The sequence below is a fragment of the Melanostigma gelatinosum genome (assembly GCF_949748355.1).
Source record: "Melanostigma gelatinosum genome assembly, chromosome: 2".
NCBI lineage: Eukaryota > Metazoa > Chordata > Actinopteri > Perciformes > Zoarcidae > Melanostigma > Melanostigma gelatinosum.
The window spans coordinates 7,800,363-7,872,451 of record NC_136635.1 but is presented as its reverse complement, the minus strand read 5'-3'; the positions used below and the strand labels follow the sequence as shown (position 1 = coordinate 7,872,451).

The window sequence follows — 72,089 nt, the reverse complement described above, 5'->3', positions numbered from 1 at the left end:
ATTCTCAGCGCACAAGAAAATCTATGCAGCGCATAAAATAAAATTCAACATAAACGTATTAATTAATATCTAATATTAGTCCTAATCTTATCTAATCAATTAAACCAATAATAATAATAATAATAATTTTGTTTTCTGTACTATTTTGCAACGTAACTCAGTGAGTGACAGGTGTCCAGCCAATGATACGATTCGGTTCACTTACGCTACGCAGCCAATCATAGCATTGACACTATTGCCCTGCCCATTCGCGCCGTGCAGGTTAGCTAGCTATCAACAGTGCGGCGGAGTTACGAGACGCAAATGCTAACCCCTTATCATGGCGAAACGAACGGGCAGCGACATAAAGTCAAAGCAAGAAGCAGACGAAGCCATCAACCTGGACAAAGTGTACAACCATTGGAGAAGTGAGAAGGACAGACGTGAAAAATAAGGTAAAATTTAAGTCAGATTTGTGCATATTCTAGTGACATTTATTAAGATTTTTTACTTATGGATATTAACAGTGGTGTATAGTAACGAAGTAGAAATACTTCGTTACTGTACTTAAGTAGTTTTTTTGGGTATCTGTACTTTACTTTACTACTTATATTTATGTTTACTTTTACTTTTACGTCACTACATTTTGCAAAGAAAACTGATACTTTTACTCCGATACATTTCCCCTGAAACCTTCGTTACTCGCTACAAAATCAAATCTATCTTTAGAAACAAAATGAATCATGAGAGCAGCGTCGGGGACTGTGGTGGAACACAGACTGCAAGCAAGCAGGTTTGTTGAATCAGTGGTCCTAGCAGCAAGTTAAATCATTGGTCAGTCACGTTAATGCACAATTGCAAACAAGTGCTCTCAAAGCCGCGGTGTTTGATTCCCAGTGATTCCCAGGATGCTACATGCTATAAGCTAGCGGGCGACTACCTGAGTATAATTCCACTCTACGATGACTGATTTCATGATGGAAGCAGAAATGGAAGCACCTGCTACTCCCGCAACAAACGACGGTGGTGACGAAGACCAACACCAGTGGATCGCTAGCGAGTTAGTGAGCTGAGGAAGTGTTGACAGTTGTGCAGCACTAGTTGCCTAACGTTAGCTGTAGCTATATACACGGATTGACAGGAGCCGCGAGAGCGCAGCATTCGGGGAATTCTTCGCAGCTGTGTGCAAGCTGTCTGTGACGCTGAACACACCTCTACCTGCCTCAGCGGCCTGTGAAAGGCTATTTAGCATCGCAGGACTAGTCTTCAGCCCATGATGAGCGAGACGGAATTCTCGCAATTTTGAAAACCAACTTATTTTGAAGATGAACAGGACATGTTTCAGTTTCAAGTAATGACTGTGTTGTTACTTTAGTATTGATCATGTTTTGATATTTGAGTCATGTTGTGGATGATCAGATGGAGTTATGATGGTAGCAGTCGCCCAATTGCAGATTCAGCTTGAGCAAAACCTTTGTATTCAAATCAGGCCCATAGGAGTTTACAAGGCAGGCGTCCTTTCTCAAACCACTGACCTGATGCATCAAGTGGATATGTTTTGCTGAACATAATATTATGCATTTGTCCTCTATATCCTCTAGTCTAATGAGCAGACTTATAAACGCACTGTTACAACTCCTTCATAGTGTCATATTGCTTTACGGAGAATTATGATGATAAGTTCATAGTAGATGCAAAAGTATACTTATGTACAATATATTATGTTTAACATTGTTGCTCCTGGATGGATCACAGCAACCCAATTATGTTCAACACAGCTCATGTCCTTGGTCATGGTGCCACAGCACTTAAAAGAATAAACTTCATAATTCTCACAATTCTGACCCTTTGCTTTTTTATTAACAGCATTTACTTGTACTTTTACTTTCAATGAACAGGTTATGATGTTCATTTAATGTTCAGGTTATGATGTACATTTAATATCAGAAAATTACTTTTGATACTTAAGTACTTTTGTACTTAAGTACAATAAATATCAGATACTTTAAGACTTTTACTCAAGTAGTATTCTAAGAGGTGACTTTTTACTTTTACTTGAGTAGTTTTCCAGTAAGGTATCTTTACTTTTACTCAAGTATAGCTTTTGAGTACTTTATACACCACTGGATATTAATCATTAAATTATGTTACTACTAGATAATTTATGGGGAGTAGAAATGATAATAAAAAACTGAGTAATTACATATTTTACAGACAGAGTTACAGGAATTTACACTGTATCACACAAGCTACAGCACACGTCATTGTGCAAAATGTGAATGTTTTAATGTGAACAAAATGTTATGTCTGAAAGGTGTATATGTATCATTTCTTCCAGAACAGGACCCTCACACAGGCCACAACAGGACCTCACACAGGCCAAAGCAAGACTCTTCCCATGGCCAAGCAGGACTCTCACATAAAACATACTACACATCTCATGAACAACAAGATTTTTGTCTTTTTCCTTTAAAGTTTGTCAAATCACTTATATTAAAAGTAAACTAGTGAAAATTGCTGCTGTAATTTGATTCTTTTAATAAGCCATGTAACTTGCTATGATCCAAGGTTTTGAACAGGTGTGATACTGGTGTGTGGCCACAGCGTGCACATCTGATGTTGCTCACAGTGGTCCTCAGTGTGCTCAGGGAGCTTGTGTGTATGCCCAGACACATGAAAAATTAGAGGGAACATTGATTGTATTGTTGCATGCGAGTCCATCATAGAAACATTGATGTTATCGTGTATAAAGATCGAAGTAAAATTAAAAAGATTGCATCAATCCTACTGATTCAATTTCTTATTTTACAATGTTATCTTTATGTCTAACTGAACTATGCACAACCAGTGGCAGATGAATGGTAACACTAATATTAGTCCTGGTTGCCATATTTAACATCAGTGTGAACAAGACCTGGTCAAGCAGCCCTCCTTACACCAGTGTCCCCAGCAAAAATAGCTCCATTAACTGTTTCCCATGCACTGTCCTCCCTGCTTCCTGTTGTCCCCCCACGCCTCCAAAACACACACACACACACACGCATATATATATATATATATATATATATATATATATATATATATATATATACACGCACACACACTTCCTGTCATGACAAGGCTGAAATTAAAACAGGCTGTTAGCTTGGTCCCCTCCGCAGCCGACGGTGAGATTAGGGGCATTTTCTCACAGTCTTGCAGTAAGAGACAGACAGTGGCGGTCTGGAGGGATGGGACACAACTTGGCAACCATGTGAGTGTGTTTCTCTCACAAACTACAATAAAACTGATTGTGATCAAGTTAGAATTACTGATAAGTCAACTCTTGCAGCAGCTTCTGCTACCCTTTACCCTAACCTTAACCTGAACTAAACCTTACCCTAACTTTAAACCCTCAAATGAAATGATTTACATTATGGAGACTGGAATTTTGTCCTTATAAGGAAAGCAAGTCCTCGCAATGTGATTGTGTAAAGAAACGTATTTCCCCACAACACAGGTAAAACATAAAACCCGCCTACACACAAAGACACATACGATTAAACTAATATTTGTTTTATTTTCTGTCAGGAACATACAGTGTCAACCTGTGGACAAAATAAATTCAAAAGTAATGAAGAGCTGGCAGCCTGGATTTGTTTTTTAGCTTTAACGTTAGGTTAGAATTAGGCAAGTGCGATTGTGGGAAGGGTTAGTGTAGGTCTCCAGGAAGTGTGTGTGTGTGTGTGTGTGTGTGTGTGTGTGTGTAGGTGTGTGTGTGTGTGTGAAGGTGCAATCAATCGTCAGTGAGGGTTCGCGTGAGATCATATTAGCAGTCCAGCATGTCAGGACCTGACAGTGGTGCGCAAATACGGGCAGTATGGTGCCCTATAGTTGTTAACATGCTTCTGACATTTCCTTGAAAGTTTCGAAGGCAGTGTAGAAATACAATACATTCGCTAAATAAACATTTTCCTTTTTATTCATAATAAAGGACATGACCTATAGGTTTAAAATTGCAGTCATCAATATTTCATGTTAAAGTTGTTGGAAACCTTAAGAAACCAGCAAGAGAACGCTGGATTTAAAAAATGAACCAACAGAAAAACCCAGCCCAGTGTTGCCAACTCTTTTCCAAAGAAACAGCGAGCAGCACTAGCTCCAAAAATTGCTAAATCTAGCGAAAAAGACGGCAACACTGACAGCCCATCCTTTCAGGCCAACCTGAACGTAAACAAGCAATATGGCTATCGCTGGTACTCAAAGCACTTGATTTATTGTTTGCTGACGGTACCTCAATAAATGTTTTAGACCCTAGCTTTAACAATGGGTTAAACAACTGCACTTTCTTTACTGCTGTCATTTACTCTCACAGCTCTCATCCACCTCACCTCCAGCAGCAGCGGGTAGCTGTTCTGAATCAACAAGCTTGGGTAAACCCAGTGTACACACTAGCAGCTAGCATGTTAGCCGCTAGCTGATTAGTGACTGGAGGGAAATGTAAGGCCGGTTCTTCCCTCAGGATTTGGTGAAGACCAGAATGTTGGACTTAATGTATATTCTTCAGGGAACCACAAACATCACTCCACATGAATGCTATCATTTCTTTGTGTCTGCCGAAGGAACAGTTCCTCATTTTGAGAAATACGTTTACTTGCTATCTTTGCGAGGGATGAGGACATTGACATCAATCACAAGAGGTAATGTGCGGAGCAGGAGTTAGGACACATTTAAACACCTCCAAACACAGATTATACGTACATGAAGGGAGGAGTGTACTGAAGCGTTTTGTTTGTTTTTGTTTTTTATCTGTCCTCATGCCCACTATCTCTGGTCACTGTCTGCCTATGGAACGGATTGTCAGATACATTCTGTCAGCACAGGGTTTGGTTGTGGTCTCTCTTCAGGCACAGTGACACCAAACCTGGCAACTTTGACGAAAAGGAAGTGGCACACAGTCACTGCATGTCCCGAGACCTGCTTCGCTCTTAATACACAGGCAGAAAGAAAGTGTAGCCGAGGGTTTATGTTGCGCCTATACTTTAAGATAATCATAAAACAATAAACACGGGGCTCCGTATTCGGCGCCAAGATGGCATCTAAGTGCAGAAAAAATCAAAGTTTCCAACCCCCGAACATGTCTTTATAACACAATATTTGGCAGTAAACAACATTATACATCCTTCTATCGCCAAACTGTACAGCCTCCAGAAAATATGCCCCACTAATCCCAATAGACATCAGACATAACTGACCCCATAATGTTTGGACACACCATCCATATAAAGCATGTGCTGCTACAATGAAGAAACATGTTAACAGACATATTCACACATTTATCACTCAAAAATCAGTTTGCGATACGTGACAAAGTCCTTTAAATATGCCGGTTGTCTCACAACTCTCTTTGAACGAGACACAGTCTGTTGTGCTTCACTGGTGCCCGTAACCAAAACAGTCTCTGTGCCACCAGTGACCCATGGCTCCTCCACCCCACAGTCCTCCTCTGGCGACCCCTCGTCCTGCAGCGAAGGAGCTTGGTGAGGAGAAGCTGGGAGGCTACTTGAAGAACCAGCAGGCCGTAGCAAAGTGTAAGGTTTCAGTCTGTCATAATGAACAACCTGCTCCGGTCCGTGGAGGTCCAGAGGACTGCCAATGTTATAGATGAGTCCCGGTTCTCCCTGAGAGTCCAACACAGCCAGGACCATGTAGGGTCCCTTCCAGTGGGGAGCAAGTTTCATGCGGTCCTCCGTAGGATTATTCAGCCATACGAGGTCCCCTTCTTGATACGGCTTATGACGTGCCGTTCCGTCACAGTTATTGTTTCTCATGGGCGTCAGCACCACACTGCCTGACACCACAAAAAGCTGTCTCCAGCCTTTCCGCCAGAGAGGTCACAAAGTCAGCATGAGAAAGAGGCAAGTCCAAGTGCATCATTTGCGATGGCACCAACACATCCTGCTGCCTCTCATCTGCCCCCGAGGTGGTCGAGAATGCTTCCAATCCAACATCGTAACAATATCTGGGTCGGCTTGTTGTAGTTCTTTCAGTCCAGTGCAATCATGTGAAAGTGCATGAATGAAAGACCGGTCATATATCTCACTGTCCGGTTCCAACGGCTGCTCCCCTGTGATGAGGTCAGAGGTCGGGAGGTTCCCCGTGGATGACGGTATCAGCAGCCTGTCTGCTTGGGGAACACCTGACTCCCTGTCTGAGCCTACTGCATTCACCTGTGTGGTGTCATTCACCGTACCAGCCACAGGATCCTGTGGCTGCCGTGAGAGAGCATCAGCATTAGTATGCTGTTTCATCCTTGTGTTGAATGACCCAGTTGAAAGGATCCACCTCCAATATCCCACCGCTGCCACCAATGTAGCCGAGGGTTTATGTTGCGCCCAATGTTCCCTCTAATTTTTCATGTGTCTGGGCATACACACAAGCTCCCTGAGCACACTGAGGACCACTGTGAGCAACATCAGATGTGCACGCTGTGGCCACACACCAGTATCACACCTGTTCAAAACCTTGGATCATAGCAAGTTACATGGCTTATTAAAAGAATCAAATTACAGCAGCAATTTTCACTAGTTTACTTTTAATATAAGTGATTTGACAAACTTTAAAGGAAAAAGACAAAAATCTTGTTGTTCATGAGATGTGTAGTATGTTTTATGTGAGAGTCCTGCTTGGCCATGGGAAGAGTCTTGCTTTGGCCTGTGTGAGGTCCTGTTGTGGCCTGTGTGAGGGTCCTGTTCTGGAAGAAATGATACATATACACCTTTCAGACATAACATTTTGTTCACATTAAAACATTCACATTTTGCACAATGACGTGTGCTGTAGCTTGTGTGATACAGTGTAAATTCCTGTAACTCTGTCTGTAAAATATGTAATTACTCAGTTTTTTATTATCATTTCTACTCCCCATAAATTATCTAGTAGTAACATAATTTAATGATTAATATCCAGTGGTGTATAAAGTACTCAAAAGCTATACTTGAGTAAAAGTAAAGATACCTTACTGGAAAACTACTCAAGTAAAAGTAAAAAGTCACCTCTTAGAATACTACTTGAGTAAAAGTCTTAAAGTATCTGATATTTATTGTACTTAAGTACAAAAGTACTTAAGTATCAAAAGTAATTTTCTGATATTAAATGTACATCATAACCTGAACATTAAATGAACATCATAACCTGTTCATTGAAAGTAAAAGTACAAGTAAATGCTGTTAATAAAAAAGCAAAGGGTCAGAATTGTGAGAATTATGAAGTTTATTCTTTTAAGTGCTGTGGCACCATGACCAAGGACATGAGCTGTGTTGAACATAATTGGGTTGCTGTGATCCATCCAGGAGCAACAATGTTAAACATAATATATTGTACATAAGTATACTTTTGCATCTACTATGAACTTATCATCATAATTCTCCGTAAAGCAATATGACACTATGAAGGAGTTGTAACAGTGCGTTTATAAGTCTGCTCATTAGACTAGAGGATATAGAGGACAAATGCATAATATTATGTTCAGCAAAACATATCCACTTGATGCATCAGGTCAGTGGTTTGAGAAAGGACGCCTGCCTTGTAAACTCCTATGGGCCTGATTTGAATACAAAGGTTTTGCTCAAGCTGAATCTGCAATTGGGCGACTGCTACCATCATAACTCCATCTGATCATCCACAACATGACTCAAATATCAAAACATGATCAATACTAAAGTAACAACACAGTCATTACTTGAAACTGAAACATGTCCTGTTCATCTTCAAAATAAGTTGGTTTTCAAAATTGCGAGAATTCCGTCTCGCTCATCATGGGCTGAAGACTAGTCCTGCGATGCTAAATAGCCTTTCACAGGCCGCTGAGGCAGGTAGAGGTGTGTTCAGCGTCACAGACAGCTTGCACACAGCTGCGAAGAATTCCCCGAATGCTGCGCTCTCGCGGCTCCTGTCAATCCGTGTATATAGCTACAGCTAACGTTAGGCAACTAGTGCTGCACAACTGTCAACACTTCCTCAGCTCACTAACTCGCTAGCGATCCACTGGTGTTGGTCTTCGTCACCACCGTCGTTTGTTGCGGGAGTAGCAGGTGCTTCCATTTCTGCTTCCATCATGAAATCAGTCATCGTAGAGTGGAATTATACTCAGGTAGTCGCCCGCTAGCTTATAGCATGTAGCATCCTGGGAATCACTGGGAATCAAACACCGCGGCTTTGAGAGCACTTGTTTGCAATTGTGCATTAACGTGACTGACCAATGATTTAACTTGCTGCTAGGACCACTGATTCAACAAACCTGCTTGCTTGCAGTCTGTGTTCCACCACAGTCCCCGACGCTGCTCTCATGATTCATTTTGTTTCTAAAGATAGATTTGATTTTGTAGCGAGTAACGAAGGTTTCAGGGGAAATGTATCGGAGTAAAAGTATCAGTTTTCTTTGCAAAATGTAGTGACGTAAAAGTAAAAGTAAACATAAATATAAGTAGTAAAGTAAAGTACAGATACCCAAAAAAACTACTTAAGTACAGTAACGAAGTATTTCTACTTCGTTACTATACACCACTGTTAATATCCATAAGTAAAAAATCTTAATAAATGTCACTAGAATATGCACAAATCTGACTTAAATTTTACCTTATTTTTCACGTCTGTCCTTCTCACTTCTCCAATGGTTGTACACTTTGTCCAGGTTGATGGCTTCGTCTGCTTCTTGCTTTGACTTTATGTCGCTGCCCGTTCGTTTCGCCATGATAAGGGGTTAGCATTTGCGTCTCGTAACTCCGCCGCACTGTTGATAGCTAGCTAACCTGCACGGCGCGAATGGGCAGGGCAATAGTGTCAATGCTATGATTGGCTGCGTAGCGTAAGTGAACCGAATCGTATCATTGGCTGGACACCTGTCACTCACTGAGTTACGTTGCAAAATAGTACAGAAAACAAAATTATTATTATTATTATTATTGGTTTAATTGATTAGATAAGATTAGGACTAATATTAGATATTAATTAATACGTTTATGTTGAATTTTATTTTATGCGCTGCATAGATTTTCTTGTGCGCTGAGAATGTGCGAGCAGTGCGCGATTGCTCAAGCGCGCAGCTTAGAGGGAACATTGGTTGCGCCTATACTTTAGGATAATAATAAAACAATAAACACGGGGCTCCGTATCCGGCGCCAAGATGGCAGCAACTTTATTCCTTCTCACACACCTCTTCAGAATCTCTTTCCTCTCCTTCCGTCTCATCCTTCACAATAAAAGCACAAAATACATACACAGGAACACTGCTTCTTAACATACTCAACATAATAGCTTACAAAAGCAAGACATGGTGTTTTCCTAAAATGTTGAAATATTCATTTAAAATGTAGATGGAAGTACAAGAAGTTTGCGTTTTGCAAGAAGAAGAGAACACTGTTAATGCAAATGTTTTTTGTCCCATTCAAACCACTGCGGAATTATTTTCAACAAACATTTAGCATTTAATATGGTAATGACCGATGATACGCCTGTTTCCCCCAGGCATTGTTTACATATACGTGTAGGAGTCATTACGACTGTGACAACTTGTTCTGTTATCAGCGTGTCAGTGGAAAACTACCAGCTTGTTTTTAGTTGTGCGGTGCAGGTGGTGGTGGTGGGTGGGTGTGGTGTGATGAGGGGAGAGGGATCATCCAAACTATGCTGCTCCACCCTCTCGCCCACAGACGAATCATTCCGTCAAAACAAAGGGTTTGACAGTCTGCAGGTCACAGAGGCGCCAGCATGGCAGAGTTCTGTATGTGGTTCATCGTCGCCACCGTGTGGTGTAAAAATAGATGCTCGATATAAGCACTCTAAATAAGCTTTACTCTCATTCTTCTTGGCCTCAGATTCAACCAGTCGCTCTGGTTAGATCAGCCGAACCAACATTTTATGCGTGAACTCTAATGATATCATAATATATTTTGTGTTGGGGCAGTGCGTGGAGGATTTTGTTTTGGTTTAGGGGGGTAAAAAAAGAATACTGTAACTCAGTCAGTACAGTAAAACGTTTAAAGGGGAACACCACCTAAATCGTTCATCAACATCACAGCTACACCAAGCCTTATTGGCTGAAAATATTTCACATGACAAGAGATGCGTACACGCAGACATTGGAAACATCTGGAAATGAATTCAAATGAGACAGTGCAGAGCAAAACAAATTACGTATTTTAAGCCTCGAAAAATGGTCAAATGATCGTACATTATGGCACTTCTGGCTTTATTGATCGTACATCATACAGAGGGCAAAATGATTGTACAAATACGTTAACTATTGTACATCTGGCAATGCCACTGGAAGGGAACTTTATCATGTTTTCTCCACCGCAAGGGCACCCTAGAGGGCACTTTGTCATGTTTTATCTATAAGGAGCATCCAAGAGGACTCTTATGCTGCATTTCTTTCGAACATGATGGCGCCATAGGGGGCCTAGGCCATGGAAATAACATATTGGAATTGTTAATTTAGGTGGTAGAGCTGTTGAGATTATGACCATAGCCATGAGATGTTGACGGAGCTATTGCTATGGGATGGTGTTGTAGCTGGGTGTTGAGAGAACGAGCCATTCCAAAAATGTATTTAGTGAAGAATGGGCTCTCATGAAGATTCAGAACTCCATCAAGGAAATACACTTGTTCAAAAATGACATGGTGCATTTGTTATATATACCCTTAAAAAGGCAAACCCATCTCCATGTTGTTGTTTTTTGTAAAATAAGTCAGTAGCAACAGTAAAATGATATGCTTATTGTATATACACTATCAAATGTATAAGTTATAGAAATAACTATCCTATTAAATGAATAGTTTCTTATTTTCTTTGATATTTTTGTCATATACACATATGTAATGATCACTGCCGTGTGTGTGTGCGTGTGTGTGTGTGTGTGTGTGTGTGTGTGTGTGTGTGTGTGTGTGTGTGTGTGTGTGTGTGTGTGTGTGTGTGTGTGTGTGTGTGTGTGTGTGTGTGTGCGCTTCATAACTGCTATAACTAGCGTTCACTAGGGCCCTTCATAATAGTGTGCACTGGGGTCCATTGTAGCTACCTTACTGGTGTACTGGTAACCCATCTGTCACAGCTGATAGAAGCACCATGGGTTCAAATCAAATGTGGTTTAACGAAAGCTAATGTCAATGGCAGCAGTAAAGCGTATAGTCACAGTACAGCTACTGTATAACCAAAGCATCATAGATTCAACAACAAATGCAGCTGTGGTCTGAGTAACATCCACATCCACAGCTTTAACCAGCACAGCCGGGCACAGCAGCTGCAGCCAGCGGCTGATACTGTCAAAGCTCTGCCTTTCGGAGGGAGCAATAAATGAATCATGTACAGTATTGCATCCCCTCTCCTATCTTCAATAATCAATATCTTTACATAAACAATAGATCATATGACTGTGTGTAATGTGAAAGGTGTCAGTCACAGCGATGAACCGGCATTGGATTATCACTGACTCTGCATCTCCTCTCAGCTCTACGGAGCATTCTGGTCTTCCCACAACTTTGCTGTTTTTGGTTTGAGCTCCACCGCCCTCATCGGGGTTGTTTTCAGCAGAAGCAGACTATGGTACCAACTACAGGAGCTGGTAAGCAATGATGGATTTCCCTCCTTCTGATTTCCCCCAGGAGTCGGTGGAGAGCACAACAGAGCCAAAAGGAGAGTGAATATTGGGCCTGAGTTCAACAACCACGACCCCAAAGGAATGCTAATGTCAGTTCCTCATCGGTCTTATGTATGTTTGCACATGCATGTCACTCAAAGGGCCAAGGTGGATCACAAGAAGCAATCATCCTCATGTCCCTCACGGGCCCCCAGTACAGGAGTTTAGAACGCTGCTGGGTTTAAGAATCTATACTGAAAGTGAAACCGACGAGCAAAAGAGACATAAAACGCCTGTGTGTCGTCGTGCCTCAACAAATTGAAATGATTCAAATCGTACAGACCACGTGTGTGTGTTGACGTAGTGCATTCTTGGCCAAGCTTGTACAGGCCGCTAAATGACATATCCTGCTAAGGCGAAGACGAGACCCTTCTCTGCCTCTGATTGGCTAGATCCGTCGCCTTGTCGGGTTCGGTTGGCTAGGTGAGGAGTGAGACTTGCTAGAAGCCATATTGATCCCGAAAACTGTCTGTGTTATAAAATGTGATGCTCACACTGACGCTTCTGATCCCATTTCGACAGGAACTGCTACAGCGGATGCTGCGGCTACAGCAAACGGCTGCTTCAGGTTACTCTTTTCAGCTCACAACCCTTATGCTAGGTGTGCCTCAATACATATCTCTAACTTATGATGTTAAAGTATTGCAGACATTGGCTCCCCCTGCAGAGGGCAAGTGTTGGGCCTCATCTGGTGCAATTTACAAAAATGATGTGTGGATTGGCCCAGACAATAGGCCCTGTTTGTCACATGCTCTCTTCCACTGTTGTGCTAAATTAGCTCACGGTCGAGATCATGTGATTATGTCATTTTATTAATTCAGCATGATCCCGTGCATGCCAATCGAACAGCCGCGTACGTATATTACTATATTATGCGAGTAGTTTTTCTTTTAACAGTAAGTGGGCGGACCAAGTCACCATTGTATCAGTAAATTAAATTGGTTAAAATCCTCGTCTTTAAATTGGCTACATATCACTCTGACATAGAGAGCAGGTGAAAGACTCGCCACACACTTCTGTCCTCCACACACTGTCCTCCACACATTTCTGTCCTCCACACACTGTCCTCCACACACTTCTATCCTCCACACACTTCTATCCTCCACACACTTCTGTCCTCCACACACTTCTATCCTCCACACACTTCTGTCCTCCACACACTTCTATCCTCCACACACTTCTGTCCTCCACACACTTCTATCCTCCACACACTTCTATCCTCCACACACTTCTATCATCCACACACTTCTGTCCTCCACACACTTCTATCCTCCACACACTTCTGTCCTCCACACACTTCTATCCTCCACACACTTCTGTCCTCCACACACTTCTATCCTCCACACACTTCTGTCCTCCACACACTTCTATCCTCCACACACTTCTGTCCTCCACACACTTCTATCCTCCACACACTTCTATCCTCCACACACTTCTGTCCTCCACACACTGTCCTCCACACACTTCTGTCCTCCACACACTGTCCTCCACACACTTCTGTCCTCCACACACTGTCCTCCACACACTTCTATCCTCCACACACTTCTGTCCTCCACACACTGTCCTCCACACACTTCTGTCCTCCACACACTTCTATCCTCCACACACTTCTGTCCTCCACACACTGTCCTCCACACACTTCTGTCCTCCACACACTGTCCTCCACACACTGTCCTCCACACACTTCTGTCCTCCACACACTTCTGTCCTCCACACACTTCTGTCCTCCACACACTTCTGTCCTCCACACACTTCTGTCCTACTGTCTGATTTGCACGTGCGGGACCCCTACACGTGTGCGTGGATCTTATTTGTGCTCGCGGATTTTGACATTGATTTGCCTTCATACGAGTGCAGCACGGTTGCTCAGTGGTTAGCACTGTGGCCTCACAGAGAGCTCCTGGCCCCTGTTCCTCTCTGTGTGGAGTTTGCATGATCTCACCGTGTCATTGTGGGTTTCCTCCGGGTGCGCCGGTTTCCTCCCACACTCCCAAAACATGCATGTTAAAAAGGAATTATTGACAATAAATCAGATTCTGCCTTATTTTATTTGACACTATTGGCTGCTCAGGAAAATGTCCTCCAAAGACTTCTGTCTTCCACTCACTACTGTCCTTCACACACACCACTGTCCTCTGTGGTGTCTTATTCATTTCCCTGTGAGAAATAAATGTGATGAGAAAACTCTCAAAGGACTATTTTATTGAATGGACACATAGAATAATTCAGCTGAATGGTCAGAGCTCTTACCCCACGGATGGTTTGGAGAGCTAACAACAAGTCAAATGTTTTTCAAAGCTTTTCAAAGCAGAGTATTTTTGCTACACACAAACTGAACTGCTTGTTCCAGCTGCATATTATCTTGTTTCCCCCCTTCAACCCCCCTCGCAGGCTTACTCTCTTTTCAGATGGAGCTAAGATGTCAAGGCCGGGTCCCAGGCCTTGGCAGGTGCCCCTTTTTCTGCTTTTATGAAAAAGGCAGAGGTTATGAGCTCTCACAACCATCAGGTTGAGTTTGCAGCAAGACAGGACATCTTACAATTGATCAAAAAATCAACACATATTGCGTTGTAGCTGTGCAAACAATACATGTTCTATAAAATTCTTGGGAAAAAACTTTGAACCCTCTTGTATGGACCTCTACACACACGTGGCGTTTAAAGCCATGTTTATAGTCTTCAATGTACTCGCAATACATTTCCATTTCAAGTGTACAGTAACCAGCCAAAGAGCTGCTTCTATGACTGTTGTGTTTAAGTATCTCATCATTTTGACTTTCTATCTCATAATGTCGACTGTGGGAATCATTTTATTATCAAGTCTAACTTAAAAAAATGTTTGCTGGCGGATTCGCGGGCCACATAAAATGACGTGGTGGGGCGGATTCGGACCGTGGGCCTTGGGTTTGACACCCCTGTTTAGGGTATGCGTGACATGACAAGATGTCTCCTGTAATAAAAAAATATTAAAAAATCCTACCCTATTCCTAGAAACTCCCAGTGGCACGTGACTCCACTGCATATGTCTCGTGGAAAATACCTCATGATTGTTTTTGTCAGTTAAACTGTTGTTAAAATTCAGTTGTGGGGTTTCTGACATCGCTCGGTTTGATGTGTCACAGCCCTGTGTGTTGATTTAAAAAAAAAGAACTCAACGTTGTCCATAATACCCATGAAATCAGAGATCAAGGAATTTCAGGTTTCATTACATCCCCTTGTTACCATATGGGCCCACATGGACATCCGGTACCGGACAAAGTACTCTACTTCAATCAGATTAGATAACAGAGATGTTCTAATCTCAACAATTTACTCGTGGGTGTGTTATGTTGTCTGTAAATGTGGGAGAGCTCTCTCGTGCTTGGTGCACTTCAGGGGGAGGGGAGAAGAGGAGAGGAGGCAGGCGGAAAAGGAGGCACGCAAGGAGGCACGCGGGGTACTTCTCAAGTCTCTTAATCGTTGTTTCCTCGCTCCTCGCATGGTTTCCTCCATGCATCCCTGGGACTAAGGGTAATTCTCAAGTCTCTTAATTGCATCCCCGTTTCCCTCACTTGTGTCCTTTCCTTGCGTCTTAGTCCCTCCCACCAGGGATGCATGGAGGAAACCAAGCGAGGAGAGAGGAAACGAGGAGATATGTTTTAAGAGACATGGGACGTCCTTTCCTCAGTTGCCTCACGTGAAGCGACGTCTGTTTCTGATGACGGAGGATCAGCTGATCACAGCTGGATCAGCTGTCAGTCGGCTTAAACAGCTGGAGATCACTGTACTTAATAATAGTAACTAATAATACTAATAACTAACAAAGACACACAGTAATCACCACTGTAGAGCCGTTTTCTCTCTGTAGTCTGTTAACAAACCCTGTGTTCTCTTTATAAACTCAGGATCCATTTCTACCAGCGGAATGCGTTTGACTTATTTATGAATTATTTGCATCTGTACGTTTTGAAATTGTGACTGTGGCGTCATTATTAAATAACCCAGAATATGATTATTGTTGCTCTTAAATGATAAAACTCATCAAACACTCAGGAATGATGTAACAAGTGTTTCGTCTCTCCAGCTCTCTCTGACTTTAATTGTTTCCATAATAAAGGTTATTGAGGGAAATATCACATCATGAAAACACAAATCTTTCTAATAAATGAAGAAAGTTGTTTGTGGTCGTTTTGTTGTTCAGACTACATTGAACATTTATTTAAACCAGATGTTGAATCAGAAACCTATTCAAATATAAAGCTTGAGTTTATTCTGTGATCCATCTTCACTCTGGTGTTAAACTCCAGTCATCAGTCCGATCGGCTGCAGCGTCCAATCACATGACTGATGAACAATGAGGGGGCATGTCGGCCGGTAAAAGACTTCCTGGAAGTCTGTTCTCGTGGTTCCTCGCTCATGGCTCCTCCGAGGTCCCTCCTCCATCCTCCATCCTCGCTCCTCCGAGCTACATTAGAGCTTTGGGACGGCCGTCAATATGGCGGCGCAGAAACAACTTCCGGTTCAAGCGAGGATCGAGGAGCGAGGAAACGACAATTAAGAGACTTGAGAAGTACCCTAAGACGCAAGGAAAGGACCCAAGTGAGGGAAACGGGGATGCAATTAAGAGACTTGAGAAGTACCCCCGGTGGCCACTGCGCGCTTCCGTGTCACTTCCTTGTTCCTCTGTGGAAGGCGAAAACTTTTCACGGAGTGGATACGTCCGGGACTTTGTGACTTCACTTCGGCCAACCTCGCGTTCAACATTGGAAGCAGACATCTAGCTTCATCGTCCATCGCTCCGAGAGCTCTCGCTCCGCGCTGACCGAAACTTAGACGTTATGGCTGACAGCCGGGAAGAGGGGAGAGAAGACGGAGACCGGGAGCCTCAGGGCGCGGAGGGTGGGGAAGGTACGTGAAGCCATGTCAGGTGTACTGACAAACTTGGCGGCAACCTTTTTCACTAAAATAGACAAAACATCGTTGAATTACTGTACGTGTTAGAATGACGTTTAAATTACCAGGGAACGCTACGTTTTATTGCCAAGAACGTTTTTTGGCAAAGTTTGTTCCCCGTATATGTGTTGCCTCAACCCGAAACTAGCCCTGGGCATAGCCACAACAAGTCGTCTGTTGTGGTGCTTTACGTGACCCCAGACAGGTAGCGGTGCCACGGCTAACCAGAACCTAACCTCAGCCCCAACCGCGGAGGGTTCCCTTATGGGACACCCTATTCTCACCGGAGGGAACCCCTTTCATGAAGGACGACCGCTTTTAAATATCGGTTCAGAAGGGACGTGTCGGACATGAACCTTTTTGGTGACAAACAAGGTAATAAAACGGGCAGCTGAGTCCGGACACGGAGTCAAGGGTCACTGCGGTGTGCTGCGGCCGGTTTCAGAATTTATTTGAACAAGTCGTGAGCAAATATGCCACCAAACACCTCCGGGAGCCCATCAAATTAGGAAGATGACTTACTTATTCGGTCAAAGACGGAACCGATGATGTCATGAGGGAATTGCCACTGATTGTTGTTGGGACGGTGACGTCACACGAAGACGTACGCTTAGGTTTCACTTTGAAAAAGAAAGAAGCAAACTTCTAAAAGCCAACAACTTTTGACAGAGTTGACGTATAGACAGCACACGTAGTTGAGAGAAAGTCTAACAGACCCTTTTTAACATCAATAATGTTATAATAACAATATATTAACATAAATAATTCCCCAACTTTTGTCAAACTTCGGTGTCATATTGATGTACCTTGTTTTGTTAATTTTGATGTTAGAAAATATACTGGAAAGACAGTTAAAAAACTACAACTTATACAAATTTAGTAATTATAATAGTGAACTGTTTGTATAATAAAACAAACTAAAGCCTTAAGAATATTACAAATCAAACATAAATCAACATGTCTCGTTAGAACAAGAAACTTTCTCCCACAATAACATGTGTCGGTCAGCTGTTCTTTTTATTTTGAATGTCACACATCTGCTCTCGACATTTAGACAACTAGAAATGGTTATTATGGGTATTAATAAGTATTCTCATTGTTCCAGATGTCGTCGATGATCCCATCATGGAGCAATGCGCGGTGGTCCTCAGAGGGTAAGTCTCATCATTACAACTTGAATAATATCAATGACAATGAACTTGATTTATACAGCTCTCTCCAAAACAAAGTTACAAAGTGCTGTTGAAATACACATTGAATACAACAATAATCCAACAGCGTGCATGATCAGGTCAGGAGAAGGAAGACGTGAGATGTTCCTCCGTTGACCAAAACACGATTGAGCAACTTTTGTAGCTTGTTTTGCAAACAAAATGTCGCTTTCAAGCAACCTGGCTGCAGGGTTGACATTTGTAGATGGGGAGCCAATATGTTTTTGAAAAGAATGACAAAGGAACATGCCAGAGGGTTTTTTCATGCTTTAGTCAGTTTACAACAAATGTTAATCTTTCCAATTCATTTTTTCTAGAACAACCCATCGTTTATTAGGTGTTTTAAAGTAATTGTTTATTTTTGCACAGCATGAAAATCCACCCGAAGAGACTTAAAACGTGATGTTACGTGATATCTGGGGGGTAACCCCTCACGATTTTTTAATCCAATAATAAAAAATTGAAAAATTAATAATTATTAAATTTTTTTTTTTTTTTTTTATTATTAGAATAAGTATCAGTGTGGTTTGGGCATTTCAAGAATGCCATCAGTAATGTACCGAGCTGGATCAAACACAACTTACCTCAGGGGATGAAGGAGATCATCAGAGGTGTGACCCCTTCTCTGGGCTGGCTCGTCAGGAAAATATGAAGAAATGGAGTCGGTCGAAGAAACTAATTCGTTATTTATTTATTTGCATTTACATCAAAGTATAATCTCTTTGTCCAAAATGCAGAGGAAAATCGTTAACTGAAAAATATAAGAAGAAATCACCTAAGTATTCAAAAACCCCTTCAGAGTAGTTTACAGACAAAGGATCTGTAAAAAGCTGACTCAGCCAGGCAGACGAAGCTGGCTGTGTAGCCTACGGAGGAAAAAGTTAATGATTCACCCAGCGCAGGACTGGACAGAGTGAGCTTTCTCTCCTGTTTCGACTTCAAAAAACCTTCTAAGTTTTCTTAAAAACCTCCGACAGTCAAAGTCCGGAGATTCTGTAAAAAGTTAAAGTTTCACCCCGTGCAGGCAGGAGCCCTGCACGGGGTTAGAGCCTCCTTCCAACTCCTGCTCCAAGTCTTTCTTCCAAGGTCCTGCTCCAAGTGTGCTCCTGCTGTTTCAAAACTGCTGGTATTTATACTAATACGGGCTTCAGATGTCTGACTTCCAACGGATTCCTACCCTTCACATCACTTGATTGATGACACAAAAACCCTTACTTCAGCGTAATCTTTGAAAGCCAGGTCTCTCTGTGTGTCGATAAGAGCTCCCCCGCAGACTTAGCGACGCCACTGTCAAGGCTAAGTTTATTTATGTGTGCCCCCGAGGCTACTCTACTGATCTGACCGCCCTATAGTTTTTCCTTGAAACCGCTGACTCGGCCCTTTTCACTTTGTCTGGGATTTTCCCTTCTGTCTTCTCTAGACTAATGACCTATATTCTCATGCCTCACACTGCCTCCGGCCTCCCGGACTCCACGGGGGTGCGATGGCTGCCCCCCCCCCCCCCTCCTTCTCCCCCCGGGGAACTCCAAGCCCGCCTGATGGGGTGGGGGTGAGGGTGTGTGTGTGTGTGTGTGTATGTGTGTATGTGTTCCCCCGTCCACTTCAGGGCACCAGGGGTTTTGCACAACACAAACCTGTCTGTCTACCCGGTGCAATATTATAAGAGCCTCAGAGTCATATGCCTGATTTAAACAACGGTTTTGCTGGTAGAGACATCACTACTTCGCAAAATCTCCACCGTGTTCAACACCCTCTCTTGCGAATCGTGACTTGTCTCTACCTCCGTTCTTGTATCACACAAAAGGTAGCTACCATGATTAATTGAGGCTACAACCTTTGACAATGTCTATCTCAGTGAACGGAAGATCAACCATTTTCTATGCGATCTGGGCCAATTCGCCACATCTCCTAACACCCTCTCTCGAATGGCACCAGATACACGAAAAATAGAACATCTCATACTCTCACAGTAGAGGTCCATCATAACTTCTGTATCGTCAAAAATGCACAAAAGCAGGTATTCCCAGAAAAACAACGGGAACCTGAATCATATTGAAACACAACACATGAAATTATATCATTGAAATAAAGACAGGAAAAAGAAAATGAATCCTATCTGAAAACATAGTTTAAAAGAAGAAAAAGCAACGCTAAAAAGTAAAACACTCCCCATCCCCAAAAACAAAAGCCACCTCTCAAAGATATCATAAAAGTACAGGATACAAAACGTTGAACATATCAGAAAACACAAAATACCCCCACAACCTCTTTGTTTTTGTGTTTTTTCTTTTCTTCTCTCTCCTAGAGCAGAAAAGTCAATGTCCAGAGTCACATGCGAGCCACGCCAGTACCCGTCACTGTCGATAGTTCAGCATCTCCCGTCCAAGACGCCACCTGTCTCAGCCCGCTTTCTGTCCCAGAGGACATATTCCTCTACACCCTGGTCGTTAGAGTCGATTGAAGGCCCCCGGGCCCACGGAAAGTCCAGTTTCAGTATTCGGATACTGATAAGGACCCAGGTCCGCGTAGGCCAGGTCTCCCCCGATGGGCTGATGGTCCCTCAGGTCCGTTGCATCACGTAAGGGCCCGTACACGTTTCGGGGATCGATTTCTTCGTCCACAGAGTGGACAGAGGTCAGGGTCATGTTGACGTTGGGAGACAGAGAGGGAGAGATAGCAGTGGGTGATTCTGGCGAGTCCGACAGTGGTACAACCCGCCGGTCCAACTGGACCTGCCCCGAGCTTGGAGATTTGGTGTGGTTAACCTGGAGACCTCAGGGATGAGAGGTTAAACCCAATATATCCAGGGGATGAGGATAAAAGTATTCAACAAAAATAGCAGTAAAGTATCAAAGAAAGAGAAAACCTTAAATGACTACCTATTTCAACCTGTCCTTTCTAGACTGAGGCGTGCTATCTCGCAGCCGATTAAGTTTTATACAATCGTGAAGGATATTGTTAGCTGCTGTTTCCCTCGCCCTTCTGTATGCCATATGAAAGCACAGATCAGGATCATAGATCGTTGGGCTGGGCCAGTCATCTGGTCCAAGATTCATTTTCACATAATGACCAGGGTAGAAATCGTGTAGAAATCAAAACATAAAAATCTGAAAAGGCTCTCTCCTTCCTTAACTAGAATATTCAACTTAAAAGTTTGAAAAAGTTTTAAAACTAAAAATAAATGCTCAGTCCGTAACAACTGCATAAAACACTCAAACGATGTGTATATAATCCCTACTTAATATAAAGGATAAGATCGTCAAAAATATAAAATAAGAAATGAACAAAATGTCCTCGCAGGAGAAACTGAAAAATCTGAAAAGCTCGTGTAAAATATACGGCTGATAAGAATTGAACTGGTAAAGTAACAAACAAAAAATGATATACTTTTAAAGGATTAAAGACCCTAACTATATTTAGAGCAACTCGGAAAAGAAACAGAGCCGCTCCTATATAGTTCAAGTGTAAGGTGATTTTGGAGTTCCCCTGAATGCCAATAGAGGGCTGTCCAGGCTCATTCTAGGCAAAATCATGTCCCCTGAGCAGCTGATGATCCAGCCGGCTTTTGGAATGTAAAGTGTGAGGTCACAGAAGTCAACGTGAGGCTCATGCCTGCTGGGATACTGGCTTGCCTTTTTTATTTTTATTTTTTCCTGGCGTAGCTGTCTTGAAGCCATCAACCATCGTTCACTGTTGACCCGTGACCTCACTTTGTGTTGGATGTGTTCTAAGGTTAGGAAGAGGAACTAGATTCTGTTTCAAAAAACCTATTGACCTTGTCGTGTCCCTCATTTCGTAATCCCTTATGCACATTGGTCCTTATTGGAGAGGCTTGCTCAAGCAGGACCTCAGTGAGTGCATCATTCCCTCTCCACCCTGGAGGAAAGATAAGGGAAGGTTCAGCCATTTTCGGACTAGCGTGGGCCATTTATTCTGCTTGTCGTGGCTTGTCGTGGGCGAGCGGTTTGCTTTTTTTTCCTTAGTGAAGTCTCTTTGTCACCATCATTCTAGTTCATTCTGAGCTGCCGTGAAAGCAAGGGAAGGAGGGGCTGCCCCTCCTCCCCTGATCGCTCCCTCTCCTCTGAACAAGGAGGGAGCGTTTTTGACTTTAACCTGAGAGACACACAATCTGATCCCCTATTTCACACCTTTAGTGTTTTAGGGCCTAAGGCCTCTCAGGTATCCAGCCATGCAATAATATAACAGTGATATTATTACGATTTTAACGCGAGAGAGAAAATCTGATCCCCTATGTTACACATTCTCGTGTTTTAGGGCCTAATCTCTCTCGAGTCTCTGCTTTTTTCTTTCTTTGCAGTCAAGACACCTTCCAAAAGAGCTGTCACCTGTGACATTGTCATGAGTTCACAAGAGCCCGCCCACGTCAACCAGAGGCAGCGACCCGAGCAGCCACAGCTGATGACGAAGGACCGAGTACTTCCGTTAGATTTTCGCTGGAACTTAACCACTGAACAAAGAGGGGGGAGCTGCCTCCCCTCCTCTGCCTGCTCTCCCTGCTAGGAGCAAAAAGGAGGGGGCCGCCCCTCCTTCCCTGCTCGCTCTCTCTCCTCTGAGCAAAAAGGAGGGGGCCGCCCCTCCTCCCCTGCTCTCTCTGCTAGGAGCAAGGGGGGGGGCTTTTTAAATTTTGCAACAATAAATATTAACTAAAATCAACACTGTAATACTACCCCACCCTAGGCATGCGATAATATAACAGTGATATTATTACGAACAACAATTGGTAGGGAAGGTTGCATCACTGTTCTTTTATCCTCGGGAGGATCCGTGTACTTTAACCCGAGAGGGAACCGCTGTTCTACCTAGAATACACGTTCTAGTGTTTCTAGGATCTAATCCCTCTCGAGTCCCTGTTCGGGCGCCATGTTACGTGATATCTGGGGGGTAACCCCTCACGATTTTTTAATCCAATAATAAAAAATTGAAAAATTAATAATTATTAAATTTTTTTTTTTTTTTTTTATTATTAGAATAAGTATCAGTGTGGTTTGGGCATTTCAAGAATGCCATCAGTAATGTACCGAGCTGGATCAAACACAACTTACCTCAGGGGATGAAGGAGATCATCAGAGGTGTGACCCCTTCTCTGGGCTGGCTCGTCAGGAAAATATGAAGAAATGGAGTCGGTCGAAGAAACTAATTCGTTATTTATTTATTTGCATTTACATCAAAGTATAATCTCTTTGTCCAAAATGCAGAGGAAAATCGTTAACTGAAAAATATAAGAAGAAATCACCTAAGTATTCAAAAACCCCTTCAGAGTAGTTTACAGACAAAGGATCTGTAAAAAGCTGACTCAGCCAGGCAGACGAAGCTGGCTGTGTAGCCTACGGAGGAAAAAGTTAATGATTCACCCAGCGCAGGACTGGACAGAGTGAGCTTTCTCTCCTGTTTCGACTTCAAAAAACCTTCTAAGTTTTCTTAAAAACCTCCGACAGTCAAAGTCCGGAGATTCTGTAAAAAGTTAAAGTTTCACCCCGTGCAGGCAGGAGCCCTGCACGGGGTTAGAGCCTCCTTCCAACTCCTGCTCCAAGTCTTTCTTCCAAGGTCCTGCTCCAAGTGTGCTCCTGCTGTTTCAAAACTGCTGGTATTTATACTAATACGGGCTTCAGATGTCTGACTTCCAACGGATTCCTACCCTTCACATCACTTGATTGATGACACAAAAACCCTTACTTCAGCGTAATCTTTGAAAGCCAGGTCTCTCTGTGTGTCGATAAGAGCTCCCCCGCAGACTTAGCGACGCCACTGTCAAGGCTAAGTTTATTTATGTGTGCCCCCGAGGCTACTCTACTGATCTGACCGCCCTATAGTTTTTCCTTGAAACCGCTGACTCGGCCCTTTTCACTTTGTCTGGGATTTTCCCTTCTGTCTTCTCTAGACTAATGACCTATATTCTCATGCCTCACACTGCCTCCGGCCTCCCGGACTCCACGGGGGTGCGATGGCTGCCCCCCCCCCCCCCCTCCTTCTCCCCCCGGGGAACTCCAAGCCCGCCTGATGGGGTGGGGGTGAGGGTGTGTGTGTGTGTGTGTGTATGTGTGTATGTGTTCCCCCGTCCACTTCAGGGCACCAGGGGTTTTGCACAACACAAACCTGTCTGTCTACCCGGTGCAATATTATAAGAGCCTCAGAGTCATATGCCTGATTTAAACAACGGTTTTGCTGGTAGAGACATCACTACTTCGCAAAATCTCCACCGTGTTCAACAGTGACATGCGTGTAGTCCATCGAGGGCCATATACCGCATTAATTAATCCAATGTTTTTCTTCTTCTGCACAACATGTAACATTTTTACATTCAGTATTGAGTCCTCCTATGGGTATATTTCTTGATTTGATCCAGTTGTACCTGAGGCAGATCTCAATGGATTGGCAATCCTTTGTGATGTATATACACACATAGTTGAATACTGAATGGAATGACGTTTGTCATTCAGATGATGATCATATGCGTTTTAGGTATAGTTTCGCCGGTAAAGAGGTAATCCCATTTCATTTGATCAATACTGAGATCACCATTATTTAACACATTATGTACCTTTCAAACCTGGTCTTAGTGGTTTGAAATTCCCGTTTGAATATGTGGTATTTCCTCGTTGAAGCAGTCCTTCTCCTTGCCAGGTTTGTGGCCGCACGAATAAACGCAGAGGATCCCAGTCGACACGTGTCCTCTGAGCAGCTGGGAGGAAGGCCTGGTGAACAACAGGATCCGCAGATCAAAGAGGTGGTGAATCAGCTGCTCAAGATCGCAGACGAGATGAACAGGAACGCCGAGCTCCAACGGTACGCTGTGCACCACGTACAAACTTTGGTTCCAGGTTAATTACAGGGCCTTAAAGTCAATCTACGGTAACTCTGTCACAGCATGTGCACGAGTGTTCATTTTGTCAGCTATTCTTTTAGTCTGAGCCAAATGTCCTTGATAGTTTTTACCATGTCTTGAGTCAACCTCGTCCTGTTTTTTTTAGTGAAGTTGTACTAAAGGACTGGGCGTCTGAGTCAGTAATTGTTGTGATTGTTTTGGTATAGTATTAGTCAATGAAAACTGTAGACATTTGTATGCCTTCACACCGGCGACAGCACGAGATGGAGGCATTATGTTTTTGGGTTGTCCATCTGGTCCAGCCTGTAGGGAAGTTCTTCAATTTTGGCACAAACATCCACCAGGTGAAAATGATGAAGGGAGGACATGTTGGACAGACATGGGTGTGAAATGCAACTCGACCGGTAGGCGGAGGCACACGACCGTGAGGTGGTCATACTAGTTCAGCCCTTGTTACGTTTGAATGTGTCCGTTTCTTCCCGTCAGACTGATCAACCAGGTTCAGGGCGACTGTGCTCAGGACATCTTCATGAAGGTGGCCGGGAGCCTCTTCACTGATGGCATCAACTGGGGCCGAGTGGTGGCTCTCTTCCATCTGGCCTACAGACTCATATACAAGGTAACGCCCAGAAACACACGAGTCACCGAACAGGGCCGCAGTTGTTCTAGTATTTTTTAAGTGGTTTGCCCAACGGTTGCCTGTTGGGATTCGACTGCTCCTCACTGCATGTTTTCAAAAGAGCAATTATTTTCAACCATTTGTACCCTGCCACCAAATCCATGCTGCAGAGCTCCCCCACCTCACATGAGCACTAAGAGGCACGCCCTGCAGATCAAAAGTGAACAGAACTTTTGTTTGTTCATAGAGAAGTATCTAATTATAAGAGAATGGCTGAGCTGTATTATGATGTAGTGCAGGAAAGAGTAGCCACTTCAAGTGTCACGATTTAGATTCTAATTCGAAAATCGATTGAAATCAGCTTTCAATTTTAACCTTCGCAGTCAAAATCGGCTTCGGTGATGGGGGGGGCGGGCTAGTAGTTTACCAGGCATAGAGTGCACCATTAAGGCTGAGTCCTTACCGCAGAGGCCCAGGTTTGAGTCCAGCCCAGGGCCCCGTTGCTGCTTTTCATCCCCATTCTCTCTGTCCTTTGCCATTTCCATTTGTCTAATAACTGAATAATATTTAGGGAGCTCCATAGAATTCACCATTTTAATGAAATTTAAATGAAATTAGTTTTTTTTCCTGCAAAATACAGGAAGACTGAAACACAATTTGAAATGTCATATTCCTTAGTTCAAAACAAATAACAAAGTTATTGCTATACATAATGAAAAAGTACAATTTGTCCAACTCGGTCACACATTTTTTCCCCACTACATAGAGCACAGACATCCACTTCTACAAAGTGGGTAATCTGCTCCTGCTGTTTGTGCTTTCATCCGTCCGATAGCCGCAGACAGCAGCTAGCTAGCGTTAGCCGCGTAGAGACAGGCTGGACACAGTACAGTCCACACGCTGCTCGGTCATCTTCGGTCTGTCCCCCTGGTTCAATGCACTAGGACAGGTGTCTTCAACTAAAATTCCAAAACGTGCAGATTGAGAAAATCTCCTCGGGCTTTTATTTATATATATATATATATATATATATATATATATATATATATATATATATATATATATATATATATATATATATATTTATATATATATATATATATATATATATATATATATATATATTTATATATATATATATATATATATATATATATATATATATATATATATATATATATATACGCTGAGTAAGATATTCTCAGGACCACAGTGTTACAACTAACTCTCATGAAGTGAAACACTCTATGAAAGAGTTCAAGTTGAAAAAACGAAAATACAGACATGCCGTGGTAGACCTGTCAATCACCATGTAGCCCCGCCCTAAAGCATACCCTGCTTCATGGTCTGTTTGACTCTAAATGGGACCCCTGATGGCCATTAGAAAGAATGCAGGTTTAAAGCACTTCAGCATTGGCTTCACTTTTCAGAACAGCAGGTTGCTGCCTGGCTCACAGCAATTAAGCTTTACATTCAGCTTTCTAAGAGTCGTGTGCAGCCTGACGGGAAGATCTGCATACAGTGTTCAAGGCTTTGAAAAATAACTCTTCTCTCTACATGTTCTTTGGTAAATAAAATGAATCTGCCTGTTTTCAGGTATGGTTGAAAATGTAATCATAGCATTGTCCTAAGAAGATGCTAGAGTTAAGACTCAATCAATAAGGCACTGCTCTTTGTAGTAAAGATGATCCATATCAATGGAACAAAACCAGGGTTCGTGCACCAATAACGTAGCAGGTCATATGACATCTCTTTTGTGACACTAATATTTGTATTTAATGATAATCAACTCTGTCATAATATCATATTGTATTATTTGTTATTTAGATATAAATGTGTGTCGATGCAGCATTAACTATGTGCGTACATAATATATATATATATATATATATATATATATATATATATATATATATATATATATATATATATATATATATATATATATATATATATATATACATTCATTCATTCAAGAAGCCTAGTAGTAGTAACAACGCCTCTGTGTAGTAAACAACTGTCAAATCAAATAAAGAAATTATATTCAATTATATTTTAACAAATTATTATTCTCAGTTTTCAAATTTAACTGGATGGATTATAAATAATACATAAATAAATGTTCGTCTCATTTCAAGTACAATAAGGGCTGGAATAAAGAATAACTGATTCCCGTACTTTCCGGCATATAAGCCGGTACTTTTTTTCACACGCTTTGATGCTGCGGCTTTTACACCGGTGCGGCTAATGTATGGATTTTTTCATAGCTTTGCGCCGCCAACGCATTTAACATAAATATGGATGAAGTACCTTTGACGTTTGACCTACCTCTCACTAGGACTGTTAACAAAAAAGGTTGAAAGGCAAGATGCTTTTAACAGTACTAAAGTTGTCTTCTTCTCTGAACATCATAACATGTCCGACTCGCTAGCTTCTAAGCTAATTTTAACATTACCACCAATGGGGAAATGCTAACCACGATTAGCATTCGCGAATATACCGGTAATATATCTTCGTACATCTTTTCATGCTTAATACAGACATGCTTACATTACAGATTAAGGTCTCTCAAGGCTACCAAACGGAAGAAGTAAAACGAAGCAGCGTGTCTTCTCATTAGAATCTAAAAGCAACGAGGCAATAACTGTTGTTGCTCATAGCTCGTAGCTCGGAATAGCAGTTACGGCTAACTGGCTTGGCTAGTTGCTGCTAGCACAACGAGCTCCAATAACAGCTGATTCCTCCACAGAAAAAAAGTCTGCGTTCTGCTTCGTTTTACTTCAAAAGAAATCACAATCTGAGCAACAGCCACAGAATTTAATTATTTTATACACAAAAGAGGAACGAAAAACCGAGGCAAGCTCTCATTTTTTTTCAAGCTTGACATTTATTTTTTTTGAGACAATTATGTAGTTGAGATGCGAGTTGGGGACCCCTGCACTAGGACATAACCACAGCTGCTAGCCACTTGGTGTCATGGCAGTCCCGTTGACAGCGGCGGGTGTGCACATTATTGATGTTTATAGACAAGACAGTCGACAGACTCAAGACGGCTGATCTAGCGGCTATCATCTCTCTTACGTTTTGGCTAAAAATAACTTCCATTAACATTTTACACATTGTGCAAAAATAGATATTTGAATTAATTGGATTAAATTACAGTATTGGCCACTTTTAGATTTCATTCTTACATTTTACACAGAAACCTGGCTTCAGTAGCAGTGCAGTTCTGACTGGTGTTTTTGTTTCCAAGGCACTGACCTCCAACCACCTGGAGAACATCCGAATAGTCATCAGCTGGGTTCTCCGGTTCATCAGAGAGCAACTGTACCCCTGGCTCGTACAGCAGGGAGGCTGGGTGAGTGTCGCGTTGTCCACACAACGTACGGTCAGCCGTGTGGAATGATCATTGGAATTGTTGCTTTAAGGCATTATGGATGGGATGCAAAGCTCTTAATCTTGCTGTGTCCATCTCTCCAGGTCGGGGTGATCCATGGTTTTTCTCGGTGGAGGACGGTAGCCATAGTAGCATCAGTAGCATTGGTGGCAGCTCTCGTTTACTACAGGAAGACGCGCTGAGAGCAGCAGACCTCCCAACCCAAAGGCTGCAGTCCCATCACCTGGAAAACTGCAGCCAGTTAATAAAGACTGTTAATTACAACCACTCCTCACCCTCCACCTATTCATCCAGTGGAGGATAAGTACTGTACCTTAGAAGGGGGGGGGGGGGGCTCCTCTCTTCTCAGGATTCCAAGAACAAAAAAAAAAAAAGGTCCACCATGCATCTCCATCATCCTTCAGCAGCAGCCGTATGGAAGCACAAGAGCTGCTGCAACACTCCCTCTAACAGCCATATTGGAGGCTGTCAGCAGACGACGGTGTTCGTGAACGTGCGTAGCTGTAGATGACTTCAAACAGACCAGGGGACCCGACCCTACCCGAACCGGGTCTCAGGTCCACATCAGTTCTGGGTGGGGTCCAGCGTAGATTCCTCCAGTATTTGTATGTATTTATATAGTTATCTGAGCAAAATTTTGAGCGATAGACCTGTGAGGACATAAGACTGGTTGAAAAAGAGTCTGATGACGACAACAACCAATCAAAATTCAACAAATTCCTGCATTGTAGCTTCATCATGTTTGCTTGTGCCATTCATTTTAACAGCCATGTTGGCTCGGTAGTTCATCAGGCCTGTGCTTTTCTTTAGACCCGTATATAGCTGTGACACCATTTTAAAACTGTCATGGTTTCCCCAACTGTTAGAATAGATCTGGCTAAAGTAACACGACAAATGCTCTACACCACGGCGATGCAAACTTCTGTCTGGACATATCTGGTCTTGTATAATTTAAGTCACGGGCTATTTTCAGATTAAAACATTGTTCAGTCTCAACAGAATTCAAAAGAGCTGCAAAGTGGAAGAAAACGCTGGATGAAGAAGTTTAAGTTGTATAAAGTTTTCTCTCAATACTTTCCTCCGGATTCTTGTGGCTAATGCAAAGTTGCCATCGGATTATATTACGGCCATAGGTTTTAATGATTTCTGTTTACTAAGAAATTAATAATTCTCAGACACTCTGGTTATAGAAAAGAAACAAAAGGACACAAATCATAAAATCTTTTCTCACAGCAGGCCATTTGGCATGTTATAGCCCTGGTGTTAATGATGGTGTAATGAACTACACTATGTTCTCAGTCCCAGTGTCTGCTGAGGAAAAAGTTCTATTGCCAGAGTTGAGTCTGAATTAATTTAAACGGCTCGTTGTAATTTCAGACTTCTACAAAGAGAATCTTAAGATTTCAGCTCCATTATTGGACGTCTCTTCCAGAAATGCTTCTTCGGAGTTATTGGATGACTTACCTCAGGTGTTTATGTGCCCTTGACTATTACACAGTAGCTCAACATTTGTACTGGTAATTTAGCCAGAGATTTTTTATTTTCCCCACTCCCATCATTTAAACTTCTAATGTTGTCCGTGCAGTGAATGAATGGGACTTTTAACTTCCACAACCCCGGACCCTCCCACCACACAACTCTGTAGGTGTGGGGGTGTTAGAGAGTAAGACTGTGTTTACAGAGTCTATTTATTGGCTGACCATCACTGTATTATGAATTGCACACCGGGTCAGGTATCTCGCCAATTGTCTCTAGAGTGCTTTCAAAAACAAACGTAGCATTCACAGACGAGGTCGTGTAACTCTCCGTACCAGCAGCGTTGAGAAGCGTACTTCTGTTGCCTCTGTCTTTCTGAGATCTCCCCGTTTGGTGCGAATGTAGTTGGTCACATTGAAACACGCGCCAAATGTTTCCATCGTCGGACGCCTGCGTAAGATCGGGATGGGACTGAGGAACTCGGTCTGGGTTAGCCGGTTTACCATCAGATCACTGTCATACCGTTATTTAGCCCCCTACCGAAGGCAGGCGGTAAACACGTCCTCTAACGGTAAAGGTGGCCGTTTTAAACGCATGGTTAACGTTGTGAAACAGCCGCAGTTTGGTTAGGATTCGTAAAAGATCACGCTTTGTGTTAAAAATAAGTCATGACTTAAGTAATCGTTGCGTTAAAATAACTCTGCCTTTGACCCAAACAGCGGCCTCCTGAGTCAAAGTCCTGTGCTTGTTTGACCCAGACGTTGCCCTCCGACCTCTTCGTACTGAGTCACCTGACTTCCTCCTTTGCTGCCGTCATAACTACTACCACCACTAGAGGCCGCCACCTAACGGCAAATGTAAATATGGGTCGTGAGAACGCTGCTTGTGCCGCCTATGGGGTTGTTTTTGGGGAGGGAGGACGGTCTCCAATGACGTCACCAAATAACACGCAACAAGAGAGGCAAGGGGCGACAGGACGGACGTTCTTCAACCTGCTGGTGTCAAACGGAGCAACAACCTACAGCAGCCAATTGCTGATCCAGTCACACTTCTCACACAAGAGAAGGGAGAAGACATTTTTTATATCTTTTCTTTTTTTTTATTCAAATTTTCTTCCACTGTGAATGGTAATGTTTTTAGAGAACAAACTGCTTATGATAATGAAATTGCTTATGTGGATTGTTTTTGTTTTTTTTCGGTCACATGTTCGCTTGGTGTTTTCACATGTACCTGCCTCTGAATACCTCAGACTGAGTCGGTTAGCTGTGCCTATCTGGAGACTTGCAGAATAGGCCCACACAGCCAACATCACAGCCCTGTTATCATGTTCCAGCCCGGTTGCTCCCCGCAGTACTTCATCGTCACATGCTCACTTCTCCAATGTGTTTTTAAAATGAACAGATGCTGGTCGATTTTTTTTATTTTTAAACATGTAAAACCTCTGCAACTGCTAGTAAAAGGAAAGAAAAAGAAGCTATGTCCTTTGGTTTCTGAATTTGCAATAATCTTTATTTATATTCTCCATCAGAAAGGCCATACTTTTAAGAGTACGAGAACCGTTCTCTGTGGCTCATAGATAAAGATGTAATGATTTAAACTATTGCCTTTTGGTTTCTTGGGATGTGTCTGGGTCAGATGATCTGATGGATGGTTTATAACACTCGATGGCTAAACGCACCTTGGTGCTGTTGTCTAGTGCCATGCAGCTTTTCTCAGGTGTTTTTGCTTCCAACTCTTTTTGTGCACATTTGAGAGGGATATCGCACTATTTATCTGCTTGTTTCATGGTGGTTTTTAAAGAAAAACATTTTTTTAAACTGACCTGATGATTATTTTATTGTTAGAAAAATGAACTCATTGGACTCCATTTCTGTGAATAAATGAAAAAAAAGTGTGATACCACTCGGTGTCGGTGTGAATGTTCTGAGGTCATCGTGTGATGTCTGGGTGGTCAAAAGACTTAAACTAAGAATTTATTTATTCACCAACATGGCAGTTCTGTTTACGGGGGTGTAAACCTCCCAGTTTAAAGATGTTGATCGAGGTACTTCAAAAAATATAATCTAAATTAATACCTTTTCCCAACAAATGTTAACCAAGGTACCCTAAGACTGCAGACTGTCTTCTTCAAAGAACCCTGGGGGACCGTCTTTAGTTTAGCATCATCGGTAAAGCATCTGTTTATTGCCTCAATCTTTTGACCTTCAGGGAAATTTGCAAGTGTACTGTTTTGCATGTGAAGAATCGGGCCGAATATATAGTACGATAAAATGAGGGAAATATAATATATCATTTTTAAGACTTCCTATTACCTTCAATTTTGCAAATCAGTTTAGACACCCTGAGTGTGAGATAGGACAGCGATGCAATTAACACGCACGAGAAATGCACGAGCAATATAGGAGATGGAGATTTTTAAATTTTGGGAAATGTGCCAAAAATGTAAACGATTCCTATAAACGGTGAGGTTAATCAACAGTTATTGTTGTGTTATGTATGTTGGGGTGCATGAGATCTCATTCAGAAAAAAGAAAAGAGTGGAGTTTATGTTGACCGATCTGATTTGTTCTGTGTAGCGAAGGCCCTCCACTCGACGCGTAAACACGATGGCGAGGCAGTCCGGGTGGTCAGAGCATTCTGAGGGAACCATGGAGGTGGTTTGGATCAGATCCCAGAATAATATTTCATTATTATTTTATCCTAACTGGTGAGAGAGAGATTTCTTTGGGGGGGAAATGCATTAAGGACTTACTCTGAACGTAGCGTCAAATTTTGGAGAAAAAAAAATGTATATAATAATACAGATAGGTATTTAAACCCTGATACAACCATGTGAAACATCCTTGACTTATAGGGTCAGCAGTGCTGCCACAAGAGGGCAGGGAAGATCCATCATATTTATTCTGGAATACATTTAAACTTAATTGCTGGTCTCAACTTAAATGAAGGCAAAAATATTCTTGAAAAAATAATAAACCTCTGTAACAAGCATTCCTGGCGATATTTATGGATATGAGTTAAATCTGGTGAAAAAGATTAAGCTATAATTTATAAACCGAAGTGGAAAAAAAGAATACTCTGATACATGCAGGATGATGCACCCAGGGACTTTATATCTTTGTGCTAAATAGATTCTAATAATTATTAATAAATATTGGATTCTCAGTCAGAGCCTTAGTGGACGTGAGCAGGTTTGGGATTTCTTGCTGGTATGTCTGACTGAGGTCAGGAATGCTCGGTCTGAGGCCGAGGGGTTCTGTGGGGGATGAGACAAATTTGACAGGCTGCTCCTCGAGGGGAGAATGGGTTGTTGCCAGCACAGCTTATACCTCCACAGTATGTGTGTGGACTACACCAAGTGGCTCGAAGTCTACCCTCTAACAACTGAGAGAGCTGAAGTAGTGACATTGTGCATAATAGATCTTTTTTAAGCATGGCGCCCCAAACCGTATCCTGACCGACCGAACAAGAGTTCGCAATAATTTAGTGTATTTTCAAAAGTACGATGGTCACTGTATAATCGTCACAAAAGTACATTTGTTTTTGTCCAAATGCGTCGGTGGTGTATGGGCAGTATTTCTATTACTTGTATTTGAAATACGTATTTCAAATACTTTTGAGTATTTTGTAATTTGTATTTGATAGGGCCGATAAAAATCGAACGTAATTTGTAACAAAATACTTTAGAGTGGAGTAATTTTGTATTTAAAATACTCAAAATACTTTCTCCACGAATCAAAAAACAGTTCACGAGTTCAGTCTTCAGATCTTCCAGTTCAACGGATTGTCTGAACGTAAATATTTTATCTGAGTGTGACAGATGTCAACTAGCTTGATGTATAATGTATGTCTGGGTCTGGCTACATAGCCTATTGTATCTACATGGTGATGGTTATAATATCAAGCTCGATGCTAACATGCTAATGGCGCTAGCATGCTGTCTAGGCTAGTGCATAGCCAGTGTTTAGCAAGTTAACTTATCAGTGGAGTAGCTATAGGAAGAGGGAGATTGGGAGCTTGTATGTTCATGATAACCGTATCAAGAGACGTCTGACCATCTAATCTTGCACTGAATTACAAGTTATGCTGTATCTTCTCAATGTGAATGTCATAAGGCCATATCAATTACTGGCAGATATTATAGTTCACAGTTAGCCAGGCTATGATGTCCATTTGTTCAAAAAACTAAAAAACATAAAATATCCAATTTATTTCATTTAAAAGGCATATTATGAAAGTATTCTTAATTTCATTATTTCGTACATTCTACAGTTGGCTACGTGGACAACATGTCTCAGCAAGACGATGTTCAAGAAGGACCATCAACAAGCACAGATGTGCTTCGTTACACTGACATTCTGTGACTGTTCTTCCTTTTTGTGGAGTTCACCAGAGCTTTGTGTACATTATATATAATTATATTATATTATAAAGCCCAAACCTGAATTCTCTGCTATATCAAATTGTGAGAAAATGGAAAATCCAGAAAAAAGTATTTCCTATATTTTAAATACAAAATACATATATTGTATTTTGTTACATTTTCTGGCACCAGTATTTTGTATTTTATTTTGACACATTTATTTGAGGGGTATTTTGTATTTTGTATCAAAATACATTTTGATGTATCTTTGCCCATCTCTGGCTGTGTAAATAGCTGAGTTGCCGCACGCTCTCCTCCCAGCAAAGTAATTCAGTTTCCTAGCAGCGGAGTTAATTAAACAAAAATACGAGTTGTTTTCTTGTTCGATTAATCCCATTGACAAACTATCGAGACCTACACGGCCTGCACTGCCCCTGATTAATGGCACAAGAAACCCAATGCAAACTATTGGCCCACAACAAAGAGCAGTGTTATTTTGACACGCTCAGAGTTTCAGCAGTTTTGTCGAATTTTGCGTATTCTTGCCCTGCCCTTAGTACGTTTATAACTGATGACTGTAAATCAACATTGTATGGACCCATTAGTCGAGGTGAAATATGAACCCCTATTTCATTGGAACAGAATGCTGCACATTGCACATTTAGCGCAGACTAACGCTTTCATCAGATGGCCTGAAGCCCGACTGATGTTGTTCCATCTCTACTGGATGTTTGAATAACCAACCGCTTACGAAGTTTGCCGAAACAAATATAATATGTGAAATAAATAAAACACGTCAAAGTTTGGCCTGAAGTTTATGTGTAAAGTCAACACAAACGGATGAAATCGCTTTTGCACCAAACCTTTCTGTTCTGTACGATCTCTGGAGAATGGAAAAAGATACACAGCCCATTAACACTGAAGACTTCAAGTTTATGATGAGCACATAGAAAGATTTACACACGATACAGCAGTGGTTGTTACAAACACACCTGGTGAGAGGTCTGCACTCTCCTGAGTGCACCTTTTTTAGTTGTTGAAGTTATCCCAAAGTAAGTTAGAATAAGGAAATTGTGGTTGAAAAGTAGGTAAGAACATCTACTCAAGAACTAGCCTTAAAGGTATAATATGCAGGAATTTCCTATGAAAACTTAAATAATCCCTTTCAATCACCACTCACGACCCAGTAGTGTGTCTACAGATACCCTGCCCTCTTCCTGTATTTTCTGCTTCCATCTCATTTTGCTGTGTTGGAGACATTTGTGTTCCAGTCATTCCCAGGTCATAAAGCTGCTTTAGACGCACGAACGAACACACACAGAGCAGGCCGGTCTCTGCGGACAGGATGAAGCCTGTGCTTTCAGAGGTGGGGGGTATAGTGCTTTAGAACGAAACCACCGTGAAATTATCAGAAAATAACTTTTTATTTTTCTGATCAACTACTTTTGTACTGACAGATTTATAGAAATATTCATGTGGCTGACCTGGGGACTTTTTTAAATGGGCGGCAGGAATATAAGACATTTATCAATATTTGTTTGCAAAAAGCCCCCGAATTAAGATATTTTAACTCAACGCATTACATGTGACGGACATGTAAAGCATTGAATAGAAATACCATGAATTAGCGTTAGAAATCTATAAATTGTTTTATTACCAGTAGGCCAATTCAGATTTTTTTCATTGTACATATAGCATTTAGCTTAAAATGCGTTCATAACAATTAAATTATATGTGCATAATAAAGCAAAAGTATAGTCATAAGTATAAATGATCTTATCAGTTAATGTAGCTTAATCCGTGGAAATACATCATTATAGTAGTTGTTAAATGTGTATTAATGATCTAAATCCAGTGGGGTAAAGACTATAACATTTCCCTCTGAAATGTAGAGTAACGGTAGAAGTACAAAGGTGTAGAGGAAATTACTCAAGTAAATCATTTGAGTATATAAGAGTGACAGTCCACCACTGTTACGATTAACTGTTTATGGGTGAAAAACTGTTGGAACATGCGAATGGAACCAGAGAACAGAATATTTAAGTGACGCGTTGTGTCCTTCGCAGACCAATGTGAAAACATTCACATCAAACTGCCTCTTACTTCAGAAGGCAGAACAGAAAAGGTCAGGGATTTGTTCTAAAAGACCACAGCTTGCCCCAAAAAGTCCTGCAAACTTTACCTTTAATCATTTTCGGGGGGTTTTCAAGACAAACTGGGCTGTCATGAATTTGTACAGTTACATGACCGTAAATACAAAAGAAACACAAAAGAAACAGAAAGTTCAATCTCAGAAATGTATTCAAATCACACACAACACAATGTTGATCAAGACCTACTGGCTTTTGAAATTTGTTCATGTAGGCCGCGGAGGGTGGATAAGCACTGTAGCGAAACACCGATCAAAAACGATTTACATATCTTCCAGTCAAGACCCTAATGGTTTTTTTAGGGCTTTTATTCTGTTTTGTTCTGTTATGAAGCCTCGAGTTCAGCGATTTCGCTTTCGCCATCTTGGATTTGGACCAAATGCCATGTTGGTTTTTTCCGCAACCAATGAACAGAAGCCACCATAATCGGAATGCGGAGGAGTGACGTAAAGTAGTACGTAAAAGGGTGTATACGGCTCTGTTAGCAGCAGCTGTCAATCACAGTACCCCCGCCCTGAAGCATACTGTGCTTTATTGTCTATTTCACTCTAAAAGGGATCATAGTTTACTAAATGAACATCATGCTGTATTGAATAAGACTTGAAACTGGTGATTGAGACCATAAACTCATGTTTACAATGCTAACTAAGGTAATAAATCAAGTGAGAAGTAGCGTCATTTTCTCATAGACTTCTATACAATCAGACTTCTTTCTGCAACCGGAGGAGTCGCCCCCTGCTGGTCAGCAGAGAGACTGCGAGTTTTAAGACACTTTGGCATTGGCTTCACTCGGCAGAACCGCAGGGGTTGAAGCCCCGGTCTCCAGTTTTTCCCAGTACACATCTAGGCCTTTCATTCCCCGGTCAGGCTGGGCCCCTCCCTTCCTCCATCTGCTAGTTAAGTGGTCTGCTACTGGTCTGCAGTTTCCTCCGGCAGGTCCGAAGGTTACAGCGCTCTCCCCCACACGTCCTTCTAGAGAAATCCCCTTGTTGGCTCCTACTGGCATCTCAGCAGACATTATTGTGAGGCTTCTCCTTTTAATTTAACATTGTTTGACTAGATGAATTATATATGACAGAAGAAGAGTCTGTGATTTATTTCTTAAATGACACACTATTTTCTTTGATCCTATTCCATTGCACATACAGTATATTTTTCTAGGTTATGATTTACCTCATTGTGAGCTTCAAAATACCATACTGTGAAGACAGGCTAAATGCCTTGTTTTGGTTAATTTGCATTTTGACTCCACTTTTAGTGCTTTGGTCGTATTTCTGCACTGCTCATCTGTGGTCAAATGCTGAACAAGCAGTTGTTTGGCCAATCATTTGTATGTCTGGTGAAGTGTAGTTGACGCTCCTGTCTTAGACTGTCATGGTGGCCCCTCATGCTGTCGTCCCACTTATTCTTTTATCAAATGATAATCAAATGCATTAGTTCCAGTGCATAAGAGCATTCACAGGAAAGATAGAAGTAACAAATAGGCAGATAAACAAAATGCGAAACCTCAAATGAACAAAAGGTCCTCCTTATTCAGAGCATTAGCAGCAAACAATTATTTGCTAAGTGAAGCTATAGTGGAGTAATGTCTAGCTGAGCAGAGAATGAAGTCACTCTCCCTCTGTGTGTGTTATCTGAGTTTCTTTGTTGACATAGCGGGTCCGGCCACGCTTGCACTTTAGTGCATGCTATCGCGGCTAGCTAGCTCATGGCCACCGCTCCGCACTGCGCTCATGCGGCGGTTACGACTGATAACGCCGTCCCGACCGACAGTGTCCCACCCTCCGGTTCCCCCACAGGTAAACACTGTTAGCTCTGTCAGTACTGTTGCTGTCGTTTGCACCGTTAGCTGCGAGCCGCCGGCTCAGCCGTTGCCATGTTGAGAGCCGTGTGGAGGCAATAGATATGCTCAACATTTTTAATTTAGCACCTTTCAAATGAAACCTGGAGCTGCTTCCTGTTTCTTTTTCAATGAAAATGGCTACACAACGACTGTAACGTCTGAAAGAAAAACACGTCTGAACTTCTTCGTTTAAAAAAAGACTCACAAACAGCCATGCTAGCTTCTCTGTGAAGCTGTATTTAAGTACATTGGTACTTTGAGCTAAATGCCAACGTCATCATGCAGACATGCTCACAGTGACAATGCTAACATGCAGACGTTTAGCAGAAAAAAAGTTTACAACGTTCATTATCTCAGCTTAGCGAGTTAGTATGCTAACATTTGCTATTTAGCGCTAAACACAAAGTACAGCTGAGGGAGATGGGAAATAGTTTTTATCTAGAAAGATACCATCCCTAGCATCTGCCAGCCTTCTCTAACCATTTACAAAAGCACATTTTGTCTGTCTCTCTCTCTCTAATGTGGACATCATTTATATAAATCAGCTATCAGCGACATTAATTCAAAGTAATTGGAATCTGTGTCAAAAAAAACACATCAGTCAAACCCTAATACACACAAAGAGTAGTAGTTTTGGGGGTGAAATCCACTGTGTGTGTGGACACCATGAAGTTCTCGTCATCACAGGCTATCTGCTGCAAGCTAAGCCAAGTTAAACACAGCCACCTGAAAGAGGACAACACTTTGAAGTCCATCGCTCCATTGGCTCTGGTCCATTGCTTTTCTCTCTTCCTGTAGGTCCATTACAGTTAAATCAGCTCTGCTCATTAAATCCGACTGTTGTTTCCCGTCTTTTCCTCGTGGCAACCGTGACGCTGAGGCCAAAAACTCGGAATGAATCACATCACGTGCTGCAGCCTAGACGGTGACATCTGTGAAGTCTTGTCTGGCAAATCCTTTCTGAAAAACATGGACACAATACAAACAAGATAAGGTATATTATCTTCATTATTTATCAAATAAATGAGGAAACACATTTTGACGCAACACACCAACCTACTTAATCGTGTATATTCTTGTCTGCCACCCAATTTGCTTTTCATATTACACAGTTTTTTGTTAATTTTCTGTTTAATCTACAGTTTTTTATTGGTTTGAAATTTTCACGTCTGTATTGTTAGTTTGTTTTAGATGAGGAAATATTTGGTCAGGAATGGGAAAGGATTCGCCTTCTGGGGACCAGGAATAGCCACAAAAAGCAGTTTGTTTGTACTGTGACTGTGTACTGTGACGGTGAAGACTTTTGTGAGAACTGCACGAGATTGGCTCGAGGACAGACACAACGGGATATCTACCAAATGTAATAACTTCACCATGGCCACCTGGCTGTCCGATAAACATGGCTTTGGTTTTGCTGTGTCAGGTTTAGTGTGTGTGTGGTGGTGGTTGGGGGGGGGGGGGGGTATACAGGGGAAACAAAACAGTGTTAAGGGACTGCCAGGTCCACATAACCAAACTCTCCTTTTATTCATCCCAGAAGGCACGAAATAGACAAAAGCAAAACATCTCGGGCCAGATCCTCAGCATTCCTGCTGCGAGTGGTCACTCAACAACTAAAGCTCTTCAAAACTCAGGCCAGACAGAGGCAGTTGATGTCTTCAGGAGATAAAGCAGGGATCCTCACAAGAATGTAGAGAGAAGGAATGGGGTCACCGTGTTAGACCGCTTTCATCTTTCAAATTATGTAAGTGTAGTTTTGATAGTCAGGTTTTCTTTATGAGTCATTGCCATTTACAAAATACAAACCCTTAACATTTGAGGCATTAGAGGAATAAAGTGTTATCTAATTTAATCAGTGTGGCATTCCACAGCAGATTGGTAAAACACCCTCCATAAAAGGGGCCGCTCCTCTTGTTCTTGCCGAGGCCGCTCTAATCTTGTTAGCCACTCACTTTGGATCTTTATCAACTTCATGAATTTGTGAAAAAAAACAGCTAGTGCTGAGTTGTAACATAGTGTCTGATTTTTGAGTTCATTCCCAATTGAAATAATTGCAAGCATTGCCAGGGGTTACATCCACACACGGTCTTTCAAAATGAATTGTTCACAAGAACAACATCTCAGTTCGAAAAACAATTAATTGGTTAGGTTAAGGTTTCTGTTGAAATAAGAACATTTGTTATGCTAGGTTAGGTGCGCAATTTAAGTTAATTAAGTATTGCAATGTTATGTGACGTTACATAACCCACATAATGTTATGTAACATTACATAACTTAAAATAAGTCAACGCTTGACTTTTGCTTTCACACGGAACAGTGGTCTCCTGGGTGAAAGTCCTATATTTTTTGATCTATCCATCCCCAAACTCCTCCCTTCACGTACTTATACTACGTCACCTGGCCTCCTCCTTCATTACCGCCATTAATATGGCCACGTAGAGCGTCAGTTGGACATAAAGGGCCACTGGTGCTGTATATTGTTTTCAAAATAGTCACAAACAAATGATTACCGTATCTATCTGCTGGATGTGTAAATACACCACTCTTTGCTAATATATATATTTATATATATATAGATATATATAGATATATATATATATATATATATATATATATAAATGTCCTATTATGGTGTTAATATGTCAGTGTTGCGTTTACAGTTTGTTGTGCTGCCAAATAAATCAGGTAATTTGTTTTAAATCTTGGGATTAGAGAGAATTTTTTCATCCCTCAAATGTGTAGTTTATTTTGAGGAAGTACTTAGAATTATAAATCAAGCATGAAAAACTATTGGTCTTTGGAGGATTGTCAAACTAACAAGACAACAGCCTTCTTCCCCAAGTATCCTGACATGTCTGACAGATTTTTCATCATTTCACAGATACTTTCGATCTGCTGTTAATACAGTGTGCATGGCTATCACTGTATTCTCTCAATCTTTTGACAGAAATGATGAATCAAAGAATTTAAAACCGAATGTTTGGAGTAAAAAAAATGCATCACGAGTCACCACTGACAATGTGTGGCATGGCAGATTGAGAGGAGAAGAACTTTAGTAACTCCACAATCGAATTACCGTCAGCTAGAGAGAAAACATTTTCATTTGCAGAGCCAAGTATCCACAGATAAGTATCCACAGATAAGGCACGGCCAGAGGCTAAAAACAGGCTTTCAGGACAAAGAAAAGGGGGGAAGAAGAGGGCCAATGGGAAGAAAGGAGTGGAGGTCAAATGGGATATAAAACAGATGTGTGCCGACGTAGACGATAAAACCATCTGGTGGAGACAAATGTTTGGAGCACAATGTCAGCCAACACCCACACATTCTGCTCTCCATTTTAACTTCACCCTAATGAATTCATTCACATAAACACCAGCGTAAAATACCACATGAACATTGTTTTTGACACTGCGAGTTAAATGTAACACTTTTAAAGGGCTCGGTCCCACTGCAAACAGAACTCAGTACATCTGTGGGGGGGATTAGGGTTGTTGGTAACAATAACCATTTTACACAACAGCCATCATTCAGATATATATATACCGAAATCAATGCAATATGTAAATTTACAATTTACACACAAATGTGTGAATTCCACTCGACTCCTGTGTGTTTGCAGGAGTTTTTCCCCATCAAGATTTAAACATGTTTAAACATGACCTCATTGCTCTCATTTCTAATTTCATAGTTCATCAAATTGATATTTTTCAATTCCAGTTAACATAGCTGAGAAAAAATCGGTAATTTAATTCAGTATAAGGCTTGCTCTCATGCTTTAGCTGTCTAAACTACTACTGTGATATTGCTATGCTAGCTGTCAATTCAGATTTTGTGAGATAAAAAAAATTATAAAATGTACCAATTGATTTGATCAAATTCTGTGAAGATGAGTCATCCAAAATATTCCTACGTTTGTTATTGTTTTGGTATTAGAAGCTGAATAGATAGCCAGAAAAGACAAGTGCTCCCTCTGAGGACACGTTTTGCTATCTCGCACAGAAAAGTCTTGATGACAATCTTTAAAAACCTAACAGGAAAAAGGTGTTATGGAAAAACAAGATAGGAAGACATCAGTGGTGTGACGATACCGTGTCTATTTAAAGCCCTGTTTAACCACAAAGTCAATAAGACAGCCCTAAACTTCGCTAGGCCTCTTCAAGGCTGATATAAAACAAATAGGTGTATACAGTTAACCATTGTTGGCTGCGTGGTTTCAGAGGTTGTTGCTTTAGGCTACGCATGGCTGTAATCCACCAGTTAACAAGGTGGAAGAAGAAGTAGAAGCTGGTAACCCGAGACAAAACAAGTCGCCATGGCCATCTAACCATTGTACGAGAGAAAGATTTATTGAATTTTGCCATTTCCATAGAGCTTTTCTAATGTGATACTTTGAAATGTGCATGAAACTACATCAATGGAAACATGGCTTGTGTTAACTGATACAACATAACCATTGTTACCAACCACAGAATGGCAACAAATGACTCTTGACTCAAATGATGAGTTTATCTTCTTTCTAACAATCACCAACTCTGGTTTGGTCGAAACAAACCCTTTTAACGTTGTGTTGGATGTGAAAATATGCGGCTGAGCAGCTGTGATTCTTCAGAGGCAGACCATGAGATGAGCAAAACATCGCCCAAAAAACCTAACCGCCGATGTCCTCAGCCAATCGCCCATTTCTTCATCTAATCCCCCAACCCTATCACCAACCATGCATAAACAGGACCACTACCAGAGCCAATGTCCTTGAAGCCTCTATTACAACACTGGGGGAAAACTATTTTAATGAAGACTTTTGTAATCTGGTTTCTGAGTCTGAAATCATGTTTACCCAGAGCAATGTTCCCTCTAATTTTTCATGTGTCTGGGCATACACACAAGCTCCCTGAGCACACTGAGGACCACTGTGAGCAACATCAGATGTGCACGCTGTGGCCACACACCAGTATCACACCTGTTCAAAACCTTGGATCATAGCAAGTTACATGGCTTATTAAAAGAATCAAATTACAGCAGCAATTTTCACTAGTTTACTTTTAATATAAGTGATTTGACAAACTTTAAAGGAAAAAGACAAAAATCTTGTTGTTCATGAGATGTGTAGTATGTTTTATGTGAGAGTCCTGCTTGGCCATGGGAAGAGTCTTGCTTTGGCCTGTGTGAGGTCCTGTTGTGGCCTGTGTGAGGGTCCTGTTCTGGAAGAAATGATACATATACACCTTTCAGACATAACATTTTGTTCACATTAAAACATTCACATTTTGCACAATGACGTGTGCTGTAGCTTGTGTGATACAGTGTAAATTCCTGTAACTCTGTCTGTAAAATATGTAATTACTCAGTTTTTTATTATCATTTCTACTCCCCATAAATTATCTAGTAGTAACATAATTTAATGATTAATATCCAGTGGTGTATAAAGTACTCAAAAGCTATACTTGAGTAAAAGTAAAGATACCTTACTGGAAAACTACTCAAGTAAAAGTAAAAAGTCACCTCTTAGAATACTACTTGAGTAAAAGTCTTAAAGTATCTGATATTTATTGTACTTAAGTACAAAAGTACTTAAGTATCAAAAGTAATTTTCTGATATTAAATGTACATCATAACCTGAACATTAAATGAACATCATAACCTGTTCATTGAAAGTAAAAGTACAAGTAAATGCTGTTAATAAAAAAGCAAAGGGTCAGAATTGTGAGAATTATGAAGTTTATTCTTTTAAGTGCTGTGGCACCATGACCAAGGACATGAGCTGTGTTGAACATAATTGGGTTGCTGTGATCCATCCAGGAGCAACAATGTTAAACATAATATATTGTACATAAGTATACTTTTGCATCTACTATGAACTTATCATCATAATTCTCCGTAAAGCAATATGACACTATGAAGGAGTTGTAACAGTGCGTTTATAAGTCTGCTCATTAGACTAGAGGATATAGAGGACAAATGCATAATATTATGTTCAGCAAAACATATCCACTTGATGCATCAGGTCAGTGGTTTGAGAAAGGACGCCTGCCTTGTAAACTCCTATGGGCCTGATTTGAATACAAAGGTTTTGCTCAAGCTGAATCTGCAATTGGGCGACTGCTACCATCATAACTCCATCTGATCATCCACAACATGACTCAAATATCAAAACATGATCAATACTAAAGTAACAACACAGTCATTACTTGAAACTGAAACATGTCCTGTTCATCTTCAAAATAAGTTGGTTTTCAAAATTGCGAGAATTCCGTCTCGCTCATCATGGGCTGAAGACTAGTCCTGCGATGCTAAATAGCCTTTCACAGGCCGCTGAGGCAGGTAGAGGTGTGTTCAGCGTCACAGACAGCTTGCACACAGCTGCGAAGAATTCCCCGAATGCTGCGCTCTCGCGGCTCCTGTCAATCCGTGTATATAGCTACAGCTAACGTTAGGCAACTAGTGCTGCACAACTGTCAACACTTCCTCAGCTCACTAACTCGCTAGCGATCCACTGGTGTTGGTCTTCGTCACCACCGTCGTTTGTTGCGGGAGTAGCAGGTGCTTCCATTTCTGCTTCCATCATGAAATCAGTCATCGTAGAGTGGAATTATACTCAGGTAGTCGCCCGCTAGCTTATAGCATGTAGCATCCTGGGAATCACTGGGAATCAAACACCGCGGCTTTGAGAGCACTTGTTTGCAATTGTGCATTAACGTGACTGACCAATGATTTAACTTGCTGCTAGGACCACTGATTCAACAAACCTGCTTGCTTGCAGTCTGTGTTCCACCACAGTCCCCGACGCTGCTCTCATGATTCATTTTGTTTCTAAAGATAGATTTGATTTTGTAGCGAGTAACGAAGGTTTCAGGGGAAATGTATCGGAGTAAAAGTATCAGTTTTCTTTGCAAAATGTAGTGACGTAAAAGTAAAAGTAAACATAAATATAAGTAGTAAAGTAAAGTACAGATACCCAAAAAAACTACTTAAGTACAGTAACGAAGTATTTCTACTTCGTTACTATACACCACTGTTAATATCCATAAGTAAAAAATCTTAATAAATGTCACTAGAATATGCACAAATCTGACTTAAATTTTACCTTATTTTTCACGTCTGTCCTTCTCACTTCTCCAATGGTTGTACACTTTGTCCAGGTTGATGGCTTCGTCTGCTTCTTGCTTTGACTTTATGTCGCTGCCCGTTCGTTTCGCCATGATAAGGGGTTAGCATTTGCGTCTCGTAACTCCGCCGCACTGTTGATAGCTAGCTAACCTGCACGGCGCGAATGGGCAGGGCAATAGTGTCAATGCTATGATTGGCTGCGTAGCGTAAGTGAACCGAATCGTATCATTGGCTGGACACCTGTCACTCACTGAGTTACGTTGCAAAATAGTACAGAAAACAAAATTATTATTATTATTATTATTGGTTTAATTGATTAGATAAGATTAGGACTAATATTAGATATTAATTAATACGTTTATGTTGAATTTTATTTTATGCGCTGCATAGATTTTCTTGTGCGCTGAGAATGTGCGAGCAGTGCGCGATTGCTCAAGCGCGCAGCTTAGAGGGAACATTGACCCAGAGCCACTCAATGAGGTGGCTCTGGGTCAGTGGGCGTTGACAGCACTGTAGAGCTCACTGAAAGCAATTAGTGGCTTCCTCCAACGCTCAGGACCAAAGCCAAAGGCCTTTCAGTTTCCGTAATCTGTCTCTTCTTATGATGGATGTACTTAAGAATGTGGTCCTTCTCTCAAAACACTGTAGAAGAGAAGACCACAGTGAAATCACCGGTACGAGTAACCAGAAGCGCTGAGAGAAATAACAGCCCCCGCTGCAGGAACTCTTCAGCTGTTTACACTTCAAACAAACTGTGGTGCATTTAGGAGCTCAGCTGTGCTCCGTTCCTGTGGTTGCTCCACTGTCAGAAAGAGACAAAACACTTACTTCCAGCGCTAAAAAATGAACAACGATGTGAGGTCACATGGATCCGTAGGTGCTCTACGGCATGGAGCACTCTCTCCAAATGCAAGCTGACATCTCAGGATATAACATTAAAATGTGTCAATCTTCTGCTTGCACCCTTTAATTCTGTAGGACGTAAGGAGCAATTATTTCAACCTCAATTTTTCCCTTTTCAAGGCTTGGGGTCCAACTAGGACACAGATGTTCACCGTCTTTTAGTTTAATTAGTATATTTTAAAGTTTTGCTCGCATCAAACCCCGTTTCCAGATGAGGGACCTGATGAACTCACTCTACATTACAGCCCATTACCAAGCAGCAGACACCGTTAGCAACCAGCTAGCTGGGTGAACATAGTTGGAGCATTTAGCAGCTAAAGCGCCAGATATTTCCCACAGGAGTTGGTGGAGACCAAAAGAGAACTACATTCAAATTGGTGTAATCGATATTTTAGCCCAAACCCAAGGTGTCCACAGACATTCATACCTCTGTACTGTGTGTATCTTGTAGGACATATCACTGTTTTTAGACAAGACTAGAGTAAATTCTAGTTTTGGTCTGAGCTGTACACAGGCCTGTAAACCCAAGAGAGAAGAGAGGGGTAACCGTAACTCTAAGTGTCTTCGGTGACTGACAAAACAAGTCATTTGAAGACATCCCTTTGGGCTCTGTGAAATTCCGGAGAGCATTTTGTTGAGTTAGCAAATAATCAACAAACTTTCTCATCGTTTTGTCTTTTGGCCTAAAGCAAGATTTCAAGTTCTTGTTTTTGCTGCGTAGCCATGTCCCTCTCCCTGACATGTCTGCAGCACAAAATGTGGATGATTTTGTACTTTGTATGTTGGCCTCAGCAGCAGTGGGTCTCACCAGTTTGTAGTCTCTGTGCAGTTTGTTGTACTGAAACATGTTGCAGAGGACAGTTGAGGCCGCTCTGGCAGCTTTTAGACTCCCAGAACTAAAACAAGACACAGTGGAAGACGGTTAGAAACAAGCAGGAAATACCAAAGCCGAGACAGGGGGAGTAATAAACACTGACATACGAATTAGCAAAATGTTGTATTTTTCCATGGCCAATGGCCAGAGGGGAGAGCAGTGACAGCTACAGAATGTGGAAAGTCATTGACAGCAAACATAGGTCACAACTTACAAACTGAAAGATTGTATGGCCTAAAAAATATTGACCAATTATAAAGAGTGTGAAGTAAAGCTTTTTCCACTTTTCATAGATTTAACATTCATGGTGAGTGAACAACTTTTACTCATCCTGCTTTCCATTCAGCTTTGTTTTCTCACTGGTCAACACATGCAGAAGTCAGTCTTACCTGTTGTCATGGATTGTCTTGATGCCGATCAGTTTCGGCAGGCCGTTGAAGTACGAGATGTCGCGGGCTGCCAAGGAACTGCAGGTGACCAGGTGATTGAGGGCTCCGCAGAGGTTGACCACCACCTCGCAGGACGGCGTTTTCTGAAGGCCATCGCTGGGCAGCTTGGACACCAGAACGTTCACCATGTTCTTAGCTGTGAGGACAAAGATTGAGGACGGTTTTCAGATAAAACCTCTGACCTTTGAAAGGTCCTCCTCTGTCGTTTGGTTCGTTCAGACGGCACTCTTCCAACAGCTCTTTCCTTTTGTAACGTTTAACATTTGGAAAGATCCATTATGCTGTTACGTTTACATTCCACTCGGGAGATTATCATTTCAACACCTACATTACTGTTGGCTACACATAATACAAAGGAGGAGTTCTAACTAGTATTAGCTATGTCCCTTTGATGGGTCCAGCCACCGGGCCCAAGTTGACTCTCAGCCGGATTTAAGTTGACTCCGTCCGTACTGGATCCAAGTCAACGTTCAGCCGGGTCTAAGTTGACTCCCTGACCCTGCAGGGCCAAAGGAACCTTGTCATTTTTAATGTATTTATTGGGATGCTTTTTAAATTTAAATGTGTTAGTTTGTCGGTGGACCAGCTATTCCTCTTTCAGTGACAATCCGCTCCTCTGAGTTTTGCTCAGCAGCCCTCAAATAGCAAATAGCTTACCAGTTTAAATATCCAATACTCACAAGATACACTAGTGATCTGTCTCCATAGAACTGAAGTGTAATTATGAACCACACACATGCAGACAGAGTTTCCAGCCCAAAGAGGGCAGAAACACCGTCAGTAATCCTTGGCTGTGTCTTACCCATGTAGTCTTTGCTGGCGGAGTGTCTGGCCAGGTTTCTCAGCAGGCCGGTCAGGGGCCTCAGCTCCATGTCACTGTTGGTGTCCAACAGATCCAGCAGGATGGGCAGCATCCTCTCCTGCTCCACCACCACACCGCTCAGCACTGAGGCCCACTGGCAGAGAGGGGCAAAAGATCACACGAGTCTGTACCAAAAAATCTGACAATGTTATGATTTTAATTATGGAATGTGAATATACATGCGTAGTTCACATTTCTGTGGCGTGTGAGATCCTACCCTGGCCTCTCCTGCAGTGATGTTCTGCAGGGCTCCTATGGCCGCCTCGCGGCAGTTGGAGCTGCTGTCGCTGTTCTGCAGAACAAGCTTGTACAGCGCCACCACATTAGGGTGCCACAGCCACTCAGCCCCCTTAGGCTGCCGGGACACCTCGGACAGTATGGACAGATTCTGGTTACGCTGTGGGGGAGGAGGTGAAGGAGAGATCAATATTATTCACCACTCTCACCGAGTTAAATCTTTTAACCGACCAACAGTCCTGATCAACACAACCAAATATTCATTGATTTTCAGAATTGTACAGTGTCTTTAGATCGCGCCACCGTTGTTTTTTATGACACAATACAAATTTGACAAGATTTGCTGCAAGCAAAACCATAGAAATGGTAATTTTCTGTCTAGATCTGTGCAAAAAGGATCGATTGAAGGTATCGTTTGACTGGAGAAGGTCCGATACTACTAGCTACTTGGTTATTACGGTTGATACCTCAAAGGTATCGAGTACTGATACCCAGCCCTTGATGCACAAGCGTTACGCTAATGTTAGCTGATGTTTCCAACTGACTCATTTTAAAATGAGAATCTTGTAAAATGGGTGTTAAATATGCACTCAATCGCTACATACAGGACATTGTGCTAACGCTAAAGCTACATGCCCCATGCAAAAAGTCATCATCCTCAACAGATGCTGACTCATGTAGAAGCCTTTGTAAAACAAATAATGAGAGCACTGTTCTTGTATTGCTGTCCTAGTATACTAAGCATGATAAGGCACCATGACAACCCTGTTTGGCTGCACAGCTTTTATACTTGGACAAAAGAGACTGAGGTGAGATTTATTCATCACATTTCAAACGTAGGTTTCAATGAGAGCGTTAGCACATAAACAGACACACATACTGCTTTCTCTTGTGCTTTTGGTTTTGGGAAAGCTTAACAAGACACCGCCCTCCGAACTCTTTAAATGCAGAGTATCACTCTCGCTACAGAACCCATGTGCATTGCATCAGTTTGTGGGGGGAAATAAAAAGCTTGGCAGGCCAGCAGTGCCAGTTACCGTTGCTAAGCTATGATAGTACAATCACCGCTCCGGGGAGGGGCTTAGCACACGGTACATTTGGCCATTGGGTTTTCAAGATATTCTGTATCGGACTAAAGGCAGGTCACAGCAGTCTAGTCAGGAGTTGTCAAGATATCTGTGACTATACAGATCACTGTCCTCAGACCCGCTAAAGTGGGATATAAATCCTCCCTGTTCAGCCTCTCTGTAACCTGGCTAATGATCTGCTCTAAACAAGCATGTCTTATATTTAAACAGGTACTCTAAGGGTGACTATGAGAACATACACGTGACGGTGGGCCTCTCCATACTCCATACATACTCTCAGCAAGCATCCGCTGCTTGCCGTTGAAATGAGTAATGTGATCTGCCGATTGTGTGCGTCACACTGGAAACTGATCGTCCCCGAGGATCCGAGGCCACTTCTAGAGTTTCTATCTGCCGGGACACTCATTATCTGGAGATTAATGAGATACCTGAGAGAGCCCTGACCTGCTGGATGTCACCGGCTTGACTGTTTCAGGCTCCAAAAGTGCAATATCTTTAAAATCACTTGTACGAAAATGACTCATTGTCTGATAATGATGGTGCATCTGACAAAGAGGTGAGGTGAGGTAAGATGCATGTGCACGGGCAGTGTGGTCTGTATCTGGGCTACATCGTTTGAACAAGACAGGCAGTTAAATGACCTGGATACACACAACCTGCATACGATACAGGCAGATCCCCAGTGGCAAAATAAGTCGGTCTGACATGTAAACATTGAGTATGTTGCTGAGCGTGCGGAATAAAAAATGGTTGTGTGAATGCTGTCTGTAGGACACCAAAAGGGAACGAGATCGGTAAAGAGTCAGCAGAAAACAGTAGAGCAGTCATAAAGATGTTTTCAATATCTATTATTATCTATTATTATTATCGTCTACAGCCCTCATTAACATGTATAACTTTTTCGTTTTTTTTTATTTCGATGGAAAGCATTGGCCAATCACAAGTAGACAGCAGGATTAGCAGTTAATTGATTATTAAATACTTTGTTAGACTTTTGATGCAGTATTACTAGATGTTTTTGTGGCCACTAAGGGAAACGGAACAACATTGACATATTATCACCTTCTAAAGCTGTTACGTAGACCATCAACAGCTGACGGTTGTCTATTATTTACCCATCTTGCAGACACAGAGCATCATCAGCATTGAAATTGTGTTTCCGGTGTGTGATTTCATGACGTTTGATGGATCTTACCTCTGTGTTTTTTTTGTTGTACAGAGTGAAGCAGCCGATGGCCTCGCCCTTCCCAGAGGCAGAGGCTCTCGTTGGGCCCTCCAGACGGAGTCGGACCGAGGGAGGAAGCTCCGTGTACAGCTGGTAGGACAGATTCCTCATCACACACAGTGAATTCTCCAAACCCTAAACATGAAGACAGATGGAGAGAAGAGACGAACGGGGGCAGAAGTGGCAAATAAATAACCAACCAACCTGAGTGGATGCTGAAACATGTTAACTGCACAACTGGTAGAATAAGCTCAGAAGCTCATACTCTGATCATATGGAATCTAATTTGAATGCCTGATGTCCTTTGATGTAACAGATTACTGAGGCATTGAAACATCTGTTTTGAAGTGGGGTTGTATGAGGTACTCATGCATAATTAGTGTACTTCCTACAGTAGATGCGGTCGGCATGCCCCCAGTTCAGAGAGACAGAGAGGAGTACCAGCACGGGAGCAAAGCAATCGAAGCGAATCAACATCAATTGGAGCGCACGCTATATTTAGAACATTTTCACAGCTGTACCTTGCCGTCAGACAGCTGTACAGTCTATGTTTTCGATGGGGAACTGTAACCGTGGTTCTCACCCTGTTTCCAGTTAATGAAAGTCAACCGTAACATTTTGTTCGTCTAAGAACGTCTTGTTCAGCGCTCAATAGCAGTTCCACCCTCTCGTGTCACTTCTGGATAAACAACAAAAACAAAATGGCGACAGCATGAATGCCAAACTCGAGTCTTCAAAACCGTAGTGCAGAAAACACTGTGACTACTTCCACTTCTTATGGTGAATACTAGACTACATTAACCTTTTCCCGCTTCTCCACATTGTTCAGATTTTGGTGAAGAATTGAGATGAAGTGTGACATTTCCAGAACAGCCACCTTGTTTTTCTCCGAAAACCGAGGACAACCCCCATGGCATGTTCGTCCAATCAGATCCAAGAAAGGGTTCGCGTTGATGTTTAATAGAAGCAGTGTGTTTATCAATCATCTGCACGTGGTTAAATGTGTATCCAAGTATTTCCCAAGAAAGTGTGAGTCTGTTTCCTGTTGACAACGCCTGATGAAACAAGCCAAACCACAATGAGTGGGGAAGAATGTAAGAGGAACAGTACGGTAAGTACGGTTTGTCAGATTTATTAGCGGTACCTATTATATCACTGTGTCAGAAACATATGTAGTCAACATTTATCTGTATCTGATTGGACTCGGCAGGTTGCCAATATTAAAGGACTTGGATCGGGATCCCTTGTAAACCAATTTAAACCAATGGGCTTGGGGTTGAGTCCAATGGACAAGGTAGGGTAGTCAGAAAGTGTTGAGAACATAATTAAACTTCACAGTGTTGGTTTTGGTCTTGGGTCCTTCGTTGACAATAAGAAAAGCATAAAATAACACATTCCTTATTCTTCAACATAAATACATTGTTAAATATCCTAAAATACCGTAAAGTCTTTCATTTGGTGTAATCTTGGCTTTTTGGTCTCCAGCTCTGGTGGCTGGTGCTCTTAGCTACTGATGTTTTGAAGGGTGACGTAGCCATAACGACCATCGTGATTTTCTAATCAGACATCGTTATTTACGGTGTGAAAATGTCACAGGCTACAGCGGTGCATGTCGGGGTTACCTTGTCGTCTGCCCTCTCCTCTTGTTGAATGTAGGACACCAGGGAGTCCACCAGGCCTCGCATGTCTCTCATCTTCTGCCTCGTCCTCTCGTTCACTGAGCTCAGGTTCCTATGCACACAAACACACAGATAGAGACATAAACCCACGAGGCTATCCGAACGTAACGCAGTGAAGCTGTCTCACTGGAATTCATCTCGGAGGGATTTTATGAATCTCTTCTAAGACCCTTCAGTAGCACCTTCACCACTTTGAAAATAAAAGGTACTTTTTGGATCTTACTGCACTTGCATGTAATTCTATCTCTGAATTCAGAGACTGCATTCAGTGAAGTCAGCACAAAGCGACCCTCTATTCAAATGTACCTTTGAGGACAGGCGCTTTAATGAATCAAGGACTGGTCTGATAAATTCTGCTGCTGTTTTGTTCCCAATAGAAGCAACCCATTGCTGCCCCTATTCTCAACTGTGATTTGTGCCTCTGCCTAGCCAGCAACTCCATAGCAACGGCAGTCGAGGTTCATGGATTCTAGTATTTAGTGCCATTCAGCAGACCAAACTGAGGGAAACAACATGGAGGAGTATAAGAACATTGGTTTTTGGAGTATCATTGCTACTCTTCAAGCAGATCCTCAGACTTTTCATCGAGCTCCATCGTCACGTCAATATTTTGATTTCACAATACTTTTATTGATGACAAATAACTGCGAAACATGACTCTCATCAGCCTCTGAAGGCGGCGGACTACGCCGTCGGGAAGTTAGGAAAGACCTACGAATAATTCCAGGCTGAACTGGCCGGGGGTCATAGATTTTTTATTTATTTTATTTCTGAAGTCAGTAGTTAGTGTATGGTCCTCGCAGACAGCACAGAGCCTGTCAGACTGGGCCAGTCTGACACTTTTAATGTTTAGGGGGCATACGAGCCTCGTTTTTGTTGTAATCGAATTGGCGTTTTCAAAGTCTCAAAGTCCCGGTGCGTCTCTGAGCCTTGGCTGTACTTTGTGTACAGTGCTAATTGACAAATTGGACAAATTGAAACTTTTGGTAAGATGACACTGTCTAACCCAGAGTGTTGAATCAGAGCCAGTGTTAGACACCGGGTACTGGGTTGAGCAGGCTCTCCCGTGGAGTCACCTGAGGCAGCCGCTGGTGTTGTAGAAGATGTCTCTCTCAGGTGGACTCAGTGGGACGCTGCTGCACAGAGGAATCAGTACTTTCTCCGTCAGCTCTGACAAAGCTTCTTTGGACAGCTTCTCCTTCAGGTTGTCTCTGGAGGACAGATTCCACAGGACACCTGCAGTCAAAAACAAACTGGTTTTTATTCAGCTGTCTGAATACCTGAGTATTTTGAACCGGTAATATATGGATAGAGAGGACCCAGTTGCGACGCCTGGATTACAGGTGTACATCAATGCACGGACATAAGGTCATATCGGGATTCAAACCAGTCTGAGGTCAAAGACCAGCACTACCTGTGATGGTCTTCCGAAGCTCCTCGTCAGGTTTGTCGAGGATGCTGACGAGGCGCATCACTCCACCGGCGTCTATGAGTGCCGCCTTATTGTCAGCGTTCTCGTAGATGAGGTTCCGCGCGGCGCCGGTGGCAAAACACTGCACTTCTTGGTTGTCACTGGAGAAGAGCTGAACTAGAGCTGGAACGCCATGCAGAACACGGACCTGAGAGAGAGAGAGAGAGAGCGAGAGCATCAGGAACAACACACACCAAATACACATATGGAGATGAGGTGCTGGTAATGGACACCCGGCAGACTTAATGAAAAAAGAGCAAACGGACAATTAAAGACAAAGAAATTGCAGCAAATGAGGGAAATATGACCAAACGCGTCAACGTGCAACCGTGTTACCTGGTTTTTGGCTTCGTTGCAATGGTAACACTTGTGTTGTATGTATGCAGCTCCCAGAACTTGCAAGGCAGCATCTGACTCGGACAGATATCTGACAGCTGTAGCCATGTCCAGACCCAGCATACTGCACACACACACACACACACACACACACACACACACACACACACACACACACACACACACACACACACACACACAAGTTGTATGATCATTTTCAGCATTGATTAATCTGTTTATTATATCTTTCCAATTATCAACTCATAATTTTGTCCATAAAATAAATCAGATAAACATAAACGTTTTTTCAAAATGTCTGTCACACAGTCATAATGGAGTGAGACTCCTTCAGCCTGTCACCACCTCTGCATGGTAACAGTCTTATGTGGAAACAGCACACATACATTTGACAGGGCAACGATTGAAGACGACCCGGGCCAGAGGTGACACAGATGTTTACCCAGGTAAATGAATGGCCTCACCCTTCCAGTGGGTCATTGCTGTGTATCGATCCTCCGTCCAAGATATCCACTCCTTTCCCGACACTCCTCAAACTGCGGAGTGAGGCGGCCCGGTGGAGGGTGGCCTGACACTGCCCTGTCCCCATGCCGTGGCTGGCCCTGGACACGTGCTGCTGCCACTGTGTCCCCCAGCCGTCCCCTGCCATGGGGGCCCCCCTGCCGGTCCCCACCCAGCCCTCCTGACCGAAGGCAGAACCCTGCTGCTGCTGGTAGTGCTGCTGTCGGTTGGTGATGCGACTGATGGTGCGGTGGGAGGGGCCCTTGTAGGTGTACTGACACGGCTGCTCCTCCTCCTGCCAGTAGCCTCTTTCCTGGGCCAGTGTCCCGCTGAGGCTGCGCCTTAGGGAGCCGAGGGGAGGCACAGTGATCATGTAGGAGGCGTTCTCTGGAGGAGGCAACACGATGATAGGAAGTGCCTCCTGGTCTGCTTGGCACAGTGACTTGGTGCGTCTGTTTCTGCTGTGTGACTGATGGGAGGACCGGAAGCTGCTCTGGACCACGCTGGTTTGTTTATGGCCCGCCTTGGAACTGGTTTCCACAGCAGAGCGAGAGGAGAAACCAGAGGAGCGAAGTGGTACTGTGGGCTTCTGCAAGGTGGAAATAAAAGGGTTAGCAGACAGTGCAGCAGGGAAAGATGAATACCTTTTCCCCCGAATTTCTGACATAAAAAGACAAATTGGCATATAACTTCCCCTGTACTGCAAAAAGTAGTAGATAAGCTTTCACAGAACAAACAAGAAGAAAAACATGTACTACTAGTATTTTATTTTCTTAAAGGTGCTTAATATGGAATACGGAGAATATCTATTGCCTCCACACGGCTCGAAACGAGGACAAGGCTGAGCAGCTAGCAGCTAACGGTGCTAACTACGGCAACAGTGCTGACAGAGCTAACACTGTTAACCTGAGGGGGGACGGCCCTATCAGCTGTAACCACATGAGAACAGCGTAGTGCCGCGGCCGTAAGCTAGTGGGGCACAACAGAGAGACTGACCCGCCGGTCCCGGCTGCGTACACAAAGCACAGAGAAACTCAGATTAAAACACACACAGAGGGAGAACGGCTTCCTTATCTGCTCAGGTAGACATCACTCCACTCTGACTTTATGTAGCACATAGTAGTTTGCTGCTATATTAGCACCCTTAATAGTTTTTTACAGGAAACCATGCTCGAGGCCAGTGAAACTGTCCAGGACAGCACTCAGGTGTTGTGAGGCGTTCCACAGTAAACAGCTCTTCATTCTCTCCTTCATCAAAGCTTGGCTACTGTAAGCTGCAGGAAGCTCACTGCTGCCTCTGCATTGTGAGAGCGGCCTGTTAAAAGCCAAGAGACCAGCATCCTGTGTATACTTTACATTGTTCTGGATTTGGTCAGCCGGGTTAGACAATTAGAACAGAGAGGAAACGTTATTCATACACATTACTGCCGCTTTGCATTCCAGTGTGTGTGTGTGTGTGTGTGTGTGTGTGTGTCTGTGTGTGTGATGAAAAATATCCTGCTCTTTTCTGAGGAATGTTAATGTTTTAGACAGCTATAGTTAAAGTACAACATTCATCAATTTCCTGCATTTCTGCATTTTACTACTGTATTTTATTTCTTACACAGTTTTTTTTTAAATGTTTTAATGCAATGAATGTTCTTAATTGTTTTTAAATCTCCTTTTCTTTTGCCTTATGTTTTGATGCTTTTAATGGTTTTATGTGAAGCACTTTGAATTACCTTGTTGTTGAAATGTGCTGTACAAATAAACTTGCCTTGCCTTGCTATTACGAATTACAACTTTGGTCTTATTTCATAGTTTTGACATCTTGGAACACACTGACATCTGAAGTGTCAGACAGACTGGCTGTAAACAAGCTGACAGTTTATCCAGATTATGTAAAGCACTTTATTTGGAGATAAAAATGAAGGTAATACACTTGCTAAGAATCCCTCTTTGCACAGGAAACCCTTCAGGAGACCTGCACTCAGTACAGTAGGTCAAAGTTGAAACCAGTCACTTAAACTGTTGGATGGTGTTTACAACAGACGGTTATTCATTTAGTCATTTTCTAACTCGTTTTATCTACCCTGGGTGTGTCTGATAGTCTGACCGCTTGTGTTCTGTCAGACATAGCGATGCAGCTGCCCTTCCATGTCTCAGCCAGGGTCACAGCTGTCACCGAGGTCATGTCAGGATAGTCAGACTCACCAGGATGTGGGTATGATAAGCCTCCATTGGGTGCCTTTTTCAGACAGAATTCTCCCCTGCTCACAGTATCTGTTTGTTACCTTTTTGCAAGGGACCAAAGACCACAGAGGCAAAGAGACGAAACTCTGATGCTTTTTTGACAACTGCCACTAGATGTTGCTGCAGTTGTGTTGCGGCCATTTTGGACTGATCGTGCCAGTGAATCTGTCGCCGGAGATGCATGCATAGACGTCTGTAGATCTGAGGATTCTTTTTTAGGCTAACCAACTTCCCAGGATGAATACTTTAAATACCCCTTATTTATATCTTATTTTCTTAAATCCTGGCTCCGGACCAGATCTCAGCAATTAACTTGGGTAGTTCAATCTCAAAAGCAGGTCGCTTGTGTTGTGTATCTTTGGACTGCATGAGCAAACTCCACAAAGAAAACCATCAGTCAAACTTACAAGTCTCTGGCTGGGAAACTATGACTTCTCACGAGTCCACACAGAATATAATACCTAAACCCTCCACCAGTTCTTGTAGTAATATCAAAGAGCCATCCTTACAGGACACTGTAAGTGTAAAGTTTTAAGTTGTTGTGTTAATATGTTCTTGCATATTTACAGTGTAATGCAGTGGCAGGCGGTACTCACAGACATGACGTGGGTGGGTGTGTGTATCATGGATCTGGAACTGAAACCAAGGGTGTGGGAAAAGCTCTTGGCCTCAGGATGGTTGTAGTCTAGAAAAAGGAAAGAAAGAAACATTAGTGTTTCTGATCATCATGCCATTGATGGTTCTATGTATAACCCTTTATGTTGACAGTAAAAGCAAGATCGGATAGTTTTTACAGATATTCAGCTTTATGAAAAGCACGGACCAACCATTAATGATAGGAAGATGTAGAAGATTATTACTTGCAAGACTTCATACTCTCTTTCCAGCTGATGTTACCAGTTGGAAGGGAAACTTGCTTTTTTTTGTTTCGGCTGGGAACCAACTTTTCGGGTTCTGAACAAATTTATTTTTTGATCAAAATTCTCATAACGTTTCAAAATTAGGTGGTCAAACTGTAACGGAACTCGTTGAATGTTGGTGGAAAAGGGATGTGATAGTTTGATCCAAACCCACATTTAAGTCTTTGTATATAACAGTGATTGGGCAGAACGACTGTAAAACCAATGAATGCCCTGAACTTGACAGATGATAATAATGTACACAGACATCAAGGGACCTTCATATAGATTGCAGAATGTGTGAACACTCTCAGACTCATGAGCACATTATACTGTCAAACAATATACACGAGTGAGCTGCTATGAGTTGAGCAGAGAGAGGAAGGCGGGCGCTGCCTGAAGTCAACGGCTTGGAGAAAGAAACAACACACACCATCCAGTCCAGCAGGACGGAAGGAAAGGAGGGAGGAGATGCTTCTGGGAGGGGGTCTGGCCCTGCATGCCTGAACATAAGCATCATCAGGTCAGGGGCGAGGGAAGCTCAGACACGACCACCGCAGTTTATGTAATCCGGTTATTTTATTACACAGCAACAGAACCACATGGATGGCAAACACCTTTACATATAAGGAAGATTTAATTTGCACAAAGTAAGCCAATTAGATTCAATGCATCAATATTTATCTGAACATTCCTCCATTTTTCAAATCTTATCCTCAGCCCTAACAAGAGCTATGGGCCCCGTAATTAGTTTTTTGTTTTGTTTTAGCTGGTAGTGATCCACGGGTCGACCCGTGGGTTCTGGGAAACTAAGAAAATACCACGAGTTTGGGCGGGCAGGTCAAAAAGTGACAAAGCAGCGCCCCGAGTAAGTTAGAAACATTGCGTGCAATAGTCCACCTTCTCTTCCCTTCTCTCTTTCAAACACACACACACACACACACTCACACACACACTCTGGACAGCTCCCGAGTTGTAGCTGCAGCAGGATCAGCATCAGAGCCGTAGCGCTCAGTCCTCGTCTCGGTCCGCTAATATAATGCATCAATTTGGCACTTGACGGGTCGGGTATGACATATATTGATTTTTAGGCGAAAAAAACAATCTAATCTGGCAACTCTGCTCGTGGATATGTTTGGACATGCATGATGATGGCGGACAGATCAAGTGTCTTCACGTGGAGATAGTCTCACTTCTTAACGTTTGTATAGCCTGCGTTGCTTAGTAGATCTCATTGATGTGATGTGATTACAAATGAAAACTGTGTGTCAAATTGAAAAATAAAACACGATACACTTTTTCAGATTCCACATATGGGAAATACAGCGTACATGCAATATACTGCTACATATGACATTTAGAGCATTAATATAGCAGCAAACAACCATTTGCTATGTAAATATATGGTGGAGTAATGTCTACCTGAGCAGAGAATGAAGTCACTCTCCCTCTCCTGTGTGTGTTGTAATCACAGCCACGTGAGTGTGCCCCACTGGCGGGCTCTGCACTGCTCTCACATGACGGTCACGGCTGATAAGGCCGTCTCGACCGACAGCATATCATCCAACCTCCGGTTCCCCCTCAGGGGAACACTGTTTGCTCTGTCAGCACGTTTGCCATAGTTTGTACCATTAGCGCTGTTAGTAACGTTTGCTAGGAGCCGCCAGCACAGGCGTGGCCATGTTGAGAGCCGCTGAGAGGCAATCGAAGTGCTCCCAATCTTGTACAATGCACCTTTAAATTACCCCCATCCATTTCTGTGTAGAGTCCCCTTATTACCCTGCCTTCAAACTTGACCGTCTTCTGATTTCAGACGTGGTCTCACAACATGCCATACAAACTCCTTCTGCTCAAGCATTACATGAGCTTTTCTGTGTATGTTTCTGACCTAGCTATCTATCTAGGTCATGATCCAGGAGAGTGGGAGTGTCTCCAGTGGTGGATCTATTGGAACGTCGAGCAAATATCCAGACTTCTCTGTCAGGGTGTCTGACGTTGTCTTCAATCTACCCTAGATGTGTCTTTTAGCACTTCGTTGAAGGTTTGTGAATGACATATCCACTGTATTACTGCTTCAAATACTGAGAGGCGTACCACTAAGTCAAATGGTTGGGTAACAAAAACCACACTCGCATGCCATGAGAAATCCAGATTATGAGAGTGCTGCTATCTTTAGTATGTTTTTAATCAACTCCTCTCTCAAAGTTTTATGACCCTGATGAAGTCCAGATGGCTTCTACAAAACAAGAAGCCTCTCAGTGATTCATCTATGTGTTGCGTATGGAATGTGTGCAGCTCCTCTCATTCGCCAGTATTGGGTCATTGTATCCAGCCGAGCCTGTCTCAACCCTGTGTTCTCTCAATCCGTCCTTCGTCGCAAACTCTTCTCCCGCTGTCCCATGACATCCAAAAAAACAACCTCCAACACCTTGGTCTCCAACACTCTAATCTCCACCCACAATAACCAGAGTCGTAGAACTGCACGCAACATTAGTTACTCTCAACAATGCAAAAGCGTGCGGTGAAACACGCAACATACTGACGATCTAACAGGCCTAAAAGATTTGTTAAAAGAGGGTGCAAGCATTGTAATTGTCACTCAACGGCTCTCAACATGGCAACGCCTGAGGCTGAGGCTTGTAGTAACGATGCTAACGGTGCTGTACAAACTATGGCAAACAGAGCTCCCAAAGTTTACCAGAGGGGGGAGCCGGAGGTTGGGCGCTACCTGGTGGTTAGGATGGTTACTATGTGCCCTTTGCTTGTTATCTCAATCAACTGTGAATCTAACTTTATTCACAGCAGTTGAGAATATGGATGTTTTCACAGGCTGTCAAACTTGGTAGTTTTTAGAGGTGTTTCACTTTCTTTTGGATGTGGTTACAAGAACAATCTCGGTGAAAAAAGACACGGCTCTGAGTTTCTGGCAGTATATCCAACACGCTTGATGTTAGGTCTCAGGACAATTAAAGGCCAGAGGTGCTTTAACCGTTATTGTGTTATCACAATGTAAGTACATCCAATTTTCTCTGATGTTTAGCCCTTGAGTTTTTCTGACCCAGTGATAAATATGAGACAATGACAGCAGGCCTGACCCCACCGGCCAAAGTGCACACTGGTCTAGAATAGACTCTGATAACGGGCTGTGAAGAGGAGATTGGAAAGGAATGTTCCACACACTGGGTGGTCAATGAGTTTAGGAGGGGTGATGAACCAGACATCAGCTAACCTTTTTTAAATTACAATTTAAAGAGTAGAGTTCATTCACACTCACTCACACGGAGTTTAGCATTATTCTGCTCAGCTCACGCTCTCCATCTGTTTCCTTCGCTTTCTTTTTTTTGTTTTTTTGTAGCTGGACTGCTTCCAGATTATGTTGAGTTCAGACTACAATGTGTCAACTTCATCCAACTTTTTTCTCTTTCAGTGGCATCCAACTTGACATGTCACACAAAATAAATTCCAAACTAAGGTCACACCAGGTAATGTGCTGATTTCCTGACAGAATTTTACTTATTTGGACGATAGAAAAGAAAAAATTAACTAAAATATGCTGACCTAACTTCAAACACCACACCTCTTTACCATAAAACACATTTAAAGTCAAGCTCACATTTCAATGTTCCTTACTTTTGTGTTAGGAAATCGAAATTAAAGTAATGCTGCAGTTGTTGTGCATGTTTATCAATTTTAAAAGCAGGATAACAGAATTCTTTGGCATATTTGAGGAAACAGCATCTCAGCCTCGAAACGCCGACTGGGCGTTTCCCATCCAGGCGCAGCAGATGACATGGAGTGGATGCCTAATGTTTGATTAAATCCATATTATAGTGTAGCTTCCGTTAACTTTTGATAGGTCTAGATCGGGTGATGGTTAATCACCAGGCGGTCAAAACTGACAGCAACATGTGACCAAAGTAGCCGAACATTAAGTTCTTAATTTTGCTTTTTAAAGTGCACCAGATGGATGCATTTAACTTGTACAGAAAATTTACAGAATTTTCTTAAATTTTCTTAATTTTCTAAGGATTTTTCTTTTCTTTTGTGAAATTTCACAGAAAATTTCAGTAATCTTTTGGTTTTGCCTTTTTTTCCACCTAAAACTGCGAATGCGTAATATTTCGAATGAAAAAGGGATCCATGTTGGCTTGGAGATATACGTTGTCATTTTACTGGTGAAAGGACGCCTCACTCAGGCTTACATGCAGCTTTCAAAACAACATCCTGACCCCCGTGTTGGGTCAAACTGAGGTGCGGCCGTCTTATCAGACAGGAGAGGGAGTAGCGGTCCATTTCTCCTTCCTCTCCCTTACTTTCCTTTTAAAAAAGACGAATGCGAGGTCACGACTCGGCCCGCAGTGAGACGGATCAGGATCATCTGAGAGGCTGACTGGAGAGAGACTATCAAGAGACGGTTCTGTGTGCTCAATATTCACTTCTTAATTAATGGAGCAGCTGTTCTCACTCAACGTGTGAACAGTCAGAACTATGAGACCATCCTGACCGGACCTGTGATGTCATAATTAAAGTTTCCATAGAGAGGGGAAAAAACAGGAAATGAGCAGGAAGTAACACACTCATGGTGCGGTTCTCCTAGTGCACAAATACCAACCTGTGTAGCAGACGAACTACACACAACTATATATAAACAGCTATTCTGCCCTATTTTACATACATTCTGGGTAAAACCGTGACATTTTATACATTTATAAATGTGTCATCTATCAAAAAACGACGAAATGGCTTTTTAAGGGTTAGGGTTAAGAATAAACTGAGTGGTCTTTCCACTAGAGTCCTGTAACATCAATGCTCTGGAGACTTTGGAACAAACTGGACCACCATAATAACAAGTTCATGCTTAGCTTTAACACAGGGATGCTAACAGCTCTCTTGCTGCGCCCCTGTTATCAGAGCCAAAGCTGGAGCCCAACACAGTCCTGAGGTTTCTATTTTGTTCAAAATTCCACACCATGATGAGATCCTTCGTGACTGCATGTATAATAATGTTGCAGCGGTGCGCGTATATTCTCTCCTGACAGTTGGGTACGTGACATTTGATTTTGGTATGCGGCTCTGCGTGTCCTCAGAAACAAAATAATTAGCTGTTGGCTTAATTTGGTCCAATGACGTCTACATCTTCGAAAATTCAGGAGATACAGTTCTTCAAAGCAACAGAAGCATTACTTTTTCCCATAATGCAACTGTATGGCATCCCTCATTTGACCCTCCCTGCCTCCTAAATGCCCACGTCCGTCATGCTTTCTTTCACCTCCGGTCTGTAATGCAGATCTTCTGTCAAACACGAGCTGAGTTGACCCCTGATGACGTCGTCGGGGTTGGAAAACTAAAGGTAGAGCATTGCTGACTTTGTGACTTTTTTCTTAGTCTTTGTTATCGACCGGGCGCCAACAATTCAGAGGCTTATCTTTTAGAGTAAGGCCGTTTAATGGTCACATTTACCCCCAAAATCCTTCCTGCCTCTGGAGCCAAACCCAGAAGCTCCCTCTTGTGTGTTCAAAGGGTGTACAGTTCCACTACAGGAAAGTGATACGGTTCACCCTCAGAGCACTCAGATCAAAGAAAAACGGCATATATTATACACTGGCCTAAAACAGATACCTGCTGTTTCGTCTCTAACTTACACAGAAAGTCACATCATTGTCACAACATTGTGAAGTAAACGCTATAATGTACAACACTGTAAACCCATGGACACTTTAAAGTCCCTGTAATGTAAAAGCACCACACAAAATATCATACAAGTATGTGTTGTTAACACGCCACAGGCACTATTATAATGTACGCTCTTACTGGAATAAATAGGAACAGCCAGAGTATTCAACAATCAAATTAAGTTTGATTCAATAAATACAATACAATAAACTCAGGTGTTGGTCAAGCAAGAAAACGCACTATGGGGATATTTACAGGAGCATTGTGGTAAATACGGTATCATAAAAGTGTTACAGAGCCAACAACGGTTCACCAAACGCACAATTCAATCTGCATAGTGTCGAACAATTCACTGGTTTCAGTTGGTTTGACCATCTATCTGTGAAATCACTCGCCTGTGCCTGGTTTTTAAGTTAAAGTGTTTCTCATTGGAAAACAAATGTTGGACTTCAATATCGTTTGTATGAATAACAACTGCTCATGTGACGATTTAATTTACACGTATTTCACAGAGACTATTTATTTATTGAACTGCCAGAAAACACGCTATATATATGGTGATATGTGTATCATTATGGCCATTAAGATTTTGGCCAGCCCCTAAGCAGCAGGCTGTTTTAAGCACAAAGCTGTGATAAAACACACCGCACACTACCAGCCAACTGCCAGAGCTGGCAACGAAGCTTACGCTGCCAAGTGATCGGACACGTTTGCTGGAGGAGATGGTGGAGACTAAAAACGGAGCTAAAAAGGAGACCAGACGTTAGACTTTACACCCATCAGGTGGCCAGACATTTCCAAAACCGAATGTTATTGGCTGATAATAAGTCACTGTTTACAACCTGTTCCATCGCCTAAGTGGTAAAACAAAAGACCATAGCAGCTGTAATGCTTCCTTCCAGTAGTGCAGCCTATTGATCACTCAGACAAAGTGGCATCAACAGCCCAAATGTTGGTCCATCTGTGTGAGTACAGCTGCACCTTACATCACTCTGCTTTTTAATTCCTTATCAGTGCGTTTTCTACTGGTGAGCCTGTCCATGTTATTGCATAATATGTATTTAATGGTCTGGCAGCAGCAGTAGGTGCTTCAACCTGCTGTATGTTGGCTGGAAAACAACATCTGGAGGAGGACTTTTTTTTTTTTGAACGCGATGCGGTGGCTCACCTGTCGATCCGATCAGCGCGTCGTCCAGACGGGGCAGGGAGGAGGACCTCTTCTCCGCCAGCCGCATCCGGACCTGCTCCCTGACCCTCCTGGCTTTGGCCACCGGGTCCGGAGACGGGCCGTCCGAGGGAACCACGTAAGCGGTGCAGGAGGTTTTGGGCTGAAGAGCGGACAGAAAACAGCCCTCCGCCACCGCCACACTCATTTTCAGTGTTAATAAAAAACGAGGTCACACTCGGGACAAAAAAAGAAAAGTAAAGGTAGGGGGGGTCCTGCAGCGGGGAGGGGGGGGCGCGCCTCGAACCGGTGTGAGGCTCCGCTGTCTGCGCGTCTGCTGCGAAATGGAGACCGGTCAGCGACTTTAACTGTCTGGAGGCGGGACGTTCAGGGGGGGGGGGGGGGGGGGGGCAACAGACACCCACCTAGTGACTGTCAGGACGAGCGCGTCTCCGAGAAATGTCACGCCGCCCGGTTTACTGTTTTCTTTTCAATTAACACCGGCTACTGATGAAATGTTGTTTATCACCACATGTAACACAGGCAGGTCTTATTGCTGGTGGCGAGTTGCAAAAATAACCAACTGCAAAATGTCCTCTCGTATTTTATTTGTTTGTTTGCAACATTCTATCTGCGTGTAGTTAATGTAAGCGAACACGTGTCGCAATATATCAATATGAAAGATGTTTTGAATGAATTGAACCGTTCTAAAAAAAACTTGAAGGTTGCACAGCCTTTTTAAAACATATTATTTTAAACCATATTGAAGTGTGTAGCGCGTATGTTGACGCTGATCAAAACACCTCACGTGAACTCAGGTTCTTTGCAAAGTAAACAAACTCTAAGCTGACTACCACATACACTTTCCCAGAGAGGAGGGCTGTTGCACAAGTGCACGGTCGGTGGGTACGGCTTACCGGCAGGTCTGATGAAATCCAGATGATTGGAAGTGGATGGCCCTGGTGTCCTCACCTGACATTGTTTTTGTTCTTCTTTATCATCTGTCAGCCTGAATCTGACAGCTGCTGCGAAGGCCTCCTGTGTAGGATGTGTGACTTTAGTGACTCCCAGTGGTGTGAGCAACAAACACAAAGTGCAAATAATAATGATAAAAACAATTTGTCGGGACATTGATAGCCTAAAACTCTAGAGTGGAGACGGTGTATTGTGTGGAGATTCTCTGAGGTGACGTGAAAGCCAGAGGATCACGAGGAGTGCAAGAGGAGTGTCTAAAACTGGAAAGAGTGAATCCGCAGGTGAGCAAGCGTGTGCTGTGTAAACTCCTCGGCACTCTTGTTTGAATCTCCTGTGATCTCAGGCAGAAAAAACTGTGACCAGATGTAATAAATGTGTCATAAAATGTTAGTAAACCTCCATATTACGTCACACGTGTGCGTATGTTGCGCAATACCTTAAAAAGAATCATTCCTATCCCAACCGAAATGATGACTGGAGCTGGCGGGAGGGACAGGGTGGAGTGAAGTTCAGCTGAAGCAGTACAAATAAAATATTGCTCCCAATGCTCATGAAGCAGAGGAACAGGTTTCCATGTGAACACAAAACGCTACTGGTGAGGTGAGGTTGTCATTCACCTCTGGATCCAACTCTTGCATAATATCCTTTTTTGGCCAACATTTCAAATGAGTGGCAGTTTTGCCAGAATAAGCAGAGCTTTCTTTGTTGATCAGGATTGGGTTGTTTAAGGGCTCAGGAATGTGGAAACAATGTCATCACCCCGGAAGCTGGCATGAGAGATGTTGGGGGTTTGGTCTGAGGAGCAGCAATAAGTCGGGGGGAAGAGAGCCTCTTCCCTGGGAAACAAACAGAGAAAACCACTGACCCCCCATTGTGGGTGTGGATGCACTGAGGTGGCGTTCTGAGGACAAGCTATGAAAAAAATGTCAAAGTAAATTCATTCCAGCTGAATTCCCCCCTAATTGGATCATTTTGGGGTTAATCACAGGCTATTCAGACTGTATTTTAATCGTCAGGATCCCACAGAATTGCAGCTTTAATGTACGGCTGAGCTCATATGTTGTTTACTTGTCGTGAGTCCAAGAAGGTTAAGAGTATTTCTGAGCAAACAGTTTTAAACATCAGCCAAATGCAGGGATTTCTTCCCCCCCCCCCCCCCCCCCCCCAGCTATATCTTTATTAATTTTTCAAATGACTCCCGATAACAAAGGAACAAACGCATCCTCATCCAAAATAACATCAAATCATCTTTTTATGTCAGGCATTTTAAAGATTATAACACATTGCCAACAGCAATAATAATAAATAAGACATAGATTGATAAAAAAGAAATGAAGGTTTATCTGTTTTCGAAAATCGGTTCCCAAATTGTTATATAAATTTCATACGTTCCTTATTTTTACACTGGGTTTGGGACCAACCTCTTCGACAAGCTCCCCTAGATCCTCACCAGGAGGACAATGCCTGTAAGTGCTGACAGATTTGGTAAGATGGCCAAACCTGTCAAAGGTATACGAACTCCCAGCATCACGGCTTATATTGACCCGTTGATTGGAAGCAACGCTCCCAAGATGTTTGCACCTTGGTCGTTCATTGGCAGCCATGGGGATGGCCCATGTGCTATAAGAACAGCGCTGGGATTGGTCATTCGTGGTCTTTCAGAAGTTGCCTCCAGGATTTCTTTGTGTCGGTTGGAAGAAATGCTGAGTAAGCAGAACAACCATGCTTTCAACCGAAATAGCTATACGGTTGAAGGAGAAATGGAGAAGAAACTGACAGAACTGAAATTTGAGGAGGAGGCTGAGCTCAAACGGAAGAAGTGGAGGAAGCAGCGGGAGAAGGTGCAGCAGAGACGGAGAGAACTGGAGAACAATGCACAGAGGAAGAAAGTAAAGTTGAAAAGGAAGGAGACCGTCGCCTGGCTGATCAAACGGGTTCCTGAGGCCAAGGCCGGGAAGAAGAGGAGGAATCTAAAGCCTGGAGATATCGTGGTCAGGATGGATCCTACTGGCCCACAAGGGTCCTGCCACTCGGAGGAGTCATGGAGGCCTCCGTGATCAGACTTGTGCGTTCAGCTAGAATAAAGTCTTATGTCCTTGAAAGGCCGGTGAATGTGCCTCAGAAGCGGGTCGTCACTCAACCAAAACATCGGCGGTTCAATCCCCGGCTCCTCTAGCCCGTGTCGATGTGTCCTTGGGCAAGACACTTAATCACAAGTGTCTTCCGAAGGCTGTGGCATCGGTGTGTGAATGGGTGTGAATGCTTCGATAGTCCTTGTGAGTAAAGGAAGTCCATCTAATATCATTTGTCTGCTCTATGAGACTTCAGGGTAGCAGGTCTCCCCAAGTATCCTGTGTAAATGGAACTGAAATGTATTCACCGTTGTATTATTTTGATTATGGCACCTTAAATTGTAATTCCTAGAATTTTATTGTTGGCTGGTCATTACTATTTGGGGCTGGTATGTAGGAGCCATTTCTGGAGAGTGTGTGTAAGGACACAATTGGTCCAGTAGGTGTCCCCGTTGTGCTTAGAGTACCAGGATGTATCTGGATGATAGCACCCAATACTACCAAAGTGGATTTGGGGCACTTAAGACCTCCACTATCATAAGGGAGGTACAAGAGGGACAAACACAGTCAATTATTCCAAAGAAATCTTCTAATCTATAACCGCCGTATGAGAGCAGTGCAGAGCAGCGGCCGTGAGCTAACCGGTGGGGCACGCTCACATGCACCGAAAGCACACGCGGCCTGGCCGGCTATGTTAACGAAGCAAGGAGAAGGTGGGAACACAACACACAGAGAGTGACTTCAAAACAAATAAAAGGAGTTACAGCAAGCCTACATATTTATAACAAGCATGATGTATGAAGCATGTGTAACGCAAGTTTACTTTGTTTTTTATGTTCAAATTCATGTTACTCTCAACCCGGCATGGAGAAAATGAACATTGTGCAGGTTCTGATCGCCATCCAACACCCATCACATGCCACATGTGATGTGACTTGTATTTGCACTGTTGGAGTCAACAAAGGATCGGTTTCCAGGGTGTGTAGCTTCAAAGGCATAACTAGCGCCAGATGTGTTGTAGAAGCTCACCTGGATCCCATTGTCCATGGTTCTGAAAAGACAGAACGCCCTCTGATTCATCCGATCATTGTTTGATGCCGAGCTCTATCAAGAATGTGTTACTTCACTTAACTCTGAATTATGAAAAGATCACATATAGTGTTTCTTGATGTTAGGTGTAGTGACAGAAATCATTCTACATTTTGGGAAATTTTCTTTCCTGCCTAGAATTACATGAGAAGATTGATAGCACCTACATGTCTGTTGGCTAAATATTATGACAGCCAGGTGACAGTTAGCTTAGCATAAAGAGCGGAAATAGTTAAACTGGATCAGTCCAAAGATCAATAAACGACATGTAACTTATTAGGTTTTTTACCTTTGAAAAAAAAAAAAAAAGTTTGCTCTCAATCATCTCTTTTGCACAAAATCTGTTTGATCATGATAATAATATAATTTTAATTTGTGATCTAACAACATTAAATGATGAAACTGAAAAAACATCAATACCGTTAATTGTTGGCGAGCGTTACTTTCGCTCACAATTGTCATTGATTAACGCTAAATGACAAAATACGTTTTAAAATCCATCACTGACGCAGACTTTGAGAGAACAGACAACAGTCTTCTTCCTAACTGTCTCTGTCCACACTCCCTCTTGTGCACCAGGTGACAAATATTACTATGTGTATGTGTATATATATACAGCAAGCCTACATATGGTCAACAAAAACCTCCACGGGGCCAATACATATATATATATATACACAGTAAGTACAGTGACAAAATTTGAGAGCAAATTGTGAGTACTACTCCGTGTGCAGGTCGACATGCGAGTGTGGATCTGCACTGTAAATTTAAGTTCTTACAGAACTCTGGATAACACCAAATACAGCTCTCCGTCTCCATCTGGTGGTTAAAAAAACGCCACTGCGCCCGCTAAAAGGATGACCCTTCACTTCCTGGTTAAATTGAGCAGGTGACACGGCTCTGAGGAAGTTTGTGCTCAGGGCCCTTCGACTGACCGCTATGCACGAGTCCTCTTGCTGATCAAATCATCACATTTCGCTCACAGTTCTGTCCCGGGCCGGTACACAAATGTATTTCTACTGTGATCTGCGCCTGTGGACCCGTAAAGGTTGATTTACAGACAGAGTAGTGCTTGGACTTTGTTTTGTGGTCTTTCAAATATACTCCCATAGAAGTTTCTTGTCCTGTCAGAATAAAGCTATGAGAAGCATCCACATCAAAGTCTGAATCACTTTAGCAGATAGATGAAGCAAGCTGTGCTTTGTCTTCCTTGTCTGGAGAAAGGGCTCTACTTTGTATGGAGCACATTGTCTGACAGTAAAAAAAAAAAAAGCATACTCAAGTTTAAATGATTATAGGTCGTATTCATTGTAGAGGTCGGCTTCTTATGAATTCTGTGAGAATCTGCCCCGTCTGTAATCTGTCATGTAAATAATTCCACCACATTTCACCGAACACAGAGGTCATGTGATAACATTGGTCCAGTGTGCATCTTGGTTTGATAGAGGTTCTGACGCCATCTTTGGTGCAAATTCAGGAGGCCGAAATAGTCCTATATAATATAATAGGAATCGTCATAGTATATAGAAATATAATATAGCATTATATTTGTGATATAAGCCTTGATGTCATTTTTGTAAAATGCAAAAACTTATCCCATGCGAATGGGTCACATGTAACAGACATGGGGGGTCATTTCTAAATCCAATAAAGTTAATATAGTCTGGAGATAACAGGGCTACGGTCGATGATGACATCTATGATCTTTGCCCGCGACTGAGCATTTTTCGTTAACATTCACCCTAAGATGCAAGAACAGCCCTCGTTAGTCGCCTTGTTACAGCCATCACTGGCTCCGGTGATCCTCGGCGAGGATGGCCGGTTTCCATTTCTTTGGTTATCATCCTTGTAATTTAAGTCGCAGTTCCTACTTTTCACGATAAGAAACCCGAAAAACAAAAGACAAGACCACCTGTTTTTGTAAAATACATTTAATCCCTTTATATTTGGGCAAACCGAAGTCTACAAGAGTAGAAGGGCTGACATCCAAGTGGCAGTGAGTCCCGAGTGTCAGTTCCCAAAATAAAAAAAATTAAAAAAGGGCGGCAATATGGACAGCACTGTCAGAGAAACGCAGGTAGCGCCCTCGTCATTGGGGAACACCGCACTGGTGGCTGTTCTCATAATTCTTTACTTTATTTCCAATGATTCCTGGGGGAGAAGCTAGCTGATGCGTTGAAAGGTTTGACTTCTTCTCAGTCACCACTGCCACTAAATATCTCCCTCTTTCTTGACTCCTTTGACAACGTACCAAACACTGACATCACAATACAAGAAGACAAAAAAGGCATACATTGTCTTTCTACAGCCTTCATGATTTTTGTTAGTACGTCAGAGCTGTAAATATTACAAGACACTATTTATTTTACGGTTTAAGTATGAAATGTTAACGAGACATGTTTTTTTAAATTTAGTCGACCGACAAAAAGCTGCGATGACACGTGAGGTTACACGAGACGATGTGACTTAATGTGCGGTGTTGTGCAGCTATGCGTAGGAACAGACCTCAGGACAACAATATTTTACGGTAGAGTAAAAAAAAAAAAAGAAGCACTGCTGGACTAGATAAACGGCACGTTCGGTTGACCGGGTGGGAGCGATCCGATTGGCTGAACTTCAGCAGGCAGGTGAGACTGACCTGTGGTCGGTGGTCAGTATCACCAATGTAATCAGCCTGCGACAGTCACAGAATCAAGTGACCACTTGTGAAATTAAATGCAATCCAATACAGCAGCCCACATGTCATGATACG

At 42.5% G+C, this 72,089-nt stretch overlaps 3 protein-coding genes across 3 annotated transcripts in view; 1 reads left to right on the top strand and 2 right to left on the bottom strand.

Annotated features, from left to right (window-relative positions):
• The first annotated feature begins 16,399 nt into the window (after positions 1–16,399).
• On the top strand, positions 16,400–29,045 carry LOC306796537 (apoptosis regulator BAX). Its single transcript, XM_079295521.1, has 6 exons — positions 16,400–16,537; positions 17,688–17,736; positions 24,436–24,597; positions 25,124–25,256; positions 28,510–28,614; positions 28,737–29,045. Exons 1-6 carry the CDS (start codon positions 16,468–16,470, stop codon positions 28,833–28,835), a joined length of 618 nt encoding a protein of 205 aa, XP_079151647.1. The 5' UTR covers positions 16,400–16,467; the 3' UTR covers positions 28,836–29,045.
• Positions 29,046–36,775: 7,730 nt separating this feature from the next.
• Positions 36,776–65,433, bottom strand: LOC306791609 (plakophilin-3-like). The gene is made up of 13 exons (XM_079288410.1): positions 65,205–65,433; positions 58,061–58,149; positions 55,196–55,821; positions 54,714–54,837; positions 54,321–54,525; positions 53,983–54,142; positions 52,850–52,958; positions 51,198–51,362; positions 48,895–49,074; positions 48,618–48,771; positions 47,756–47,951; positions 47,301–47,388; positions 36,776–39,445 (listed from the first exon to the last, which is right to left on the bottom strand). The coding sequence occupies exons 1-13, from the start codon at positions 65,407–65,409 to the stop codon at positions 39,404–39,406; spliced, it is 2,343 nt and encodes a 780-aa protein (XP_079144536.1). The 5' UTR covers positions 65,410–65,433; the 3' UTR covers positions 36,776–39,403.
• A 5,819-nt stretch (positions 65,434–71,252) lies between these two features.
• LOC306792594 (CD81 protein-like) overlaps positions 71,253–72,089 on the bottom strand; it is a 28,058-nt gene continuing 27,221 nt past the window's right edge. Inside the window, exon 8 of the mRNA XM_079289839.1 lies at positions 71,253–72,089. This exon is cut by the window's right edge and continues 1,674 nt beyond it. The gene's annotated coding sequence lies outside the window, so the exon portion shown is untranslated.

Coding starts and splice junctions, on each gene's coding strand:
- LOC306796537 (XM_079295521.1), top strand. CDS start 16,468: ATGGCTGACAGCCGGGAAGAGGGGAGAGAAGACGGAGACCGGGAGCCT. Junction 17,737..24,435: donor TGCGCGGTGGTCCTCAGAGG/GTAAGTCTCATC, acceptor TCTCCTTGCCAG/GTTTGTGGCCGCACGAATAA. Junction 25,257..28,509: donor CCTACAGACTCATATACAAG/GTAACGCCCAGA, acceptor TTTGTTTCCAAG/GCACTGACCTCCAACCACCT.
- LOC306791609 (XM_079288410.1), bottom strand. CDS start 65,409: ATGAGTGTGGCGGTGGCGGAGGGCTGTTTTCTGTCCGCTCTTCAGCCC. Junction 51,363..52,849: donor AGGAGAGGGCAGACGACAAG/GTAACCCCGACA, acceptor CTTCATGTTTAG/GGTTTGGAGAATTCACTGTG. Junction 49,075..51,197: donor ACAACAAAAAAAACACAGAG/GTAAGATCCATC, acceptor CCTCCCCCACAG/CGTAACCAGAATCTGTCCAT.